This window comes from Trachypithecus francoisi, unplaced genomic scaffold (assembly GCF_009764315.1).
Source record: "Trachypithecus francoisi isolate TF-2019V2 unplaced genomic scaffold, Tfra_2.0 Lachesis_group12, whole genome shotgun sequence".
NCBI lineage: Eukaryota > Metazoa > Chordata > Mammalia > Primates > Cercopithecidae > Trachypithecus > Trachypithecus francoisi.
The window spans coordinates 68559523-68629272 of NW_022681457.1; the positions used below are offsets into that span (position 1 = coordinate 68559523).

At 55.4% G+C, this 69750-nt stretch overlaps 1 protein-coding gene across 3 annotated transcripts; it reads left to right on the forward strand.

Annotated features, from left to right (window-relative positions):
• The first annotated feature begins 3575 nt into the window (after window positions 1–3575).
• On the forward strand, window positions 3576–58377 carry PAK4 (p21 (RAC1) activated kinase 4). Of its 3 annotated transcripts, none has more exons than XM_033226154.1 (10): window positions 3576–3732; window positions 47217–47289; window positions 48498–48724; window positions 51942–52400; window positions 52601–53053; window positions 53973–54106; window positions 54353–54479; window positions 55579–55704; window positions 56662–56796; window positions 57394–58377. In XM_033226154.1, exons 3-10 carry the CDS (start codon window positions 48521–48523, stop codon window positions 57547–57549), a joined length of 1794 nt encoding a protein of 597 aa, XP_033082045.1. In that variant the 5' UTR covers window positions 3576–3732; window positions 47217–47289; window positions 48498–48520; the 3' UTR covers window positions 57550–58377. The 3 variants fall into 3 exon arrangements, with proteins under 3 accessions (XP_033082045.1, XP_033082046.1, XP_033082047.1); XM_033226155.1 differs by lacking the exon at window positions 3576–3732 and adding an exon at window positions 35720–35936; XM_033226156.1 differs by lacking the exon at window positions 3576–3732 and adding an exon at window positions 46358–46376.
• Window positions 58378–69750: the final 11373 nt, after the last annotated feature.

Sequence of the window (69750 nt, forward strand, 5' to 3'; positions counted from 1 at the left end):
TTGGATCCCTATAGCACAATTTGGCAATGTGTGTCCTAGGCCATGAGGAGGCAGCAGAGGGCAGTCAATGAGAACAGTGCCTGGGAGTCAAAGCTGGGTTTGCCCCCTTGGTCCTTGAGTTTGAGCAAGTGAAGTTACTCCTCTAAGCCTCAGTTTCCTCCTCTGGAAAAGGGATGAATAGTCACAATTTTAGTTGTTAACAATTACAGGGCTTAGCACCATGCCTCCTCATGCACCAAAATGCTTGAAACATGGGAACTGTTATTATTCTTTTTTTGAGAGAGTCTCACTCACTCTGTCGCCCAGGTTGGAGTGCAGTGATGCCACCTCTGTCGCCTTGGCTCACTGTAACCTCTGACTCCCAGGTTCAAGCGATTCTCCTGCCTCAGCCTCCTGAGTAGCTGGGATTATAGACGCGTGCCACCACATCCAGCTAATTTTTGTATTTTTAGTAGAGACGGGGGTTTCACCAGGTTGGCCAGGCTGATCTTGAAATCCTGACCTCAAGTGATCCGCCTGCCTCGGTCTCCCAAAGTGCTGGGATTCCAGGCGGGAGCCACCGCACCCAGCCACTGTTACTATTCTTAATTCTTAAAGATATACCTTCTCCTTGACCCAGAAGTTTCATTTGCAGTAGGAACAATAATTAGAGACAGGCACAAGGAAATAATTAGAGACGGGCACAAATATTTAGCTGCTTGGATGTTGCGTGACAGGGAGGATGGTTATTTATAATGGCATGGTACTACAGCATAGATGTTCAAAAGGACAGTGATTAAACAAATTCAAGTTCATTGATAGGATGGCATCTTACACAGTGATTAAAACTAATCTTGAAGAATATTTAATGACATGGAAAGACACTGGTGATATTTACAATCTTGTGTTTTAAAAGACACAACATTCTAGGCTGGGCGCGGTGGCTCACGCATGAAATTCCAGCACTTTGGGAGGCCGAGGGGGGGCGGATCACCTGAGGTCAGGAGTTCGAGATCAGGCTGACCAACATGGAGAAACCCCGTCTCTACTGAAAATACAAAATTAGCTGGACGTGGTGGCACATGCCTGTAATCTCAGCTACTTGGGAGGCTGAGGAGGGAGAATCGCTTGTACCTGAGAGGCAGAGGTTGCGGTGAGCTGAAATCATGCCATTGTATTCCACCCTGGGCAAGGAGAGCAAAACTCTGCCTCAAAAAAAAATTAAGTAATTAAATAAAAGACACAACATTCTTCACAAATGTATGCTTCCAATTCTGTTAAAAGAGAAAAGGGGTCAGGTATGGTGGCTCACACCTGCAATCCTAACACTTTGGGAGGCCAAGGTGAGAGGACTGTTTGAGGCCAGGAGTTCAAGACCAGCCTGGGCAACACAGTGAGACCCCCGTCTCTACTAAAAATTAAGGAAATTAGCCAAGCCGGATGCAGTGGCTCATGCCTGTAATCCAACACTTTGGGAGGCCAAGGTGGACAGATCACTTGAGGTCAGGAGTTCGAGACCATTCTGGTCAACATGGGAAAGCCCCGTCTCTACTAAAAATACAAAAATTAGCCGGGCATGGTGGCAGGCACCCAGGAGTTGCTTGAACCCCAGAGGCGGAGGTTGCTGTGAGCCAAGATCATGCTACTGCACTCCAGCCTGGGTGACAAAGTGAGATTCTGATTCTGAAAGAAGGGGAGGGAAGGGGAGGGGAGGGGAGGGGAGGGGAGGGGGAAAATAAATTAGCCAGTGTGGTGGCATATGCCTGTAGTCCCAGCTACTTGAGAGGCTGGGGTGGAAGGATCACTTGAGCCCAGGAGTTTCAGACTGCAACCCCGTCTGGGCGACAGAATAAAACCCCTATCTAAAAAAAAAAAAGAGAGAGAGAGAGGGAAAATAAGAATGAACAAATAAAAAGAAAAAGGGTAGGTAAACATAAAGAAAAATTAACTCATTCAATCATTCATTAATTAACTCATCATTCAATCATTCATTCATTGTTGCCACAGACATTAATAGAAATTAATTAAATGCCTACTATGTGGCTGTTCTGGGGCAGAGGAGAAGCACCAAACGTTTAAGAGTATCTCTGATATCTCTGAAGGGGTGGAATTACCACTCATTCAAACATCCCTTCCACCAATGTTTACTGAGCATCTACATGCCAACAGTGCCAGGGCGCTGGGAATGCAGCAGTGAACAAAGACAGAAATCCGTGTTGTCATGGGGCTGACATTCCAGCAGAGGAGACCACCAACAGGCAATAACTACAATTAGCAACGAGAAATAAGAAAAAAGCAGACAGGGTTTGGTAGTATGTGAGAGGGATGTTTGCTGCTTTCCTTAGGGTGGGCGAGGGAATTATTTCACAGAGAAAGTGACATCTGTGTAAAGCCCTGAAGAAAGGGAGGCAGGGAGAGATAAGGATACCTGGGGGAAGAGTATGTTCCCGACAGAGGAACAGCCAATGCAAAGACTCAGGTGAGAACACACCTGATAGAGTTCACGAACAGCATGAAGGCTAGAGTCCAGTGACTAAGATCCAGGAGGAGAGCTGTCTGGCGGGGCACCTTTGCTCACACCTGCAATCCCAGCACTTTGGGAGGTCGAGGCGGGAGTATAGCTTGAGCCCAGGAGTTCGAGATCAGCCTGGCCAACACGGCAGAACCCTCTCTAAAAATAAAAGAAAAAGGCCGGTGCTCACACCTATAATCTCAGCACTCTGGGAGGCCAAGGCGGGTGGATCACCTGAGGTCAGGAGTTCGAGACCAGCCGGGCCAACATGGTGAAACGCTATCTCTACTAAAAATACAAAAAATTAGCCGGGCGTGGTGGTGGGCGCCTGTAATTCCAGCTACTCAGGAGGCTGAGGCAGGAGAATCTCTTGAACCCGGGAGGCGGAAGTTGCAGTGAGCTGAGATTGAGCTATTGCACTCCAGACAGGGCAACAAGAGCGAAACTCCGTCTCAAGATAAATAAATAAGTACAAATAAAATAAAATAAATTTTAAAAAGAAGATGTCTGGTGTTTGTTTCCAATATTTTGACTAATTACTTTGTAAAAACGTATTTTAAAATTTAAGATCAAACAGTATCAGGTTACCGGGCTCAGACAGACCAGCGTTCAAAACTCATTACCTTCTTTCTACCAGCTATTTCACCCTCTGAATCTCAGTTTCTTTATCTGTAAAACGTGTATTAATGATATTATACCACAGGGCTGTATATGCAGCGAGAAAATGCAAGTAAAGCACTTGTCCAGGTGCCTGGCTCCTAGTAAGTGCTTAAGAACTGTTTCTGCGCATAATAACTCATTACTCTCTCCCAGCCCCTAAACTCCTTCTGGGGGGAAGTTAGAAAATCGGTATCACACGAAAACAGTCCTTTCCCCTTTAAGGACCTCAGTGGGCTGGGAGCCAGCCTTCCCGCACCTTTTCCAAAATTTCCAATCCCCGCTTGGCATTTTCCGCACGAAGGTTTCCGATTGGGCGCTCTGCACCAATCGGAGGCTGGAGCGGGCCCTGAGAGGCGCCCGACTCCGCCCCCGCGCTGATCCTGCCCACTGCCCGGTCAACCTCGTTGCTATGGGGACTGGTGGGCGGTGAGCGGGGAAAACCCCGGATGTTCGTTGGGGATTCAACATGGCGGCGGCAGTAGCCGCGGTGGTGGCGGCGGCGCAAGCGAGCTGAGGGAGGCGCGAGGGCGCGGAGTTCCAGGCCGAGCAGCTAGGCCGCGAGCGACTGCGGCGCCGAGCTGGTAGGATAAGGGGTTCGGCCAGGGGCTTGCAGTGGGCCGGGCGCTGGCGGAGGGACGGCGTTTCCGCGAGGAGGGGGGCGGGGCCGTTGGGGTCAAAGTTCACTGGTGGAGGGAAGGGTCGCGTCCGAGGGGTCGGGGGTTAACGCAGTCTGGAGGGAGGTGTAGTGGAAGTCGGAGGTCAAACCAGCGAAGGGGGCGTGGCGAAGGGGAGTGCCAAGTTTGAAATTCGAAGTGGGGGCGCGTTCGAGGGGATCTGGGCAAGTCTCAAAAAAGACAGAGTCAAAGTTAATAATTTGAGGTGAGGCTGCCTTTACAAGGGTCAGAGGCCTCAGCCCCAGGGGCCCCAGGTTGGAGGTTTAAAGCTGCCCCCAGCGGAGCAGATGAATGAGTTTTAGGTTCGGGGGCGTCTTTTAGGGGTTCAAAGCTGGGGCGTGCCTAGAAGGTGCAAAGGTGAGAATCTGACAGCGGGGCAGCTGTTTCCCAGAGTCAAAAATTAAAACCCAAGGAGGGCGTATTGCAGGGGACGGGGGACGGGGGACGGCGGACGGGGGGGTGGGGCGTCCAGGGGCGGGGTCAGAGATGCTTCCTGGTGGCAGGAGAAGGGGGAACCCTCCCACAAATAATAATGACAAACACTCATGAAGCACTTACTATGGGTTAGACCCTTTTATTAACGCTTTACTTATATTAGCTGATTCAGTCCTCACTACAGTCTTAGGGGGTCTTAACCTGGTATTAAGAGGTTAAGTGATTTGCCCAAGGTCACCCGATGCCTAAGTTGTGCGCTGGGATTCTAACTCGGGAGTTCTGGCCCAGAGCCCTGCTCTGGCCGACCGCCTCTCAAATCATCATAATACCGGTTAATGTTTAATAAGGGCTCACACTGTGTTCCACGCCCTGTGTGCCTGGTCGTATTTCACCCCTGCTGCAATCTTGTGAAGTGACTGCTCAACATGAGCCTACTTTACAGACTGGAAGAGTGAGGCTCAGAAGCTTCTGCTGAAGGCAGAGTTAGAATCGAAGCTGGGCCTGGGTGATTCCAGGGCTCCTGCTCCTGGTCACCACATTGTCCGGTGCTGGCCATTAGGTCTCTCCTGGAAGCAGGGGGCTGGGCAGGGCTGGGCCACTCCCTGGGCCTATGGGATTGTCAGCTTGGTTTCCTTGGAAGGGTGTGATCTGGCAGGGCAGATTCCCGTGGGCCTATGGGAGTGGGGTGTTTGTGGGTGGTCTGGAGTCCCAGCGAGGGAGTCGAATGGGCTTCTAACTGGGGAGGGTGTCCCTGGGTGGTACCCTGGGCAGAGCTGGGTGTTCACTGTTCTTAAAACCCTAAGCTCTTGCTGTGGTCCTCAGTCACTCCCACCTTACTTCCTACGGCCCAGCCCATTTGTTGTTCTCCAACTCCAGGCCCATGCCTCCCACCTGATCTTTGATCTTCCTGTTCCTTCTGCTGGGAATCCTTTCCCCACCCTGCCCTCTCTCACTGACAGGTCGCTCAGTCTCAGCTGGCCCGGGACCACCCTGGCTCGCACTTTCTGCAGGCTCTTGTTCTCTTATCTGCCCAGCCGTTCCCGCCCTCCTTACCTTAATTATTAGGGTGCATGGTGGAATTGCTCTGTGGGGTTCCTTGCCTCGGTCCCCACGAAGCCCTGCCTGGCCTGCAGAGGATGCGACATTGCTGGGGGTTGACTGTTGGGCAGTATGCTGGGTGCTGGGAGTGTGGCAGGGGACGAGATCCGCAGAGCCCCAGCCTCAGAGGGCACTCAGTCCCCCTGTGGGAGCACAGTGGAACCAGCCCCCAAGCCAGTGACACAAGGCTACGTCTCTACAAACGGTGGTGTGGCTTGCGAGGGCATCTTCAGGGAGCCGGGAGAGTGCCTCTACCCTGGGCTGAAGCCTGAGTTCCTTTCCCCTGGGAAGACTCTGAAGGATGGGGAGGAGGGCTGGGAATGGGCTCACCAGGCAGGAGGAGCGTGTGTGCAGAGGCCGTGGCGTGAGTGGAGGTCAGGACTCGGGTGCAGAGTTGGGGATCTGGGGCAACATGTAGTCTGTGCAGGTTCAGGGCGAGACCCTGAGGGGGCTCAGCCTGGGAGGGACGGTGGGAGCAGGGGAGGGCTGAGGAGTACCTGTGTGTGTGTAGCTGCGTGAGGCCGTGATGGAGTGTGGTTCAGAAAGCAGTGCTGGGCAAGGGATGCCTGTACACACCCCGCTCCATCACTCACAGAGCGTGTGGGGACCTCCGTTTCCACTTCTGCAAAATGGGCATAGCGTTAGCACTGCCTCATAGAATTGCCGTGAGGATGCGGGCTAGAGAGCCTTGGCCCAAGGCCCTGCATATAGTAATTGCTGTGTAAGCATTAGTCTTGCTGCTGCTGCTGCTGCTGCTGCTGCTGCTGCTGCTGCCACCCCACCACTGCCTGGGGAGGGCCTCAGAGATGGTGGAGGCCCTTGTTCCACTTGCCTCCTGGCTTTCTCTGGCAGCCACCCCATCCCCACCTGGCTCTGGCAGGATTGGGGAGCCGGCATGCTGCCAGGCAGCCCTCTGAGGCTGGCCCAGCCTCCCAGCCTTGCGGTGCCAGCTCACTCAGCGTCTCAGGGTTTGGCACAGATAAAGTGCCAAAAAGATAAAGAAGGATAGGGTTTGGGCATTGGAGACCCATATTCAGGTCCCTTGCTCATTTACCAGCCGTGGGACCTTGGACAAATGATTTCTTATTTGCCACTTTTATTCCTTCAGCACACGTTCAGCTAGGGGAAAAAGCAGGGCTTTCAGTATAATGAAACACTCATGCATCCAGCCAGTGTCTGGCCTGGGACAGAACACACCGTGATGCAGTTAGAGGCCAAGAGTCTCCTCCTCACCCCACTTCCTCCCTCCCTTCCAGGGGCAGCCGCTGCCCTGCACATGGGGGTCCCCATTCCTCTTCTGCCTTTCACACTTTTACTGTCCTTGGATGTATTCACCACCAGTAGAGCAACAGCTCTTGCCCGTGGCTGCACATTGGAACCCCCTGGAGAGCTTTGAAAAGATGCTTTGGCCCAGGCCTGCCATGGAAATTCAGCTTCCAACTTACTTGGTCTGGGCTGGGGCTGGCCTCAGGCTTTTGGAAGCTCCCTGGACAGTTCTTATGGCCAGCAGGGGCTGACCACCGTTGTTTCACTGTTCAGATAAATGGTGTCACCATAAACATGGCTTTCTGCAACTTGCTGTTTTTGTTCAATGTTATAGGTATATTTGAGATGGAGTCTTGCTATGTTGCCTAGACTGGACTCTAACTCCTGGCCTCAAGTGATCCTCCGCCTCAGCCTCTGGAGTAGCTGGGATTATAGGCGTGCACCCCTGCACCCCGCTTTGAGCTGAGCATTGGAGTTTGGATCGCTCTCCATGGGGATGTGTGTAGGTCTAGGACAGGCCATTTGTTTTTCCTGTTGGTATTTCTTTTTGTGATGGTGTCACACAGGAGTTGCCTCTTCACCTGTTTCTGGCCACTGAGGTGGTCTCCTGTTGGAGCTGTAACAGTGTGATGATGGGCCTTCTGGAACCTGTGTTCCTGTAGACCACGGCCAGAGTCTGTCCGGCATATGCCCAGCAGCGGAAAAGCCGGAGCTCCCCACTTTCCTAGCGGTTGCCAAGTCGCGCCCCCAGTGGCTGGACCACTGTCCTCCCCAGCAGGCTCCGAGGCTCCCTTCATTCCAAGTCCTGCTTTGGACAGCTTTGTGGCCCTCGCTGAAATGATTTCTTCGGCCGTGAGATGGGAGGTTTCTGGACCCACCCACCCACCAGTCTGGTTGGAAACAGATGGGGAGATGGTTCACACAACTGGCTTAGCTGGGACCTCGTCCCCACTGAGTCCCTACACCCAGAGGAGAAGGCAGGCTGGGAGGGCTTTCACCTTTACCCCCTTGGGCATCCAGGATGGTAACTGCAGCTTTGCCCCAACTGCCCTTGGGGGCAGGTGCCAGGGGTGATAGCTGGGAGAGAGAACTATACTGACTCGAACCTCTCAGTAGGGAGGCAGGGAGGACGGAGGTGAAAGTTGGAGGCTGGGTGAGGCGTTGTAACATTCTTTCTGTGTATCTGATTGTTGATCCCAGTGGTAACCAACACAGCTCAGCTCTACCCTTGTAGATTATAGTACAGTAAAGGAGACAGACCTGCTGTCCCCAGACAGTGACAGCCCAGAGAGGCCAGGGCCATGAAGGAGAGGCCTAGGCGAGGGGTCAGGGTGAGATGGTGGGGCCCAGGCAAAGGGGTCAGGGCGGGATGGTGGGGCCCAGGCAGAGGGGTCAGGGTGGGACAGTGGGGTCCAGGCAGAGAGGTCGGGGTGGGATTGGCGGGGATCCAGGCAGAGGGGTCAGGGCGGGATGGTGGGGCCCAGGCAGAGGGGTCAGGGCGGGATGGTGGGGCCCAGGCAGAGGGGTCGGGGTGGGACAGTGGGGTCCAGGCAGAGAGGTCGGGGTGGGATTGGCGGGGATCCAGGCAGAGGGGTCAGGGCGGGATGGTGGGGCCCAGGCAGAGGGGTCAGGGCGGGATGGGAGGGGACCCAGGCAGAGGGGTCAGGGTGGGATGGTGGGGCCCAGGCAGAGGGGTCCGGGCGGGATGGTGGGGCACCCAGGCAGAGAGGTCGGGGTGGGATTGGGGGGGATCCAGGCAGGGGGTCTGGGCGGGATGGTGGGGCACCCAGGCAGAGAGGTCGGGGTGGGATTGGGGGGGATCCAGGCAGGGGGTCTGGGCGGGATGGCGGGGCACCCAGGCAGAGAGGTCGGGGTGGGATTGGGGGGGATCCAGGCAGAGGGGTCAGAGAAGGATGGGGGAACCCAGGCAGAGGGGGTGGGGCCGGATGGTGGGGAGGGGCACAGAGAGGGATTGGGACTGGGATGGAGGCACAGGGATGGTGGGAAGCTGGAGGAGGCATGTGACCCAGCGTGGGGAATTGAGGAGGGCTTTCTGGATAAGATGACATCTGACTGATGAGAAAATATAAGCGAGGCGGAAGGAGGTAGAAAGAATGTGACAGGTTGTGGGTACAGAAGTGCCAAGGCCCTGAGGTCAGAATGACCTCGGGATGGTTGAAGATCATCAGATAGGCCAGTGTAGGGTATCCTGTGCACCCTGACTGCGTGGTAGCCTTGCTCTGCAAAGAGCAGTTAAAGAAATACATGAAATACAACAGAAATAAATAGAAAAGCAAAAGAAAAGCCAGTGTGGCTGAGCAGGGGTTGGGGTCAGAGGCCTGGAGGCTGTGTCGGATACAGCAGGGCCTGGCAGAGCCCGGTGGGGTACGTGGATTCCATTCTCTGCATAATGGGAAGTCATCAGAGGCTTTAGCGACATCTGGTTTTCCTTTTATAAAGATTGCTCAGGCTGCTGTGTGGGGGACGGATCGCGGAGGGATAGCGACAGGGAGACTGTGGGGAGGCTACTGTGACAGTCCAAGCAGAAGAGGGTGGAGAGGACGAGGGGACAGGGATGGAGGAGCGTCCTCGTGCCAGCCGAGGTCATCAGCGCTTTACCCGTGTTACCTCACTCATCTTCACAGCAACCTGTGAAGTAGGTGCTAGTATCATCCTCACTCTAGAGATGAGAAAGGAGGCCCAGAGAGGTACAGGACTTGCCGAAGGTCACACAGCAGGCAGTAGCAGAGGTAGGACTGAACCCCAGGCCTCGGGGCTTCAGTGTCACTGCTTACTGGTGCTGCCCTTCCGTGATTTGGAACTGGCTTGGATGAGACGGGCTTGATACCTGTCCAGTTGGTTCTTACCCAGGCTCCTTTGTTGATAGAAGCTCCGTGGGGACCTGTTCAACCTGGTAGTTTCTGGGCGCTGGGTCCCTACCTCCCTCAGGGCCTCCCTTTGCTTTCTCATCTACTCCTCGTTCCACTGGCTCATGGCGAGCCAGACTTCCTGGCCAGACACCGGTCAGGGGTGTCCCCAGCAGCTGTTTCTCCCATCACCGAGCCCAGCCCCTCACAGGCTGCCAGCAGGAAGCAGCCTCCTTCCAAGTCACGGCCAGGAAGCTGGGACCCTTCCCGCCTTGTCACCCATCTGGGGACAAGGCTTCTCATATGCCAGATTCCTTGGCCACAGGAAGGTTGCGGGGGCCAAAGAGGGTGAGAAGGGGAACACTCTCCCATCCCAGGGGAGCCAGCTCTGGCGGATGCGACGGAAGCCACCGCTCACGGAAGCCTGTCTCCTGGGGCCCTCTGGTCCTGCCCTGACCCTCCCCAGGCTGGGAGGCCATCTGCTGCCTTCCCTAGGGGCCGTGGGAACTTCCCCGCCGGAACTGCCCGATCCACACACATCCCTTAGCCTTTCCCACTGGCTGGGAGCCCCTGGGTAGCAGACAGAACTTCCCTGGGCCTCCAACTCCTCACCTGTTACTGGGGGTATTGGTGGCCACCTCTCAGGGCTGTGGGAGGACGGGAGATCATGTGTATGCGTCGTGCTTAGCCCGATGCCCAACACGCAGTAAGCATTTGGGAAATGTTGAACTTGGTGCTATTGACGGTTTCCACCCCTTGCACCCTGTCCCCCCTCTGGGTTCTCATCCCACAGTGAACTGTAATAACCCTAGTCCCCCGGGGCCCTAGGTCCGCGTTCCAGGCACCCCCTGCACCCTGTCCCCCTCTGGGTTCTCATCCTGTAGTGAACTGTAATAACCCCAGCCCCCTGGGGCCCCACTCCGCGTGCCAGGCACGCGTGTGCTGTGAGTCTGTGAGCATGGTCGTGTAGCTGTACCCAGAGACCCTGAGGAGGAGGTGTTATTAACCTCATTTCTCTTTTCCTGTGTTTTAATTTTCAGAAAGCACGTTTTTGCTCCACGTGCATGCACTACCTATTCCCCTAAATAATCACTGAAAAACTGCACACAGCACAAAAGGATGTACAGGGACGAGCAAATCTCTTTCCCACCCGCCTGCCAGGCCCTTCCCAGAGGTAGCATCATCACCCCCGGTTTCTTTTCTTTCTTTCTTGGAATATTTGTTCCCCCAAGTGCCTGCCCCTCCCTTTTGTTTTTACTCAGATGGAGCGGACTTCCCATGTTGATATTCTGTCCTGTGCTTTGCGCTTCCCACTCCCAGGCTCGCTGTCAGGACAGAGTGCCGCCTCGAGTGTCCTATGCACACGCGCGCCCCCACAGACAGCACAGCCGTGGTATGCTGATGGCCATCAGGCCGTTCCCATCTTTCTGTGCCGTGAACAGGGCTGCACCCGCCTGAGTGTGACTGTGCGCACGTCTCTAGATGTGAGTCTGAGCTTGTGGCCTCGTGGTGTGAGACAGGCGCCCGTTTAGCTTTGCCGGTAGTGTTTCACCCTGATGGGGAGGTTGTCCAGCTCACACTCCCACCCCTCAGTGTCTGATGGCGCCGGGGTTTCCTCACTCCCCTGCTGGAATAGTTGGGTGTCACCTGACACTCTCACCTTTGTCAGTCAGATAGGTGACAAACAGTCCCATTGTGGTTCTGATTTTAATCAGAGCAAAGTGGGACAGCTTTGTGTTGTTGAAAGCCATCTTGAGCTTCCTTTTCTCAGAGCTCTCTATTCCTGATAATTTTACTTTCTCTGAGAAGGGGAAACTGAGGCACAGGCCAGCAATCCCACAGCAAATACGTGGCGGATGTGGCAGTCAAACCTTGGCTCTGTTCTGGAGCTCCTAACCCGTCTGACACAGCAGAGGTCGAGAGCTTGGCCTCCAGAGCCAGCTTTGTCTCTTACTAGCTGTGTGACCCCAGACAAGTCACACCGCCTCTCTGTGCCCAGGTGTCCTCCTCTGTAAAATGAGGGTGCTAATGGTATCTACTCTTAGGGTTGTTTTGAGGATGTAAACGTATACTTGGCAGGCAAAATGTATAGTAAGTGCTCAAAGACTGTTAGCTGCTTTACTAATAGCTGTATTATTAATATTATAGCTGTGTCACAATAGCTGTGTTATTAATATGAGCAGGCACTTGTTTGAGTGCTTTCTGTGAACTAACCTACTGGACCCTCCCATCAACTCCAAGACACGTGTTCTTACGATCTCCATTTTCTCGGGAGGAGACTGAGAGCCTGGGAGACCTGCCCCGGGTCACAGAGCAAGTGGAGCTGGGATTTGGGTGCTGGAGGCCTGGCTCCTAATCACTGTGGCCGCCTCCTCTGCCACCCAGAGCTAAGCCCGAGGATTACAAAGCTCTCTCTCCTTCCCCCACCCCTCTTCTGCTATCTCCATTAGAGGCAGGCTGCCCAGGAGCTTTCGAGCCCACCCCTTGAGGGGTGGGAGCACCGGGTGGGTGGGGTCCTCACCTAGAGAGCTCCCCTCCTGGGCCCTCCCTGCTCCTGCCACCCAGCACCTGGCCCTGTCCTGGGAAGTCCTGTTAAAGCAGCATTGTGCAGTGGTTCCCAGCCCGGTTTTGCCACTCCCACACTTTACTCCCGGAGGCAGAAGGCGGCCTGCTTTCCTGGGCTGAGTGGGGTGCCGGCCCCCTCCCCTTCCCTTCCCTCCCTCGCTGCCCCCACAGCCACCAGTCAGCACTGGGTGTGGGGAGAAAGTAGGACCCTGCGGGCCACTGGCGCCTCCACAGACCCGTCCCCAGGTGAAGACCCCTCCCTTCCCTCCCCACAGGAGGCCCATGTCCCTCTCTCCGGAGGAACCCTCCTTCCCTGCCACCCACAGGGGTCTCCATAGTTCTGTCGTCCCTTCCCCACAAATCTTCCACTGCGGCCTGGCCTCACGTTATTTGACTACACAGTGCTTCTAACTCCACTGCTTTTAAAAAATCTTTAATAATTGTCAATTATAATATGCCCACAGAAAAGTGCATGAAATGCAAAGGTAAGTTTACCGAAGAATTACAAAGTGAACAACACTTCCCCACCACTTCAGTAAAGACAACATAACCTCCCAGAAGCCGCCCCTCCATAACCCCTGTCCGTCACGACCACAGTCATGAGCGCTCTCCTGACCTGGGGGGTCACTGTGTCCTTGCTTTTCCTGATAGCTTTTACCATGAGGTGTGCATCCTTGAATTACAGAATGTTATCTTGCCTGCTTTTGAACTCGACATGAATGGAATCTTCCAGTATGTCCTTGTCTGTGCTTTCTTTTGCCCTTAGGTCTGTGAGATCCATCTGTGTGCTGAGTGTATCTGTAGTCATTCATCTTTGTTGCCGTATAATATTCTTTTTTTTTTCTTTGACGCAGAGTCTCGCTCTGTCGCCCAGGCTGGAGTATAGTGGCGCAGTCTTGGCTGACTGCATTCTCTGCCTCCTGGGTTCAAGCAATTCACCTGCCTCAGCCTCCCGAATAACTGGGATTATGGGCGTACACCACTATGCCTGGCTAATTTTTTAAAAAAATTTTTATTAGAGATGGGGTTTCACCATGTTGGCCAGGCTAGTCTTGAACTCCTGACCGCAGGTGATCCACCCGCCTCAGCTTCCCAAAGTGCTGGGATTATAGGCGTGAGCCACTGCGCCCAGCCCCATATAATCTTCTGGTTCTCCATCTCCCGCTGCGCTGGTGTGAGCCATCTCTTTGTAGCGTCTCCTGGGGCGCCAGTGCGTGCGTTTCTTCAGGGAATGTACCCGGGAGTGCATAGCCCAGGGCAGAGGGTAGGGTAGCTTCGGATTTAGCGGATGCTGCCGCACAGCCTCCCAAGGTGGTCATATCTGTGTATCCTCCTGGCAGTGGTGACTGAGGATCTTAGTTGCTCCACCTCCTCACCAACGTTTGGTACTGTTGGACTTTTTAGTTGACCTTGGAACATTTTTATTCTTTTCTGCAAAACTAACACCACTGGTTATCATCGGACTGAGCCCCTCGTGTTATTTTCTCCTCCCCGTGCTGTTCCTGTCTGTTGACTCTTGCCCATTCTGTGGACAGGAGTCAAGTGCTGCTGCTTTTTTTTTTTGAGACGGAGCCTTGCTGTGTCACCAAGGCTGGAGTTCAGCAGCGCGGTCTTGGCTCACTGCAACCGCCACCTCCCAGATCCAAGCAATTCTCCTCCCTCAACCCCTCAAGTAGCTAGGATTTACAGGCATGGGCCACCACGCCTGGCTAATTGTGTATTTTCAGTAGATACGGGGTTTTACCATGTTGGCCAGGCGGGTCTCAAACTCTTAACCTCAAGTGATCCTCCTGCCTCAGCCTCCCAAAGTGCTGGGATTACAGACGTGAGCCACTGCACCCCACCCATGCGCATATTCTTTGACCAGCTTTGTGCTGGGGCCCAGCGACCCAAGGGTGAACCCAAACAGCAGGCAGCCCTCCCTGAGCTCAGTCCGGCGGGAACACAGACCTTGACCGAAGAGCGACAGAAAGATAAGCCGGACTGGAGGCTCCCAGCCCCCATCTTCCCACAGTGACCCCATTTTTGGGAACAGGAACCCCCATCCTTCATCTTATTTCAGGCACAGGCTTCTCCAAATCTGGTGTCATCCTGACTCCTCTCTTGCCCCCGCCACCCCCACATCCAAAGTGTCCAGAGAGCCTGTCACTCCACCCGAGAACATAACCTGGCGCTGCGGGCCCCTCTTCCTCGTCACCCGCCTTCCTCGTCACCCCCCTTCCTCGTCACCCCCTTCCTCGTCACCCGCCTTATCACCCCTTCTTCCTCATCACCCCCTTCCTCATTACCCCCTTCCTTGTTAGCCCCTTCCTTGTCACCCCCTTCCTCATCAGCCCCTTTCCTCGTCATCCCCCTTCATCGTCACCCTCCTTCCTCATCACCCCCCTTCTTCGTCACCCCCTTTCTCGTCACCCCCGTTCGTCGCCACCCCCTTCCTTGTCACCACCTAGTTCAAGCCACCCTCATCTCCCTCCTGGACCATTGAGGCGTGCTCCCTGCTCCCTCCTCCCCCACTGTCCCCACAGTTGTCCCAGCACAGCCAGAGGGAGCCGTGCGCACCTGGCAGGAGCCCTCCCCTGGCTCCACCTCTCCCAGGAGAGAAGCTTGCAAGGTCCCAGGCTGCCTGGCCACCTTCCCACCTTCCCCGCTTCCACTTCCCTTCCCTCCTCTCTTGCTGCCATTCCTGGAACATTCCAGGTGGGTCCTACCCCAGGGCCTTTGTTCTTGCTGCCCCCTGGGCAGGCAGCACCCTCCTTCCCTGCATTCAGGCAGCCTCTGCTGACGGTGGTCCCCTTGGGGAGATGTTTCTTCCCTTACCATGGGTCTCCAGGAGCAGCCCCTGCCACCCTCCCTCTAGCAGCTTCCCCCGGTAACACTCATGATGGTTACTTATACGATGACATGTGGGTCTGTTGGTTTATTTCGCCTCCTGGCATAACACAGCCTCAGGGCATGGGGATGGGGTAGAACCACAGGGCCTTGCCCTACCTCTTGCTATGTTCTCAAGGATCGGGGTGTGGTGGTCTCTCCGTAAGTGCTGGTTGACCGACTGACTGACTGACCTGTAGTAAGCTGGGCTGTCAAAGCGTCTAATGGGGACCCGCCCTGGGTAGGGCACACCGAGCAGGTTTTCCTGAGGAGGAAATAACACTTGAAGGATGAACTTGGCGTCAGCTAAGGGAGGAGGCTGAGGCAGCTGCCAGTGCAGAGGTCTCCGGGCGGGGGAGTGCAGGGGGCCTTTGAGGAATTGAAGGAAGACGGGTAGGTTGGTTCTTGGGTCCATCTGGATTCCAGTCTTGACAGCTGCCTGGGCCTGTCTCTGCCTCAGCGTCTTCCTCTCTAGAAGGGGGCTGCTTCCGGTGTTCCTGGACGTCCCTGAAGTTCTGCTCCTAACACACTTATTCTGGTGCCTGACACATAAATACAAATGTGATTGTTTATTTTTTCCAACAAATTTGGTGGAGTGCTGGCTCGTGTGGCCTCCAGGGATGCGGTGGTGGATAAACAGACCCAGTTGCCACCCATTTGGAGCCTGGCCTCTGGAGCCATCTGGGGCACCCCTGCTTGGAGGCAGGAGAAGGTCTGGTGTGACCAAGCTTGGGCCCGGGGAGTCCTTATTCTGGATCCGGGAAGCTCTTCAGGGTGATGAATAGGGAAGACGAATGGAGGGTTTCTGCGTGCCCGCCCTATGCCCTGGCCAGTGCTCCCAAGCTGCTGCCTGGGCCTCCCTGAAATCCCAGGATGTGGCTGCACCCTGTGACCCATTTCACAGATTCGTAGTTGAGGGGGGCACCAATGCTAAGTCCTTCGCCCATTTTGCAAACTAGAACAGATCTGGTGGTGTCTTCTCTGTGGTCTGATGTGCATTTTTCTGGTAGCCAGTCAGGTGGGGCAGCTTTCAATTTGTTCTTCCAGACTCCTGTGAAGGAAGGGCCAGTTCAGATTACTTTCCCTTTTTTTTTCTTTTTTTTGAGACAGAGTCTCGCTCTGTCGCCCAGGCTGGAGTACAGTGGCACCATCTCGGCTCACTGCAACCTCTGCCTACCGGGTTCAAGCGATTCTCCTGCCTCAGCCTCCCTAGTAGCTGGGACTACAGTTGTGCGCCACTACGCCTGGCTAATTTTTTGTATTTTTAGTAGAGACGGGGTTTCACTGTGTTAGCCAGGATGGTCTCGATCTCCTGACCTTGTGATCCACCTGCCTCAGCCTCTTAAAGTGCTGGGATTACAGGCGTGAGCCACTGTGCCTGGTGTCTTAGCCCTTCTTGACTTTTTTTTTTTTTTTTTTTGAGACAGGGTCTTGCCCTGTCACCCAGGCTGGAGTGCAGTGGTGCAAGATTGGCTCACTGCAGCCTCCACCTCCCGGGTTCAAGCAGTTCTCTTGCCTCAGCCTCAGTAGCTGGGACTGCAGGTACACGCCACCACACCAGGCTATTTTTTTTTTTTTTTTTTTTAGTAGAGATGGAATTTCACCATGTTGGCCATCCTGTTCTCAACCTTTTTTTTTTTTTTTTGTATTTTTGTAGAGATGGGATTTCACCATGTTGCCCAGGCTGGTCTCAAACTCCTGAGCTCAAGCCAGCTGCCTGCCTCAGCCTCCCAAAGTGCTGGGATTACAGGCATGAGCCACTGCATCCAGCCCGTTCTTGACTTTTTGTAATTCCCTTTACATATTAGACAAGCACATTGTCAGTGTATGTACGTGTGCTCGTGCGCACACACCTGACGCTGAGTCTCCCAATCCATGAACGTGGTATGTCTCTCCATTTGTTTGTCTTCTCATTCATACTTTTCCAGCCAAGGCCTTGGCCTCCTCTTGTGGGGTTTTTCCCAGGGTAGTTCATGATGTGGCAGAGAGTCTGTGCCCTCCACTCCCACAAGATGCCTCGCAGCCTAGGTTCAGCCTTGCTGGCTGAGGACCTCATGGCAGTGGCAGGAGGCCACTTCCCCCATTCTCTGCTTCTTCCCTGGCACTGCCCCTGGACCCTGGTGGAGGGTGGGCAGGGCGCCCAGAAAGGAGGCTGTAATTTTCCTGAATGATTTCAAGGGCTAATTAAAGGTTTGCCTTGACTAATCAGCTTACAGTTTAATTATTAGGGAATAGGCTCTGGGATGCAGGAAGCAGCTCAGCTGGGGTCTCCCCACAGTGTGGCAGAAAGTGGGGATACTCTGTGGGGGTGGCAGGATATGGGGATACCCCAGCACCCTCCAGTGGGTCAGTGGGGGGTTCTCCATCCCCCTTTGCGCTGTGACAGGTGGAGGGCAGCACGTGTGATGGAGATTGCAGCCAATTCCTCCCCTGATTCACATCGTTCCCCACAGCAGCTTTGGCGGGGCCCGCCCCTCCCTGCTTTGCTGCAGCACCCCAGCCTTGCTGGCCTTTGTAGAGTGCTGTGACTTCATTTATTCTGTGGGTCTTGGCTTGAAGGTCAGAACCTCTGGGAAGCCTCCTCAGGCCTCCCTCCTGCCAGAGCCGGTGATGAGCCTTGCGGCCGTTGGCCAGCTCTCGGGGTCACAGCTGCTCCTCCGCTGCTCCCCCTGCAGACGCTGAGAAGTGCACTGAGGGGGGTGCCTGAGCTGGGCCAGTGTCTGGATACCCAGCGGGATAAAGGGTTCGGGACCTGGACTCCGAGGAGGGGGCTGGGAAGGGCTGTTCAGGCGGGGAGGACTGAGTGACGGCTTGGAGGCGGCTGGACCAGGAACGCCTCCTGGGAGTTTGCGAAGGGGGAGGGGACTCTGGAGATGGCCGTGCCAGGCCTGGCTTCATTCCTTGCATTCCTCCGCAGGCCCCAGACTCCTGATGGCCCTAGGTGGGGGAGGGTGAGCCAGAGAGGGCCTTCCGGGTACTGCCTTCCCCCCACTCCATCAGTCTGTCTTGGTCTCTCTTTACACCCTCCCCCGTCCAGGTCTCAGGGCTGGATCTGCCCTCCTGCCCACTCCCCAATTTCCTCCTCACCCTTTGGCTACACCTTAGGGTCACCTGTGGTGGGGGGGTCACTGCAGGGGTCCAGGCCGGACCATTTAAAGCTGACTTTCCAGCTGTGGGACCTGGGTCTTGGGGTTTTTTAATGCTCCCCTGGCGACTCTGACATGCTTCTGAGCTGGGGTGAGAGCTGCCGGCCTGCACAAATGGCAACAAACGTGTTTTAGCTTTTGGCATGTTTTGGGTGCTTTTCTAGGCTTCTGAAATGGAGGGGTTAAGTCACGGCACGCTACGGGCACATGTGACTGTGGTTCCTGTGTTCCAGACAAGGCAACTGAGGCGCAGAGAAGGCCTCGAGCTTGGCGGTGCGGCTTCTGTCACTGTCTTATCTTCCCATTTCTGGTCTGTCCAGACGTCTGTCAGGGCCCTCTCCATTTCACCCCTGTCTCTCTCCCTGTTTCTCTGCCTCTTATCTCCCTCCCCCCCCCACCCCCCGCATTTCAGCTTCCCTCCTCCCCTGGTGGAAACTTCCCAGATTTCTATGTTTTGAGGCAGGATCTGACTGAAGCCACAGAGGGGAGATGGGTTCTGCAGGCCCAGGACATCCTTCTGAGGGGAAGGCTGCTGATGTCACCGCACTGGCCTCCCTTACAGCTCCTGACACCTGGAGTCTGCGGCTGGGGGCAACATGCCATCTGACTGACAGTCAGAGGGTGGCTAGGCCCGGCTCTGCAAGCTTCTAGGGAGGACTGTCCCCACAGGTTGACTCTGACGTGCCCTGTGACACCAGCCGCCTCTATGGTCCCAGAAGTCCTCTACTACCAGTTAACAATTCAGCTCCTGTGGGTGGGACTGCCGCCCAGTCAGTAGTTTAATTACAGCAAAGGTTTGTGCTAAAAAGGCAAATATTACATTGCAAGAGCCTTTATTATTTAATGGGAATTGGGGGAAATGATAGCCAGTGGTCCTGTATATCCCCACTCACTGAGGCCTGAGGGCTCCCCTTGCCTCCTCTCCCCCTACCCCTCTCCAGGGAAGGGCTCAGGAGTCCAGCTGCACCTCCAGCCTCTCCCTGCCCCAGCACAGCATCCTGTGACCTTGGGCAAGGCCCTGAGCCTCAGATGTTTCTGAGTTCCCACATCTGGAGCAGGAGGATAATGATTCCTGCTGCCTCCCAGGGTTGCTGAGAGGATGAAGTGAGTCCGCTGTGTGATGCTCCGAACAGGGCCACTGTCATTATGCCATTCTGGTTACTAGTACTCTTATTACCATTACACTTATTAGAGAGGCAGGATACGTGCTTGGATTTAGTAGTTAGGATTCACACGGTGAGTGATCCCTAATTCTTTGCCATTATGATGAGGTCACATTTCCTTTGGTAAAATGTTGACCACCTTTGTGTCATGGGAATGTTCACACATACTCAGAAGTTAATGGTCTCATGCCCTCCTGGGGTCCCTGTCAGCAGCTCAGCAGGTAGCAGCTGTGACCAGGCCTTGTCACCTGTGCCTGCACTCCTCACCTCCCTGATTATTTCAGAGCAAATCCCAAACGTCATACAGCCAGAAATATTCTACACTTTTCTAAAAACAAGCCTGCCTCAGTTTCCTCATACTTCCCCAGTTATCTTATAATCCTTTTTCTTTTCTCTTTTGTTTTTTTTTGAGACAGAGTCTCACTCTGTCACCCAGGCTGGAGTGTAGTGGTACGATCTTGGCTCACTGCAACCTCCGCCTCCCGGGTTCAAGTGATTCTCCTGCCTCAGCCTCCCGAGTAGCTGGGATTACAGGCATGTGCCACCATGCCCGGCTAATTTTTATATTTTTAGTAGAGATGGGGTTTCACCATATTGACCAGGCTGGTCTTGAATTCCTGACCTCAGGTGATACACCCACCTCAGCCTCCCGAAGGGCTGGGATTACAGGCGTGGGCCACCGTACCCTGCCATAATCCTTTTTCATTTGTTTTGTTGTTGTTGTTGTTGTTTGAGATGGAATCTCACTCTGTCTCCCAGGCTGAAGTGCAGTGACATGATCTCGGCTCACTGCAGCCTCCGCCTCCCAGGTTCAAGCAATTCTCCTGCCTCAGCCTCTGGAGTAGCTGGGATTACAGGCACCCGCCACTATGCCTGGCTAATTTTTGTATGTTTTAGTAGAGACGGAGTTTCCCCATGTTAGCTAGGCTGGTCTTGAACTCCTGACCTCAAGTGATCTGCCCGCCTTGGCCTCCCAAAGTGCTGGGATTATAGGCGTGAGCCATGGCGCCTGGCCCATTTGTTTGATTTGGGTCTAGACAAGGTCTACACTTTGCATCCACTTGATAGGCCTCTTTTTTTTTTTTGAGACAGAGTCTCACTCTGTCACCCAGGCTGGAGTGTAGTGGTACGATCTTGGCTCACTGCAACCTCCGCCTCCCGGGTTCAAGTGATTCTCCTGCCTCAGCCTCCCGAGTAGCTGGGATTACAGGCATGTGCCACCATGCCCGGCTACTTTTTATATTTTTAGTAGAGACGGGGTTTCACCATATTGACCAGGCTGGTCTTGAATTCCTGACCTCAGGTGATACACCCACCTCAGCCTCCCGAAGGGCTGGGATTACAGGCGTGGGCCACCGTACCCTGCCATAATCCTTTTTCATTTGTTTTGTTGTTGTTGTTGTTTGAGATGGAATCTCACTCTGTCTCCCAGGCTGAAGTGCAGTGACATGATCTCGGCTCACTGCAGCCTCCGCCTCCCAGGTTCAAGCAATTCTCCTGCCTCAGCCTCTGGAGTAGCTGGGATTACAGGCACCCGCCACTATGCCTGGCTAATTTTTGTATGTTTTAGTAGAGACGGAGTTTCCCCATGTTAGCTAGGCTGGTCTTGAACTCCTGACCTCAAGTGATCTGCCCGCCTTGGCCTCCCAAGTGCTGGGATTATAGGCGTGAGCCATGGCGCCTGGCCCATTTGTTTGATTTGGGTCTAGACAAGGTCTACACTTTGCATCCACTTGATAGGCCTCTTTTTTTTGTTTTGTTCCCGCTGTCGCCTAGGCTGAAGTGCAGTGGAGCGATCAGAGCTCACGTGCAGCCTTGACCTCCCCGGCTGAAGTGCAGTGGAGCGATCAGAGCTCACGTGCAGCCTTGACCTCCCCGGCTGCAGCGATCCTCCTGCCTCAGTCTCCTGAGTAGCCGGGACCACAGGTGTGCACCGCCACACTCAGATCCTGGCGTCAGCTCTTTGGCGTGCTTGTTTTGGTAGTTTTTCTACGGGCAACCCAGGCCATTTGTCCTGGAGTTTTGCAGTCTGGAGCCAGCTGATACATCCCTGTGGTGTCATTGCACGTGTTGTCTGTCTCAGTGCTTCCTGTAAGTTAGGACTTAGGTCTAGAGGCTTGATCTGATGCAGATTCAGTTTCTTCTGGCAAGCACGCTTTTAGGTGGTGTTTGGATGAGCATCAGAATTACTAAATGTCTGCATGACTGTCAAGTTCACTTTTAAAGTAAAAGTTAACTTTTTTTTAAAAAAGTGATTAGGTTGAGAAAACTACTCTGAAGTCACTCCTGGTAAGGCTGGTACCCAGATCCAGCAGAAGTAGGGCAGGAGGGACCAAAGGTCAGAGGCTCAGGTCACCCCCCTCCTCACCCCCACGGCGTGGGAGCAATGGGCTGGGTGCCCTGGCTTCAAGTAAACCAGTGGCATTAACATGTGGGCCTCCGGTTCCTGCTTTGCTAGGGCCACAGGCCCCCAGCTGAGAGCTGCTCCCACCCACCCTGGCAAGCCCTTCTGCATCGCGTGGTGCTTACACCTTCAGGGCGGAGTGGTCTCCCACCCCAGCTCTACCCTTGGCCGCTTGTGTCACTCTGAGTGGCTTTCCTGGCCTCTCCACCTGCTTCCTTCTCAACAGCCTGATGGTGACTGTACATGCCTTGGGCTGTGGTGACTGGGCCTCCGGGAGCTGCCCTTCCACTTCTGCGTTTTAATATAAACCTCCTTGACCTCAGCTGCTCCATTCCCCACTCCCTTCCAGCCACTCGGATTCCAGTCCTGGGGGCCTCTGCACTGACCATGCCCTCCACCCTCAGTGCTGTTCCCGGGTACTCCGCGTGGCTTCCTCACCTGTATCCCGTCTTTGCTCAGACGCCACCCCCTTAGAGACCTCCCTGACTGTGCTGTCTGAAAGAGCACCTTGTCACTCTCTGTCCCTTCTCCCGCTTGTTTACCTGCATATTGTGTTCCCACTAGAATGTCAACCCCAGGAGGGCAGGGACTCTTGTCTTATTCATTGCTGTGTCCTCAGTGCCTAGAACAGTGCCTGGCACCTGCTGAGTGCATATTAAGGACTCGTTGTTCATTGGATAGAAGCATTAAAAAAAAAAAAGGGTTGGGCGCGGTGACTCACTCCTGTAATCCCAGCACTTTGGGAGGCAAAGACGAGTGGATCACCTGAGGTCAGGAGTTCGAGACGAGCCTAGCCAACATGGTGAAACCCCATCTCTACTAAAAATACAAAAATTAGCCAGGTGTGGTGGCGGGCGCCTGTAATCCCAGCTACTTGGGAGGCTGAGACAGGAGAACTGCTTGAACCCGGGAGGCAGAGGTTGCGGTGAGCCGAGATCATACCACTGCACTTCAGCCTGGGAGACAGAGCAAGACTCTGTCTCCAAAAAAAAAAAAAAATTGTTGAGTGCGTGAATGAATAAAAGAAGGAACATGGCTGGGCGCAGTGGCTCACATCCCAGCACTCTGGGAGGCTGAGATGGGCAGATCACTTGAGCCCAGGAGTTTGAGACCAGCCTGGGCTATAGTGAGACCTCCGCTCTACAAAACGTTTTTTAAATTATTGTTTTAAAATAATTTAAAAATTATTTAAAATGTAAAAGGGCGTGGTGCATGTGCCTGTGGTCCCAGCTGCTCAAGAGATAGAAGAGGGAGGATTGCTTAAGCCCAGGAGTTGGAGGCTGCAGTGAGCTATGATTGCGCCACTACTCTCCAGCCTGGGTGACAGAGCAAAACCCTATCTCTAGATAGATAGATAGATAGATATAGATAGATAGATAGATAGATTAAGATAGATTAGATAGATTGATTAGATAGAATAAGATAGATTGATTAGATAGATAGGATAAGATAGATTAGATAGGTTGATTAGATAGATAGATAGATAGATAGATAGATAGATGGATGGATGTGGTTAAGTGAGTGGACTTTGGTCCAGGTCAGACCTGCCATGGAATCCTAGATCTGATACACTTGCCATGTGACTGAGGGCTGACACGTCTTCTCTCTGAGCTTCACTCTCCTCTACAAAATAGGGTGTGAACAGCACCCTCCTTGCAGCCTGGTTTTGCACCAGGATGGAGCCTGCACGTAACACTTTGTAGTGGTCTCTCTGCTGTCCTATCTCCAGCACAAGACACCGACAAACCAGCCAGAAGCCGTCCCTGCCAGAGGGATGCTTGACCCAATCTTTAGTAATAACTCCTTCCACTCTGGGTGACCAGCTGTGGTGCCCCAGGACAGGGACTTGTTGATCTGGGTTTGTTCCGGAGGCCAGAAGGGCTTCCTGAGGACTGGGATTGGAGCCGGATTGAGAGTGCCTGGCATGTGGAGAGACCTGGCTGTTGTGGCCTGAGTCTGAGGGCCCCAGGGCCGGCTGCTTCCCGGCCTTTGTCTTCCTTGCAGGAAACAGGCCAGGAGTTACAAGGGGCCGGAGGATGCTGCTGTGGTTATGGTGGAAGTTACAGCTTTGGGAAGTGTGCATGTGTGTGTGAGTGTGTGTGTGCACTTGTGCTCATGGTAAAGAGAGAGACGGTAAAGGAATGAGGAGAGAGACTGTTTGCAGACACACACAAATGCAGAGAAAGCTTACAATTGTCAGGATCGCTCTCCCGGTTTTTCCTGCATGGTGGTGTAAAATCTGACCTGTGTACAGAAAAGTGCGTAAAACCTCCATGTTCAGTTTCATGAATAATTATAAAGCAAACAGGCATGAAACTACCACCCAGATCAAGAAGACAGGCATCACCAACTCCCTGAAAGCCCCTCCTCCACCTGCCCTTCCCAGTACTAACAAAAACATTCTCCTGCCTTTCTTTTCATTGTTACCTCTTTTTTGGTGTGTTGTGAAAGATTTCAGACACCCCCAAGAGAATAGAGAATCACCTGCTGACCACCCTCAGGCCCATTGGCAGCTAAAAGACGAAATGCTTGCTGTGGGTGCAGCCCCCAGGTGCCTCCCCCAGGGCCCCAGGCCTCGCTGGCCCTGCGTCTGCTTCCCTAAACAGTGTCCAGCATTGTTCTGCAGGATTTTAAACTGCGTCCAAATGGTACGAGGCCGGCGGCACTTGGCTGCAACTCTCTCAATATTTTGTTCTTAAGATTTCTCTGGGTGGAGTAATGAAGCTCTGTGCCAGGAGGAATGGTTCCCAGCGGGGGTCAGGGCACCCCCACCCATGGCCAGAGGAAAGCAGCTCTGCCCTGGGCGGTGCCCAGGAGGACGCTCTGGGCTCCTCTCACCCAGGCCCGCAGCCCCCTCCTCCACCTGGGTTTGAAGTGGCCACCTCCAGTGGAAGTGGTAGAGCGCTGTTGGCTTCCTGGGGCACCACATGGGACTCAGTTACAGCCATGATATGAAGGGGCCCTCCCTGAGCTTATGTAAGGTACAGTGGGGTGCTGGTGCTGCCTGGGGCCTGTGTGTACCACGGTGAGGCCTTCACTGGAGGAGGGCATGGATCAGCAGCTGGGGACAGGAGGGCGGGCCTCTTCTCTTCCCCTACTGCCCTCCCCCACCCCCCGCCCACTCCCCACCCTCACTCGCCCTGTTAGCCAGGCTCGCTCAGCCTTTCTTGGGGAGGCCCTCTGGCGGGGAGATTACTATCAAAGGCTCTGTATCTAACTGGCCTGGGTTTGCCACCCAGCTCTGCCACCTTCTAGCTGGATGGCCTTGGGCATGTGTTGACCTCTGCCCCGCCTCTGTTGGCCTCAGTTCCCCGTTTGTAAAATGGAATTGTGTGAGGGTTATTTCATCCATGCAGAGCACTCGTAGAAGCTAGTGTGTGGAAACCTCTTAATGAGTCTTGGCTGTTAGTATCTTTGTCATGCTTGCCATTCATTCACTCATTTTTGTTGATAGTCACTTTTTGCCTCCTCTGAGTCCAGCCGGTCAGCCACCACCCTGTCAGGCTGAGGTCCTGCCTTCATGGAGCTTATAATATAGTGAGGGAGACAGACATGGTACTAGGCAGTGACAAACCAAAGTGACCTTGGAAAGCACAGGCCAGCGTGTGACAGCTGTGATGGGAGAAGACCCAGAGGACTGTGGGAGGCCCTGGCTCCAGCCTAGGAAGTCAAGGAAGGCCTCCTGGAGGAGGAGACTTCTGAGTTGAGGCCTGAAGGAGGAGCAGGGTTAGTTTGTGGAACATTGTCCCAAGGAGAGCAAATAGCATGTTCAAAGGCTAAAAGATGGGAAAGGGTCTAGCATTTTAAATAAACCATTATTATTTTTAAGAAAACTAAATTCTGAGATCATTGTAGATTCTCCTACAGTTGTAAGAAGTACCTCAGAGTGGCCGGGCGCGGTGGCTCACACCTATAATTCTACCCCATTTTGGAAGGCCAAGGCGGGAGGATCGTTTGCGCCTAGGAGTTCGACACCAGCCTGGGCAACATGGGGAGACACCATCTCTTCCCAAAACAGAAAAACTTATCTGGCTGTGATGCTGTGCACCTGGAGTCCCAGCTACTTGGGAGGCCGAGGTGGATCACTGGAGCCCGAAAGGTTGAAGCTGCTCTGAGCTGTTAATGGCACCACTGCACTGCAGCCTGGGTGAGAGAGTTAGGCTCTGTTACGAAAGAAGGAGAGAAAGAGGGAGGGAGAGAGGGAGGGAGGGAGGAAGGAGGGAGGGAGGGAAGAAAGAAAGAATACAGAGAGGAGGTCTGGCATACCTTTACCCAGTTTTCCCCAATGCTAACACCTTGCAGGACGGTAGTACCAGATACCAGAGTGTCGATTGACGTTCATACCGTTCAGATACAGAGCATCTGTTCAATCACAAGGATCCCTCATAATACCTTCTCATAGCTACACCCTTCCCCTACCCATCCCTAACCTCTGGCAACCGCTCATCTGTCTGTTCCCCCATTGTTATGATTTTGTCAATTCAAGAATGTTATGTAAATGGAGCCACCCAGTATGCACCCTTTTTGCATTGACTTTATCCCCTCAGCATGATTCTCTGGGGGTGCATCCAGATTGCTGTGCTGTTAGTGACTACTGAGTAGTATCCCGTGGTCTGGATGCGCCACTGTTTAACCGTTTCCCATTGGAGGACATTTGGGTTTTTGTAATTTTTTGGCGGTTACAAACAAAGCCTCTATAAACCTTGACAAACAGGGTTTCGTGTGAATGTCAGTTTTTGTTTTTCTGGGACCAATACTCAGAGGTACAATTGCTGGGCAGTGTGGTGGTTCCATGTTTTAAGGAAACCATCAAACCGTTTTCTAGAGTGGCTGTACCATGTTATATCACCAGCGGCAGGTTCCCCGCATCCTCACCAGCGTTGGGTGGTGTCACTATTTTTTATTTTAGCTCTTCTAATAAGTGTGCAGTGATAACTCATTGTGGCTTTAATTTGCATTTCTCTAATGGTGATGATGTTGATTAGCTTTTCATGTGCTTCTCTGCCATCTGTGTATCCTCTTCACGCTAAAGGTCTCTCATGTCTTCTGCTCGTTTTCTTATTGGATTGTTTGTTTTCGGTTGTTTTTTTTTTTTGAGACCGTGTCTCACTCTGTCGCCCAGGCTGGAGTACTGTGGCGCCATCTCGGTTCACTGCGGCCTCCGCTTCCCAGGTTCAAGTGATTTTTCTGCCTCAGCCTCCCGAGTAGCTGGGATTACAGGCATGTGCCACCTGGCCCAGCTAATTTTTGTGTGTTTAGTAGAGATGGGGTTTCACCATGTTGGCCAGGCTCGTCTTGAACTCCTGACCTCAGGTGATCCACCCACCTCGGCCTCCCAAAGTGCTGGGATTACAGGCATAAGCCACTGTACCTGGCAAGATCTTTATTCTACGTACTAGTCTTTCGTCAGATATGTGATTTGCAAATATTCTCTCCCAGTTTGTAGCATGTCTTTTAATACTTTTCATATGGACTTTTGCAGAGCAAAAGTTTTTAGTTTTGTATTAATTTTTTTCTTTTATGGATTGCGCATTTGCTGTCAAGTCTCAGAACCCTGTGCCCTGTCTTAGGTACCAAAGAATTTTCTTTTTTCTTTTTTCGAGAGAGAGTCTCACTCTGTTGCCCGTGCTGGAGTAGGCTCACTGCAGCCTCTGCCCCCTGGATTCAAGCGATTCTTCTGCCTCAGCCTCCCAAGTAGCTGGGACTAAAGGCGCCCACCACCACGCCTGGCTAATTTTTGTATTTTTAGTAGGCACAGGATTTCACCATATTGGCCAAGCTGGTCTTGAACTCCTGACGTCGTGATCCACCCGCCTTGGCCTCCCAAAGTGCTGGGATTACAGGCGTGAGCCACCACACCCGGCCTGCTTTTTTTTTTTTTTTTCCCATAAAAGTTTCATAGTTTTATACTTAAGTCTGTGATCCATTATGAGTTAATTTTTGTGCAAAGTATAAGTTTTGGATTAAAGTTCTTTTTTTTCCCCTTTGGCATATGGATGTCCTGTTGTTCCAGCAGCATTTGTTGAAAATGCTGTCTTTCCTCTGTTGAATTGCTTAGGCTTCTTTCACAAGAATCAGTTACCACGATGAGATACTACATCACACCTACCAGGATGGCTGCTGTCAAAAAAACAAAAATAACAAGTGTTGGGAGGATGTGGGGAAATTGGAGCCCCATGCATTGCTTGTGAGAATGTAAAATGGTGCCGCTGCTGTTCAGCATAGAATTACCTCATGAGCCAGCAATTCTCCTCCCAGCTGTACGTCCCAAAGAATTGAAAGCCGAGACTCGAACAGATATTTGTACACCCAGGCTCATCACAGCCTTATTCACAAGAGCCAGAAGGTAGAAACAGCCCCGTGTCCATCAGTGGATGAATGGAGGAACAAAAGATGGTATACATCATGGAATATTATTCAGCCATAAAAAGAAATGAAATTTTGGGTAGAAGCTATCAAGTGGATGGTCTTGAAAACATTATGCTTAGTGAAATCAGCCAGACACAGAAGGAGAAATCCTCTATGATTCCACTTGTGAGGGACCTAGAGTAGGCAAATACAAAGAGACAGAAAGCACGCATGGAGTCCCAGCTATTCCGGGGGCAGGAGGATCACCTGAGCCCGGGAGGTTGAGTCCAGCCTAGACAACATAGTGAGACCCGGTCTCTTTTAAAAGAAATGTATATATAGGGCCAGGCTTGGTGGCTAACGCCTGTAATCCCAGCACTTTGGGAGGCTGAGGCAGGCGGATCACCTGAGGTCAGGAGTTCAAGACCAGCCTGGCCTACATGGTGAAACCCCATCTCTACTAAAAATACAAAAATTAGCCTAGCGTGGTGGTGGGCGCCTGTAATCCCAGCTACTTGAGAGGCTGAGGCATGAGAATGTCTTGAACCTGGGAGGTGGAGATAGCAGTGAGCTGAGATCACCCCATTGCACTCCAGTCCCAGCGACAAAGAGAGACTGTGTCTCTAAATAAATAAATGAATAATAAAATATATGTTTATGTATATATAGAGAGAAAGAAAGTAGAAGAGAGGTTATCAGGAGTTGCGGGAAACGGGCAGCTGTTGTTTAATGGGTACATAGTTGTTGTTGGAATGGTAAACATGTTTGGATGTAGATGGTGGTGGTGGTTATACAACGTTGTGGATGTATTTAATGCCACTGAATTGTATACTTACAGATGGTTAACAATGATAAATATGCTGTATATTTTATCATCATACAAATACATTTTTGAAACCAGCTCGGTATGTTGGTGTGGGTCTGTTTCTGGGTTCTCTGTCCCGTTCTGCTGCTCCGTTGCGGTGACCGTCCCACCCCATCTGGGTTACTCGCTGCAGCAGGCCTTAAGTGTGGGGAGAGGGATTCCTCTGGCTTTCTCTCTCTCTCTTTTTTTTCTTTTTCAAGATGGAGCTCTTGAAAAAAGAGCTCTGGAACCTGGCATTTTGGAGCTCCTCTAGGGTTCCCCGTGTAGAAGATGGCACTGTGTTGGGCCCAGGTTCGGAGTCATCCTTGACACTACCTCCTCCTCAGCCCCAGTGTCTGAGTCGTCAGCGAGCACTGCCTTTTCTTGGTAGACATAGCCCAGGTCTGTCCCTCTCTCTCCACCGCTGCTGTCCCTCTTTCTCCACTGCTGCTGTCCCGGCTGCCTCATCAGTTGCCCAGACAGCGGTGCCTCCTTGTTACTCATCCTCACACCCACTCAGGCCCCTTGATCCCATCCTTCACAGGGCAGCCAAAGTTACATCTGTAAAACCCAGGCCGGGACCAGGTGGAGTGGCTCCCACCTGTAATTCCAGCACCGGGGGAGGCCGAGGTAGGCAGATGGCTTGAGCTCAGGAGTTCAAGACCAGCATGGACAACATAGTGAGACCTCGTCTCTAAAAAAAATAAATAAAAATTAAAAGAATACAAAAACCCAGGCCTGTCCTTGGCACCCACCTTGTCTCCCCTTGCTCTCTCACAATCTGCCTCCACCACACCGTCCGTCCCCCTTCAGGCCTGCTGCCCACCCTTCCCTCCAGCCAGTGTGTGTCAGCTGGACTTCCACATTTTTTGTGTGTGGTGCTTGACTCTAAGCCTGATGGGGTAGGGCCCACACTGCGCTTCTGCCCCCGCGCAGGCAGCACGTGATAGACACACATTGGATTTCTGTTGGTGGAGTCCATGAACGTGGGAAGGAGGTTGCGTGTGGCTGTAGCAGGTGACTGGGGGTGGAAAGTGTGCAAAAATGAGGACAGAGAGGTGGGCGTGACCCTGGTGAGGAGACGGCTTTAGCTCTGCGGGCCTGAGTAGGTTTTTAGCAGGAGAGGATACAATCAGATTAGATTTACAAAGGTCTCCCTGACCTAGCAGAAAAAGGCAAAGGCTTTGAATAGACACTTAGCGGAAGAGGACATTCTGATGGCTTTTATAAATACGAACGATACTCAACCCTACTAAATAGAAAAATACAAATGAAAACTAGGCTGAGGGGAGCCAGATCTCACATATCAGCAAAGATCAGAGAGACTGGCCACGCCCCATGCTGCGAGGCCAAGGCGATAGGCCCCGGCACCACCGAGGGGCTGTGAGTGGGGGACAGGCCTCACGCAGGGCCACTTGGCAGTGGTGAATTTTGCTGGGCATTTACCCACAGACAAACTTGCACACCTGCAAGTGTGAGAAATGAGAGCCGCACACAGTGCTGCTGCACCATTTATAAGAGCAAAAGACAGGAAACCACCACTCTGGCCCCATGGGGACTGGCTCCAGACATCACAGTCCTTCCACACAGCTGCCAAAGCAGCAAGGCAGTGCTCCACCAAGATCGAGGCAGGGAAAGATCACCAACACACACATATCTATGCAGTGTGTCTGTGGTTTCAGTTACCCGCGACCAGCCATGGCCCGAAAGTACATGGGAGATTCCAGAAATAACCAATTCATTTGTTTTATTTATTTTTTTTGAGATGGACTCTCACTCTGTCACCCAGGCCAGAGTGCAGTGGTACCATCTCAGTTCACTGCAACCTCCGCCTCCTGGTTTCAAGCGATTCTTCCCACCTCAGCCTCCCAAGTAGCTGGGATTACAGGCATGCACCACCACGCCTAGCTAATTTTTGTATTTTTAGTAAAGATAGGGTTTCACCGTGTTGGCCAGGCTGGTCTGGAACTCCTGACTTCAAGGAATCCGTCTGCTTTGGCCTCCCAAAGTGCTGGGATTACAGGCGTGAGCCACTGCACCGGCCCAACAGCTTATACATTTTTAATTGCGCGCCATGCTGAGTTGTGATTTTTTTTTTTTTGTAGAGACGAGGTTTCTCTATATTGCTCAGCTAGTCTCAAACTCCTGAGCTCAAACGATCCTCCTGCTACAGCCTCCCAAAGTGCGGAGATTACAGGCAGGAGCCACCGCACAGCCTCGGGATGAAATCTTGAGCCATCCCACTCCGTTCTGCCTGGGACATGAATCACCTTTCTTTTCCCACATATCCGTGGTGTATGTGCTACCCATCTGTGACTACTCCGTAGCTCTCTCGGTTATCGCATCTTCTGTTGCGGTGCCACAGTGCTTATGTTCAGGTAACCCTTACTTTACTTAACATCGGCCCCAAAGTGCAAGAGTAGTGATGCTGGCAATTTGGATATGCCAAAGAGAAGCCGTAAAGTGCTTCCTTTAAGTGAAAAAGAGGAATGTATTTAACCTAATAAGGAAAAGAAAAAAAATTGTATGCTAAGATTACTAAGCTCTACAGTAAGAACGAGCCTTCTGTCCGTGAAATTGTGAAGAAGGGAAAGAATTTGTGCTAGGTTTACTGTCACACCTGAAACTGCAAAAGTTACAGCCACAGGACATAAGTGCTTGTGGAAAAGGCATTACATTTGGGGGATGGAAGACAGGAACAGAAACGTGTTCCAACTGATGGCAATCGGTGTTGGTGTTATCTACAGTTTCAGGCACCCACTGGGGGTCTTGGAACATACGCCCTACAGGTAAGGGGAACTACTGTGTATATAGTCGGCCCTTGGTATCATGGGCCCTCAGGATCACCGGTTCTGCACCCACCCATTCAACCAACCAACCCCGGTCTGAAAATTTACTGTGGAGGGCCAGCTTTTCCATCCGTGGTTATGGAGGGCCGACTGAGGGACGAGCATCCCTGGATATGGTACCCCCGGCTCCCTCAGCTACCAGGGGACAATTGTGTAAATATATACATTTTTCTTTAAAATCATAATTATAAATTGTTAGGATACACAGTGAAAACTGCATAAAACATAAATGCTTATGTTTTATAAAACTGATTACTATAAAGGGAAAAATCTATGTAGTCACCCCTCCAGGTGAAGAAACAGATGGTGCCAGCCTCCCCCTACCCCCAAAAGCTCCCAGGCCCTCCCTCCCCGCAGAAGCATCCACTCTTTTTAATTTTAATTTTTTTTGAGACAGAGTCCATCACCCAGGCTGAAGTGCAGTGGCACAATCTCAGCTCACTGCAACCTCCACCTTCTGGGTTCAAGCAATTCTCATACCTCAGCCTCCCGAGTAGCTGGAATTACAGGCATGTGCCACCACGCCCGGCTAATTTTTTGTGTTTTGTTGTTGTTGTTTTATTTTTTTTTTATTTTTATTTTTTTTTTTGAGGCGGAGTCTCGCTCTGTCGCCCGGACTGGAGTGCAGTGGCCAGATCTCAGCTCACTGCAAGCTCCGCCTCCCGGGTTTACGCCATTCTCCTGCCTCAGCCTCCCGAGTAGCTGGGACTACAGGCGCCCGCCACCTCGCCCAGCTAGTTTTTTTTTGTATTTTTAGTAGAGACGGGGTTTCACCATGTTAGCCAGGATGGTCTCGATCTCCTGACCTCGTGATCCGCCCGTCTCGGCCTCCCAAAGTGCTGGGATTACAGGCTTGAGCCACCGCGCCCGGCCTGTTTTATTTTTTTGAAACAGAGTCTCACTCTGTCGCCCAGGCTGGAGTGCCGTGGCGTCATCTCGGCTCACTGCAACCTCCGCCTCCCAGGTTCAAGTGATTCTCCTGCCTCAGCCTCCCAAGTAGCAGGGATTACAGGTGCCCACCACCATGCCCCACCAATTTGTGTATTTTTAGTAGAGATGGGATTTCACCATGTCGGTCAGGCTGGTCTTAATCTCCTGACCCCAGGTGATCTCACCTTGGCCTCTCAAAGTGCAGGGATTACAGATGTGACCCACCCCACCTGGCCTTAACTTTAATTCTCTAAAAACATAGAGATGGGGTTTCATAATGTTGTCCAGGCTGGTCTCGAACTCCTGGCCTCAAGTAATCCTCCCGCCTTGGCCTCCCAGAGTGCTGGGTTTACAGGCCTGATCTACCGCACCCAGTCCGACTCTCCTGACTTTTGAGGCCCTCATATGCTTGCTTTTCTCTCTGTTTGCCACCTCTGTATGCAGCCTGAAGCAGTTTCCTTTTGCCTGGTTTTGAACCTTAAAGTCCGAGGACGGAGTACCGTTCGATGTTTTTGCCTCTTCTGTGTGGCCTCTTTGATGCGCATCCACATGTAGCTGTAGTCATTCATTCATTCTCCCTGTCGTGTGCAGTGCCATGGAGCCTGTAGGTCACCCTTCATTCGCCACCTCCTGGGAACGAGCATTTGTCTTGTTTCCAGTCCCTTCTTGCGCGTGCTTCCTGCCCCATGGGCCTGCGTTACGCTGGAGTGTGTATCCAGGAGAGCTCTTGCTAGGTCGAGCATGTGTCCCCGCTTCCGCTGGATGCTGCTAAGCTCCTCCCAAGTGCCAGCAGCGTGGGAGAGCCACGGAATGTTTTTGAGAAGAGCAAAGTACAGAATATTGTGTGTCGTGTGGCTGCCATTTCTGTTGTTTTTTAAAAAGTGGGTAATCGTGTGTACCCGTACACATATGTAGGATCTCTCAGAAAGAAAAGAAAAAAAACAACCGGAAGTCTAACCTCCAGGGCTGAGCTGGGCCAGGGTGGAAGGAGGACATCCTGTCACAGTTTACCCTTTGGTGCCTTTTGGCTTTTGAACCATGTGCCTGTATCATAAAGACAGAGAGAAGGAAAAGGAAAAGGGGTAGATAAGCGTAAGTGTGGTAAAGTGGGAATCACTGAGAATCGCCCAGTGCAGCTCCCTCTCTGTCCCCTGGAGACCTTGTTTCCTGCGGCTGTCCAGAGCTGTCCAGTCCCCACCCACTCCCCCGCCAGAGCCCAAACCTGCCCGTCTGGTTTGCAGAGCCGCCTCTCCGGGTGGTTACTCGACAGATGCCCCACCCCCACCCCACAGGGAGGCGGTGGCCTGAGATCTGGGACTTCTGGGATCCCCCAGACCTGCCCTGCTGTGGTCCAGAGCCCAGCCCAGCCCCTCCTTGGACTTCCTCCTCACTGTGGGCAGGGGGTGGACGGAGGTGGAGATGGGAGTTCCAGGCCCCGAGAGCTAGCGCCGGCCTCCCAGCCCACGTTGTCTGTGTGGAGATAACATCTGCCCTGGAGGAGTTGGCTGCGGGGGCAGGGGTGTGCCAGAGCAGGGCAGTGGGAAGGACCCAGGGGCCTCTGTCTGCCATGTGCCCGGGCACTTGCTCACGGTTGTCCCTGGATTCACCGTGGCCTGGGTACCCATCCTGGGGCCGGGTACCCAGCAGCCTTGGTCCCTACCGCCTACCGGACTGGAGTCCCTGATGGAGTCCCTCTAGGATGTCAGCTCCCCCCGGGCAGGAAGTTTTGTGGAGTTTGTTCAGTGCTGAATTCTCAGGGCCTCCCACAGGCGTGCCTGGTATGTGTCTGGAGCTCAGTGAATGAATGAGAGGCGGGTAGGCTGCAGACAGCGACAGCCTGGGTGGTCAGGGCTGGCATGGGGAGGTGCAGGGTGGAGTGCGCAGGGCTGGAGCCCGGACCTGACCCAGCCTGGGGTGGCAGGAAGGGCTTCTTGGAGGAGCAGGTGCCTCAGGTGGGGCCGGAGGGTGAGAAGGGATGAACCAGGCAGCCCTCCGCAGCCTGCTGGGGTGGAGGGGGAACAGACAGTGTTCATAGTAGAAACAGTTATACCTGCGAGCTCTGCCTCGGGCCAGCCTTTGCACGGGAGGTGGGATTTGAAGGGGAGGGAGGAGTGCGGTGGAACGTCTTTTTCTTCTGTTCCTGAACGGGGGTTCTGATCACACCAGCCTCATGCTCGGAGCAGCTGGTTAAGGGCGCAGACACCAGGACAGACACCTGGCCTGGGAGTCCCAGCACCTGACCTCCCCCAGGCGTCAAGTCATTCTGCCTCTCCGGGCCTCAGTTTCCTCCATGATGAAAGGGGCCTATGGAAGGACCTGTCCCATTTAGGGCAGCAGTGAGGCAAAGCCCTGAGCCCACGCCTGTGCCAAGAGCAGGGCCTGGCCCAGAATAAGGCCTTGTCATGTTGAGCTGCCTATTTTCAGCAAGGTTAGTTTCATCCTGGTGAGGCGGTGTCAGCATGACATTCCACCTCCCGGCCTCCTCTCCCTCCTCCTTTTCCTGCCATCCGCACCTCCCAGCCCCATTCTCACACCTTGGCATGGCGATATGGGGGCTTCACCGTGGTCTCCCCTGACCTCGCCCCTCCCCCGGTCAGGCTGTCTTAGATTCCTCCTCATGGGTGAGGGGGGCAGAGTGGCCCCTTTCCTCCAGCCCATGCTGGGCACTTGCTAGAATCCCAGCCTTGGTCAGGGTGGAGGAGAAGCAAGTTCCAGCTCTCCAGTTCTGGCTCCATGTCAGAGAGCCCACCCGCCCCTCCCCGGGGCTCTATCCTGTACCTAGCGGCCCCTGTCACTCCCCAGCCGCCCCCATGTACGTACCCCGGTCCCTTGTTGCAAACCTGGCTGCCCCTTAGCTGCCTGGCCAGCCGCTTGCAGGCACTCAGCCTTGCTGTGTAGTCACCCCTTCCAGCCCCTGGCACCTAGACTGGCATGTGGGGGCGAGGCGGGGTGTGCCTGTGGGTGGGAGGCTGACCCTGCTGAAGCAAAGGCTGTGGTTGGGGTCCCCGCCCAGCCCTGCCCTCTATCCAAGCAGCTATGGGCCACGTGGCCAAGGCCCACCCACCCCAGCTCCAGGCTCAGCCCCGCCTCCCTCCCGCCCTCCGTGGGTGGAAGCCACAGCCAAGGCTCAACTCCTGGCCAGCCTGGCCGCGTCACCACCGCTGCCCTGGAGGCTGGAGCATAGAGCCCAGCCAGCCCTCCTCGGTGGGTGCCCACGTCGAGGGCCTGGGGAGCCCTGGATCTACTCTGCTTTCCAGCTGGAAGCCTGTTTTTCCACAGGCCCGCCCCGTTGAGGGTGGCCCAGGAAGTGGGAAGGAGCGTGGTGGAGGTGAGCTGGCCAGGCCTCAGGAGGGAGGGGAGAGAGGAGGGCTAGGCTGGCTGCTGGGGAAGGAGGGTCTGCTGTCTGGCCACTGGAGCCAGTGTGAGCATGTGCGAAGGCTGCACCTTTCTTGGGGTTGGGGCGGGGTTGCCGTGTTTAAACATGTGCGTGCCGGCAGGTGCCTGTCTGCTGGGGACTTGCAGGCGTCTGAGCGTCGGTCCCTGAGCCTCTCTGTGGGAGCTCGCTCCTGGGGTCTGGCTTGCATGGGGGCAGAAGTTTCAGTGAGACTGTGCCTCACTCACTCTGGGTGATCCTGGAGTTGACTGGGTGCGCCTGCATCCATGGAGGTCTCCTTGCCTGCTGTGTGTGGTTTTGGGGTCGGGGGGCCCCCGGTGTAGATTTGTGTCTTGGGGGTTATCTGTGTGTATGTGTGTGTCTTGGGGTGCAGCATGGCTTTCCCTCGAAGTCGTGGAGTGTCTGTGGCGTTGTGCGTGTACGCACGTGTCCCTGTGTTTCTCTGTGTGGGTCTCTGGGAGTGTCTGCATCTCTGGGTGCACGAGTCTTTGCAGCATGTGTGAAAGTCCACGGTCCATCCATGGCTCTTCTGGGGCCCAGGTGTGGGCTGACTGAGCCGCAGCCTTCCCACTCGCTGAGCGTGTACTCTGAGCCAGGGTGGCTTTAAGAGCTGCTCCCCCACCTTCTCCCACTGAAGCCTCAGAAGCTCCCTCTGGGGCACGCTCTGCTGGCGCCCCATATTCTAGAGACAGGAACGGAGGCTCTTGGTAAATGTCCTTTTCCTCTGCCCCGCGGCAAGCAAGGCACTGAGCCCTGGTCACCAGCCTCCTGAGCCCATGCTCCTGTACGGGCCGCCGCTGGGTGCTCAGGATGTTGTAGGGTTGAGGGTGGATTGCTGCTGTTGCCGGCTAGCCGGGAAGTTTTCTTTTTTTCCCCTAAGATAAATATTGGAGAAGAATGGCCAGGGAGCTTTCCGTGTGACCAGTGCATGTGGCTGGAGGCCTGTGGTTTGTGTGGCTGGGTGTGTATCTGCATGTCTGTGTGGTGGTCTTAGGGCTTGGCTCTGTGTAGTGTCAGCTGCATATGTCCTGCACACTCTGATGTGTCCTTATATGCATCTGTGTCTAGGGATCATGTGTGTGTGTATGCATGTGTGTGAGTGTGCATGTGTATGCATGTATGTGAGCACGCATTTGTGAATGTGCGTGTGAGCATGCGTGTGTGCATGTTTGTGAGTATGCATGTGTGTGCATGCATGTGTGAGCGTGCATGTGTGTGTGCATGTTTGTGAGTATGCATGTGTGTGCGTGCATGTGTGAGCGTGCATGTGTGTGTGCATGTTTGTGAGTATGCATGTGTGTGCGTGCATGTGTGAGCGTGCATGTGTGTGTGCATGTTTGTGAGTGTGCATGTGTGTGCGTGCATGTGTGAGCGTGCATGTTTGTGAGTATGCATGTGTGTGCGTGCATGTGTGAGCGTGCATGGGTTGTGGGATGGCTTCGCTAGTTGCTGTGTGTTGGGTCTATGAGGAGAGGCCATGGTTGCTGCCTGGTGTATCTCCTGGTGTCTGTGCACAGCCTCGTGTGTTGCACAGCAGGGGAAGTGGACAGTGAGAGGGCTTGGGTGCTGGGCCCTGAGAGGGGCAGAGCCTCTTTCCTGCCACATCGCCCCCTTCCCCCTGCCCAGCCTCAGGGGAGGAATAAATGACTCTGCTCCGATTTCCCAGGCTGTATGGGCTCCCGCACACTCTCTGTTGTGGTGTCCATCCCCACCCTGGGTACCTCTGAGGGGTGAAGGGCACCTTTATGTCTGTGCCTTTTTGTGCTGGGCCAGATTCGGGGCAGGGGGGCTTGGCCTGAGACTGCCAGCCCTGGTATCACTGGGGCCTCTGAGCTCCAGCCTGGGCCTGGCTGGATAAAGGAAGCATCATCTCTTCATTCAGCCACACTCTTTTTCCTGTACCTTACCTTGTGCTGGGCAAGCCTGCGGACACAGGGTGGCTAAGATGGGGCCTCAGGCCCTGCCCTCCTGGGTCTCCCAGTCCAGTGGGAGAGGCAGACCTGTTATCAGACAGTAACAGCCTGTCAGGCTCCCCTCGCCCAACCCTGGAGAAAGTAAGGCTAACATATTTGCAGAAGGGACCATGCCCGGCATCCTCTGTAGTTTATTTGTTAATTCATTCATTCATCATTCAGCAGCAAGATTGGCAGTACTGATAACAGCAGCGAGCCTGCAGTGAGGCCCCACTCGGCACCAGTCACTGTTGTAAATGTTTTACACGTGTCATATTCGCTTGTCCAACATTCCCGGGAGGTAAGGACTATCACTACCCCCAGTTTGCAGATGAGAACACTGAGGCCCAGAGAGGTTAAGTAACTTGTCCAGGGGCACACAGCTTGGAGTCATAGAGTCAGTACCTGGGACTGGGCAGTAGGCTCTTAACCACCAGCTGCCTGCTGAGCCCCTGTACTGCACCAGGCCTGTGCTGGGGACAAAGCAGTGGCCAGGACAGACAGGCCCTGTCCTCATGGGGCTGCCCGTTCATTGTAGGAGACATACTAATTAAGGACCATACAGACAAACGTAAAATTACAGCTGTGACAGATGCTGTCAAGGGGAAGGCACGGGACATGCAGTGTTTTTTTTAGACAGAGTCTCACTCTGTCACCCAGGCTGGAGGGCAGTGGCGTGATCTTGGCTCACTGTAACCTCTGCCTCCTGGGTTCAAGTGATTCTCGTGCCTCAGCCTCCCAAACAGCTGGGACTGCAGGCACATACCACCACACCCAGCTAATTTTTGTATTTTTAGTAGGGATGGGGTTTTGCCATGTTGGCCAGGCTGGTCTTGAATTCCTGACATCAGGTGATCCACCTGCCTCAGCCTCCCACAGTGCTGGAATTACAGGCATGAGCCACCGCGCCTGGCCATGGACCTGCAGTTTGAAGGAAGAGGAAGGGATAACAAGGTGAAGGTTGAGGGGTCAGGGGCCTCTTCAGGACCCAGGCTAGGGGCACAGTCCGTGCAGAGGCCTGGCAGCAGGGACGGTGCTGTACCTGGAGGAACAAAGGGGAGCAGGGCTGCCCCCTCCACCCTCCACAGATGCTGCTGAATCCAGAGGCCCCCCGACCCCGATCTGCATCTTTACGGGCTTTTACCCATTGTGGGGACTCATGGATTTCCAGAGGCATCCCCCATGTGATTTGGCTCTTGCCAGGATACGCTGTCACTTCCCAAGATTCCCAGCCTAGGCCGTGTGGCTGGGTGGGCCCCCTGCAGTGGGGAGGGCCTGGGTGCACACAGTGGGGGGACGTTTTGTGGTGTTGGGACACACACCAGCTTACTTGCAGAACAGCCAGATTCAGTCTCTGAAGACCCACTTTCTCCCCAGGCATCAAGGTCAGACTTCCAGGCAGTGAGTGAACGAGGCCCAGGGACATGTGTCTGCCTCGGCCCCGTCCCTGTGCCCTGCGATCCCCGTGCCCTGCGCCTCCTCAGGGACCAGGCTCATTACTTCAGTAATGGCATCACTCATTTGTTCCACGGATATGTCTCGAGCACCTACTGTGTTCCAGCCACTGCTCTAGATGCCAGCGAGAACCAGACAGACAGAGAGGTCCCTGCCCTCAGGGGGCTGACATTCCGCTGGGGGCACCGCCAGTCAGTAGGTGTAGGATGCCAGGGGGTGGTGCCACAGAGACATAAAAAGTGGGGTGCACATTTTGTTAGGGGGTCGGGGCAGCCTTTCGGAGGAGGGTTTATTTGCGCTAAGACCTGAATATCAAGAAAGGCTGAGCAGTGCAGTTCTGGCGAAGGGAAGATAGGTGCAGAGGCCAGGAGGCTGGAACAGCTGTGATGAGTCCAAGACATACACAAAGGTGGCCAGCGCGGCTGGAGAGAAGCGAGGGGAGGAAGTGAGGTTTGCGAGGTTGGCAGGGCCCTCCCAGTCAGGGCCGTGTTGAGTCAGTGTTTGAGCCAAAGTGGGAAGCCGTGTAGAACTGTGTGTGCATTTGTGTAATGTCTTCAGATTCCCTTCTAACCAAGGTGGCTTTTCTGGTCTTGGTCTGGTTATTGTCAGGGACATTGTCCCTCCCTGTTTTTGTCCTGTAAACCTCCAGGGTCCTTTCTCTCGAGTGGAGGCCTTGGCTGGAGCCGGGGCCACCGGGGAACAGGAGGCTGGGGGATGTTGACTTGCCTTCTCTGTGAGACAGAGTGGCTGCTTTTGTGACCTGGCACTGGATAGCCCTGGGCAATGACTTCCCCCTCTGGGCCTCAGTTTCCTGGTGTGAGGAACAGGAAGGAAGAGGACTCCCCACCCAGCACCCAGAACTCTTTAGAGGGCTCCATGTGGCCTGGTCTGCGTGCCTGACATGGCCTGGGCAAGTCCACAGCCACGAAGGGGGGCCCCTGTGAGTCCACGCCCTGCTCTAGGCACTGAGATGCAGCCATCGTGAACCAAAACGTGGCGCCTGTCCACATGAGCCACTGACTTAGCGAGGACGACGGCCACAGACAGGCAAACAACTGTAACATGTGAGGCAACACTGAGGGCCTTGGAGGGAATGGACCCAGGCTGACCAGGTTCTGGGCCAGGTGCTGGGGGTGCCACATGGAGCAAGACCAGACCAAGCGCCTGCCTGTGAGCTCATGCTGCAGCCTTTGACCAGTTCTGCCACCTCCACCTTTATAGCGTGCCTGGAACCTGCTCATGCTGCTCCCTCTGCAGTCCCCACGGGCCTGTGCTCTTGATTTCCACTGGACTATCACAGCTTCCTCCTCCCTGGTACCCCTTTCCGTTCTGCCCCCACAGACTGTTCCCAGCCAGTGGGAGCCTGTGAACTCCTGAGTCAGGCAGTGGCCCTCCTGGGCTCAGAGACCCCTGCAACTCCATCTCACTCGGGAAAGGACCAGACCCTCCCTGTGGCCCCCAAAGCCCCACACGATCTGCCCCATTACCTCCTTGGCCTGTCCTTCCACTCACCCCCTCGCCCACCCTGCTCCAGCCCCACGGCCTCCTTGCTGCCCCTTGACCATATCAAGCAAGTTCCCACCACCCTGGCTGTTCCTACCTCCTGGGCTGCCCTTCCTCCAGGACCCCACATGGCTCCCTCTCCCCTCCTCACACAGGTCCCTGCTCACGTGTCCCCTTCTCAGCAAGGCCTGCCTGACCACTTTATTTTATTATTATTATTATTATTACTATTATTTGAGATGGAGTCTCACTCTGTCGCCCAGGCTGGAGTACAGTGGCGCAATCTTGGCTCGCTGCAACTTCTGCCTCCCAGGTTCAAGCAGTTCTCCTGCCTCAGCCTCCCAAGTAGCTGGGACTACAGGCACCTGCCACCACGTCCGGCTAATTTTTTGTATTTTTGGTACAGACGGGATATCACGATGTTGGCCAGGCTGGTCTCCAACTTCTGACCTCAAGTGATCCGCCTGCCTTGGCCTCCAAAAAGTGCTGGGATTACAGGCATAAGCCACTACACCCAGCCTGTTATTCTTATATTTGAGACAAGGTCTCGCCCTGTCACCTAGGCTGGAGTGCAGTGGCATGATCACTCACTGCACTCAACCTCCCAGGCTCAGGTGATTCTCCCGCTCCAGCCTCCTCAGTAGCTGGGACCACAGGCGCACACCACCACGCCCAGCTAATTTTTTATTTATGTTTTATTTTGGGGGGTAGAGACAGGGTCTCACTAGGTTGCCCAAGCTGGTCTTGAACTCCTGGGCTCAAGTGATCCTCCCTCCTTGGCCTCCCAAAGTGCTGGGGTTACAGGTGTGAACCACCGTGCCCAGCCTTGACCACTTTATTGAGAATTCCAGCCTCCCCTCCCCTCAGCTCCTGGTTGCTACGTTATTTTCTATCTCAGCATTCCTCACTGGACTTAGTAGATACATTTCTGATTTATCTCATACACTGACTGCCTCTTTCCTTCTAGAATGTGAGTGCTGCAAGGACAGGGATGTTTCTGACTGTTGGGTGCGCTGCTGTGGGCCCCAGGCCCAGCAGAGTCAGCCTTCAGTAGATATGGACAGGTGCGTGGGTCGATGCGTGGGTGGGTGCGATGGGGTCACTTGTGGGTGGAGTAGGTGTTTGCTAAGGAGGACCCTAAGGATGTGTCAGTCCCAAACCTGAGGACTCCTTGGAGGAACGAGGCTCAGTGCGGGAGGCCTGAGGAGAGCTGTGGATAGAGGAGGGTCTGGGGCTGTGCAGGATGGGGGCAAGAGCTGAGCCAAGGTTTGGAGGCAGGAATGGCGTGGGGGACTCGGGACAGCAAGGAGCCTGCTGTGCTGGGACGGCAAGCCAGACTCCCAGCGCCTCTGCCATCAGAGCACATCCCCAGAAGGTAGGGGGTAAACTGAGGCAGGGAGGGGTCTTCCCAGAGGTGGTAGGTGAAGATTGTGGCAGGGTGGTGAGTGCAACCCCTGGTAGAAGCCTGAGTGCAGGCTGGAGGCTGTGACCACTCTGGGTCCCTTTCCTGATTCGGGTTTCATTTTAGTGGTGATGAAAGGATGCCTGTGGTCCTGGCCACCTCCCCTGCTCTGCCCCTGGGTCAGCCCCCTCCCTTCCAGGGGCAGCAGCTTTGATCAGAGCCTGGAGGGGGGTGGGGCAGGCGGTAAGGGGTTTTACATGTGCACCTGCTCACACCGACAGCTTTGTCACACAGTGGATCTTGCTTTTCCATTTGGGCCAATTAACCTTGTAGGGGAGAATGGGGGTGGTAGTACCCTTTTCCTCCCATAAAAGGTCAGAGGATGCCGGGGGTGACTGGAAAATCTGAAGCGTCTGCTCGGCCAGGTCAACGCTGCCTGTCCCACATGTTAAAGAATTCAAAAGATTTTTTAAAATTGGAAATAAACATTTTAGAGTAGGATACAAAATATGCCTGCATTTTTGCGATCGAATAGTGGACTTCAGACGCATCTGTGCCCCGGCTGGGGCAGACGGCTGCATCTCCCTGCTGCTCTGGGGCTACTGCCCCCAGGTCCCAGCTGCTTATCTGAAAGGTTTTCCAGGTTGCTGCTGGACCTTGTCCAAGGCCTCTGAGCAGGGGAATAGTGCAGTGGGCAGGGACAGTCATTCCATGGAGTCCCTACCGTGTGCTGTCCTGGGCTGTGAGGGGGCAAGACAGAGGACAGTCCCTGCCCTGTGGAGCTGACACATTCTAGGGGAGAGGCAGGCGCTAAAGAATTACACACACGGCTGGGCCCAGTGGCTCACGCCTGTAATCCGAACACTTTGGGAGGCTGAGACAGGTGGATCACCTGAGGTGAGGAGTTCAAGACCAGCCTGGCCAACATGGTGAAACCCCATCTCTACTAAGAATACAAAAATTAGCTGGGCATGGTGGCGGACGCTTATAATCCCAGCTTCTCGGGAGACTGAGGCAGGAGAATCACACGAACCCACTAGGTGGAGGTTGCAGTGAGCCGAGATCACGCCATTGCACTCCAGCCTGGGCAACAAGAGTGAAACTCTGTCTAAAAAAAAAAAAGGCCGGGCTCGGTGGCTCAAGCCTGTAATCCCAGCACTTTGGGAGGCTGAGACAGGCGGATCACGAGGTCAGGAGATCGAGACCATCCTGGCTAACACGGTGAAACCCCATCTCTACTGAAAAATACAAAAGACTAGCCGGGCGAGGTGGCGGGCGCCTGTAGTCCCAGCTACTCGGGAGGCTGAGGCAGGAGAATGGCGGGAACCCGGGAGGCGGAGCTTGCAGTGAGCGGAGATCTGGCCACTGCACTCCAGCCTGGGCGACAGACTGAGACTCCGTCTCAAAAAAAAAGAGAAAATAAGAATTACACACACGCACACCATATATGTGGTAAGAGCCCTGAGGAAAGATAAAACAGAGATGGGCGTAGAGGGCGACAGGACAGGAGCAGGGCTTGTGAGCACCAGCGGGCCTGGGAAGTCAGGGGAGGAGGGAGGTCAGTGACAGGAGAGTTACAGATGGGGCACTCGCCCATGCAAAGGTGCTGAGGTGGGACCGTGTCTAGGATTTGAGGAACAGCAGGGAGACCTGTGTGGCCAGGGCACGGTGAGTACAGGGGTGCTTGGGAGGAGAGGAGGGCAGTGTGGTGATGGGCATGTCCTGTGGGGACTCTCAGGCCACAGGGAGGCATTTTGGGGGCCAGCGAAGGGTTTAAGGCTGTGGACTCTGGAGTGGGCAGGACTGGCTTCCAGGCCCAGCTCTGCTTGGTGAGTTTAGTGAGAAATTGTACCACGGCGGCTGGGGGTACCTGTGAGCTCAGCTTCAGCGTCTGCTCTGGCCATGGGTCCCTTGTGGTAGTGGGAGCACCAAGCTGAGCCTCAGGCCACATTTGGTGGGAAGGGTTGGTTTTAAGCATCTTTCCTGCTGCAAAGGCCCATGGGAAAGGCTGGTGAACAGCCATGGGGGGGGGGGGCCCGGGGGCCCACTTTGTGCTTCCGCCCACTGCCTGTGGTGTCCAGGACAGGTCACACAGGAGGGAGGGACCCTCACTCAGCAGAGACTAGGCCAGGAGAGGAAAGGCAAGGTCTGGGTGTAGACAGAAAGAATGGGGAGGGAGAGGGGAGGCCAGGACCAGCCTTGAGAGGATGATGGTAATCATATAATAATAATAATAATAATAATAATAATAATAATAAAAACCAACAGCATCACCTCAGCCCTCCAGGGCAGCAGGACAGGCAGGTAAGAGCCCAGTCTTCAGTGCCTTCCACATACAGCCGCCCAGGTTCAAATCCTGGCTGCTTCTCACTGGCTGCTTCTCCTGTCCATGCCCTGGACAAGGGCCTTCCCTTCTCTGGGCCTCAGTTTCCCCATTTGTGAATTGGGATGAGGATGGAACGGGATTAGACACAGCAGGGCCGGAACCCGTGAATCTCTGCAGACAGGCCTGGAGTCTGGGGTCCACTCTGCCACCCTAGCTGGGTCACCGGGGTTAATGAAGTCCCCCTCTGTGCCTTGTTTTCCCTGTTTGTAATCCGGGGCTTATAATGGCCCCTCCCTCCAGGGCCAGATGTGGGACCTGGGTAAAGTGCCTGGAAGAGGGCTGGTACACAGTAGCTACTCAGTAAGTGCTGGCTGCTACTGGAATGGTGACCGGCACTTACTGAGCACTTACTGTGTGTAATTTGCCTTGGCTCTGATCCCAACCGCTGTCTCTGGGCCAGGCCCTCCGTGCTCTGTGTTCTCCGTAATTCCTTATAAAAACTCCAGTAAGGCCAGTCGCGGGGACTCACCCCTGTAATCCCAGCACTTTGGGATGCCGAGGAGGGCAGATCACTAGACGTCAGGAGTTCGAGACCAGCCTGGCCAACATGGTGAAACCCTATCTCTACTAAAAGTACAAAAATTAGCTGGGCATGGTGGCAGGCAACTGTTAACCTCAGCTACTCGAGAGGCTGAGGCAGGAGAATTGCGTGAACCCGGGAGGCGGAGGTTGCAGTGAGCTGAGATCACGCCACTGCACTCCAGCCTGGGCAACAGAGCGAGACTCCATTTAAAAAAATAAAGAAAGAAAGAAATACTCCAGGAAGCAGCTACTGTCATCGCCATCTTTGAACGGAGGAGGAAACTGAGGCACAGCGTGGCTGAGTTGCTCACTCAGGGCCACATATTGAGGTCCCCAGGTTGGGTTAGATCCCCAATTCACAGACACAGAAAATGAAGTCACACAGGACAGGTCATAGCAGCCCTGCTGGGGTTTGGAGCCCTGGGCAGCCTGACTGCCAAGCTCGGAGCTGGCCCAGGAGCCCAGCCCCCACCCCTCTCTCCCTGCACCTGGGCAAGCCCAGCCTTTCTGCCTAGCTCTTCCCCCTCTTCCCAGGCCTGGCACGGCCTCTGTGGCCCCCACGAGATCAGGAGCTTATGTCGGGAAGGGAGCGCCTGCTGGGGAAGCCAGCAGGGCTTGGAGCTGCCCAGGAGGGCCCAGGGTGGGGCCCCTGCCTAGTCATAAACATGTTCAGTTCCTCTGTTTGTCCTGCCCTCTTTGCAGTGCCCAGAGGAAAGGGGTGGCCCCAGGCAAATATCCGGAGGCGTGCCCCTTGCCCCCTTCCCTTGGGGGTTTATGGGTGGGAGGGCAGGAGGCCAGGCTTCGGAGGACATACCCCAGACCCCGTGCTGCTAGCTGGGTCAGCCGCCCGCCTTCCAGGCTTCTCCTGCCCTGTCCGCAGGCGTCCGCCACCTCAGGGTCTGCCTTGCCCTCCGCCCTCTGGGCTTAGTGAGGGTCACATGGCTGATCCTGTTCCTGTGACTATGGGAACAGCCTAGTGCCCCGCAGTGGGGAGGGAGTGGGATGGGCGGGGTGACAGGTTCACGATGAAGAGTCACGGGCTGGGCATGGGGCCAAAGGGGGTGGAGGGACATCTGGGAGGACGGAGAGGCCAGAGGACATGGGACACAGCTCTGGAGTGACAGCAGGCAGAGTGGGGAGATGGGGACTGTTGGGTATGTGGATGACCCTAGGAGCTGGGCCTAGAGAGCTGTGAGAGAGTAGGTCAGGGCCACCAGGGATGGGCCGGGCTGGAAGGCCACCAGGGAGGGCTGGGCAGCACTCAGGGCGCCGGCATTGGGCTCGGAGAAGGGGCTGGGCAGACACAGAGGAGGCCCCCGGCCCACCCTGCATCCTGGGCCCCAGGGCAAGCAGGGAAACTGGGCCAACCCTGGGAGCCTTGGCCAGGCCGGCTCTGACCACCCGCTGGCCTCTTGGGACCAGTTGAGACAGGTTGACTGCCGGGTCCCCACCCGCCTCCCACGGGGTTCCCGCTGCCAAACCGGTTCCCCTGGCTGGCTTCCATTGATGGTCCTAGCTCTGGGCCAGGGCCTCACCTTTCCTGGCTGCTCCCATGAAGGCAGCCTGAGCTGGGCGGAGAAGCAGGTGTGGAGGGGCCACTTACATCTGCGCATCCTCTGTCCTCTCACTACGGCCACAGGACTCTCTGGGCTGCGCACTGTGCCTGGCTCTGGGGAGCTAGCTGGGAACAAGACAGAACAGAAACTCCACCTGCGTGTCCCCCCGTCCTCTGGTCTCAACTGTTGCCCTCTTCCGGGAAGCCTCCCTACTGCCCACCCCGCCGTCCTTCCAGGCTGGGTCCCGTGCTCCCATCCCTCAGCCCTGACCACCTGGGCTGCTGCTGCATGGGGACAGGTCTGTCTGCCCCACACGAACTTCCCATGAGGTCAAAGGCTGTCTGGGCCGCTGCGGTGGCCACAGAGGAAGCCCATTGCTGAGTTATTCCTAAATGAATGGGTGAATGAGTGAACGGATGCATTCCTCTCATTTTACAGATGAGTAACCCGAAGCCTCTAGAGGAGTGGTCACCTGCCTGAGGGCACTTCTGTCCCACCAGCATCAGACCAGGTGTGTGCGACTCCAGGGCCCAGGCCTGGGACAGCTGGGGTGGGGCCTTCGGGGGGAGCAGGAACTGGGTCCCTCCTCCCACAGACTCTGTGGGAGCCGCCCCGGCCATCACAGTGGCCCCCACTGACAGGCCCCCCGCATTTGCCCAGCCCTGCACCAAGCTCTTGGCTCCCAGTCACCCATGACCCCTCGCAGCAGCCCTGTGGGGTTCATCCACAGCACAGAGAGGTTGTCACCTGCCCCAGGTCACGGCAGCATGTGGTGGAGAGTTCACCTCTGGCCGCCTGGCTCCCCTTCCCATCTTTCTTCAGGCTGTCTGTGAGATGCCACCATCAGCATGTCTCCCCCTCAGCCCCTTTGTTTTTTAAAGTGGCTTTGGTCGGGCGTTTGCTCTGTGCTTGGTACTATGGCAAGGGCCGGACTGAAGACCACAGATCCTAAAGATAGGGGAGTGTCGTGGCAAGGCTGCCTGGGTGCCCTCTTACCCCAGGGGCTCAGTAACCCTGTGCTGAGGCAATATCCAATGGTGTGTGCGTCCCCAGCCCAGACGCAGGGCTGGACCAGCGGCAGTGGCTGTGGCCAGGCCAGCAGTGACCGTCCGTTGAGTACACACTGTGTACCAGGCATAGTGGGGGATGTGGGGAGCGGGGCACATGAGACCTGGCCAGAAGGTGGCACTGACATTCTAGCGGAGTGGTGTGGATGCTGCACTCGTGAACCTAAGACGGAACAACAGACAGGATTTCCGGGCTGTGACGGTGATGTAGAGCGGGGACGGTGGAACACGGGGCTGCTTGCCTTGGGATGGTCAGGAAAAGAGTCACTGCTGCTCTGAGAACTGAAGGAGGAGACGGGGAGCCCTGTGCGGACACTGGGAAGTGAGCTCCTGGCAGGGGGGCCGGCCTGTGCAAAGGCCCTGAAGTCTCCAGGGGGTGAGAACAGAGAGGTGATGGGGCCTTGTGGGCCCGCGGGAGACAGAGCGGCAGGAAAGTTCTGAGCAGAGGGACATGGCGGCTCAGGTGCTCACGGATGCCCTCTGGCTGTGTGTGCCACGCAGATGGGGGCAGGGGTGAGCAGGGAGGCCCGGAAGGAGGCTCCTGCCTCCTGTTGGTTCCAGTGGAAGATGAGATTGGAAGGGACAGGGCAGGGGCAGAGGAGGAAGAGACACAGGCAGGCTCTCACTCACCCACCACGATTCCCTCCCGCAGGCCGCACCGAGCCCCCCGGAATCATGTTTGGGAAGAGGAAGAAGCGGGTGGAGATCTCCGCGCCGTCCAACTTTGAGCACCGCGTTCACACGGGCTTCGACCAGCACGAGCAGAAGTTCACGGGGCTGCCCCGCCAGTGGCAGAGCCTGATCGAGGAGTCAGCTCGCCGGCCAAAGCCCCTCATCGACCCCGCCTGCATCACCTCCATCCAGCCCGGGGCCCCCAAGGTATGTGGCACCCACCACCACCTCCCCCAGCCCACCCCCACCCCCGAGTGACCCCAGCCCTCAACCCCACACTCAACCCTATGACTGACACCTCCTCACTGACATGGAAACAGAGACACACCCCAGCCTTCAACCCTGATCCTGGGCCCAATGCTGGCCTTTCACCCTCCACCCACTGGCTCCAAGTTCTGAGAACCCATGCCACCCCAACCTGAGCCCCTCATGGCCCATCTGACAGCCCCCACACCAGCCTGCAAGCTCTGCTGTCTCCCAGACACTCATACCCCGGGGGCCGTGCTGCTGTGCCCCAGACCACACTCCATCGCACCCTTGAGTCTTTCCAGAGCTCATGGCAGTGGGAGACAGACCCATTCCCAGAGGGTGACAGCCCCAAGTGGTCAGGGCTTGGATGGGGAAGCCCGGAGGAGGCACCTGACCCAGACCAGGGCTCCAGGCAAGCTTCTGGGAGGAGGGGACACCGAGGCGGAGCCCAGAGCTGAGGAGGAGGAGGAGGAATTCCAGCAGACACTGGGGAAGTGGGCTTTAGTGGGGGAAATCAGTCCTGTGAAACACGGGCTTTTTGGTTTTCGGTTTTTTTTTTTCCTGCCATCTAGAGCAAAATGGCAAGGTTGGGATTTGAACCAGTGTCCGTTTCCAAGGCCCATGCTCCTAACCCCTCTCCTGCCTCCATGTGAAATGGTGAGAGTTGTGGAGCCAGTGTCTGGGTATGGCCTCGCATGAGGCTGGCCTGGCCTGAGTCCCTGCTGGGCCTCGGAAGCCAGCCTTGGAGCCTGGACTCTCTCCCATGGTCAGTGGGGACTGGGAGGGGCCGCAGGCCAAGGGGAGCTTGGCCAGGTTTGCTTCCAGCGGGGTAGAGATGGGTGTGCCTGGGGACTCACCCTTCCCGGTGCCCAGCCCGGCCTGGCGGGGAGGAGCCCCAAGGCCCACAAGTTGGCTGTAGACACAAGTGCAGCCTCAAGTGTGGTGGCCCACTGAGGAGTCCGTGTGGCCCACACAGGACGCTTTTGAATGCTTCGACTTCTTTGCCACCACTGAAAAAGTGACAGACCACTTCCGAGGCCGTTTCTGGCATCTGGTGACAGACCAGCTGGAGCCGAGTGGCAGTGGCCTCCGCAGGCAGGGTACTGGCTCTTCTGGGCCGCAGGCCACACCCAACCCGCCTCAGCTCCACACCCTGCCTGCCTCTGTGGCCAGTTGCATGTAGACTTTGACCCACATCAAGGTGTCTCCAAAAACCCAGCTCCTGCCTGGCTCGCCAGATGTGAGGCCTGCCTGTGACTATCCCACCAGGAGGCAGGACACCTGAATTCACACACAGGGCCTGGTGGCCGGCACTGTCCTGGGGCCCCATGGGCACTTGTGTTTGCTGCCCTTGTCCGGGCCTCAGGCCTCCCAGGGCCCTCTCAACCCCATGTTTTTTTGTTTTTTTGTTTGTTTTTGTTTTTGTTGTTTTTTTTTTTTTTTTGAGACACATTCCTGCTGTCTCCCCAGTTGGAGTGCAATGGCACCATCTTGGCTGGCTGCAACCTCCGCCTCCTGGTTCAAGAGACTTTCCTGCCTCAAGTGATTTTCCTCCCGAGTAGCTGGGATTACAGGTGCCCACCACTATGCCCAGCTAGTTTTTGTATTTTCAGTAGAGATGGGTTTTCGCTATGTTGGCCAGGCTCGTCTCAAACTCCTGAGCTCAGGTGATCCTTGGTCTCGAGGTGCTGGGATTATAGGCGTGAGCCACCGTTCCTAGCCTCAATTCCCTGTTCTAAGAGCAAAGACTGGCCTTGTGTCCACCTTGCTTTCTTGGGGCCTCTGGGCAAGGCCTGGCTTCAGGCAGACAGCCACAGCCAGGAGAGACAGGGCAGCAGCAGACCACGGGTTTTGTGGGGTCAGTGTTTTCTGCACATTAGAGGCAGGCCTCTGGCTGGAGGACGCCTGGCAGCCCCGGGCAGGGTCCAGGTTTTGTGGGATCAGTGTTTTCTGCACATTAGAGGCAGGCCTCCGGCTGGAGGATATCTGGCAACCCTGGGCAGGGTCCCTGTCAGCAGGGCCCACGTTCTCAGCTCACCGTGGCCTCTGCACAGCCGCCTCACTGACTCCGTGGTTTAGCAAAAGTTCACGGAGCCCCTGCTGTGCGCCAGATGCTGGTCTAGGTGCTGAGATGTAGCAGGACCTGAAGCAGACAGGAACAAACAATCCCTGCCCAGAACGTGCACTGGGCAGAGCCGGGAGCAGACAGATGCCTGCGTGCTCTATATCAGCTGCTGTCAGGAGCTCTGGGTAGAATGCAGGCAGGGCAGGGGCTGGTATTTTAGATGACGGGCGGCCAGCGGAAGCCTCACTGAGAAGCTGAGTTTTGAGCGAAGACCTGAAGGAGTGGAGGGAGGGAGCCACGGTGACCCTGAGAGCTACTGTTCTAGGCAGAGAGAGCAGCCAGCAGAGGCCCTGGGCGGGGGCGTGGCGGGGAGACCCTGAGAGCTACTGTTCTAGGCAGAGAGAGCAGCCAGCAGAGGCCCTGGGCGGGGGCGTGGCGGGGAGACACCCGTGTGCCTGGAAATGGGGCAGGGGCAGAGGGGCCCTGCAGGACACGACTCAGACCACAGAGGGTGGGGACAGGGTGACTTGGGACGCACTGGACGCTCTGCCTGGTCCCCACCTGCGTTTGTATTTGCCACCCGGCTCCTGGGACCCCCTTGCCCTCTACTTTGGGACCAGGCCTTTCTGACCTTTCCTGTCCCCCACCCCTTGTGGTTCACGGGAGCAGAGTGTGGTTTTGGGGCTAAGGAACACTGGCGCGCACAGGGGAGGGAGTGCGAGGCCAGGCCCCAGCTCGCTGTCATTTGCAGCCCTCAGGGCTGATTATGGGATGGGTCGGCTTCTGCCCTCCCTCCCCCAGCCCCGCAGGGCAGGACTATTCTGCCAGTGTGGGGAACAGGAGAAAAACAAAGGGTGCCTCCCCAGGGTCCCATCCAGCCCAGGGGGCAGCAGCCTGGCCATGGCAATCACTCCTCCGGCCCCTGCAGCTGCGTCCCCAGGGAGGGGAGGGGCCGCACCGCCCATGGCATTGTCACTCCATGGCATCTCTTCATTGCGTCTCTGTCTTGTCTCTGTGTGTGTCGTGCTGTCCTGTCCCTGTGTGTCGGATGCACGTCCTGTGTGCCCCACTCCTTGCTGGGCCCCCACCCACCATTGACTGGGACCCCAGACCATCGTGCGGGGCAGCAAAGGTGCCAAGGATGGGGCCCTCACGCTGCTGCTGGATGAGTTTGAGAACATGTCGGTGACACGCTCCAACTCCCTGCGGAGAGACAGCCCGCCGCCGCCCGCCCGTGCCCGCCAGGAAAATGGGATGCCGGAGGAGCCGGCCACCACGGCCAGAGGGGGCCCGGGGAAGGCGGGCAGCCAAGGCCGGATTGCCAGTCACAGCGAGGCGGGTGGCGGCAGTGGTGACAGGCGACGGGTGGGGCCAGAGAAGAGGCCCAAGTCTTCCAGGGAGGGCTCAGGGGGGCCCCAGGAGTCCTCCCGGGACAAACGCCCCCTCTCCGGGCCTGACGTCGGCACCCCCCAGCCTGCTGGTCTGGCCAGTGGGGCGAAATTGGCAGCAGGCCGGCCCTTTAACACCTACCCGAGGGCTGACACGGACCACCCATCCCGGGGTGCCCAGGTAACCCATCCCCCGCCCCAGGGCCCCGCTGTCCCCTGCCCGTTGCTCCTCCGTCCCCACCTTCCAGCCCCACCCTGCCACCATGCATCTCATCCTGACCACCCATGTGTCTGTCCCATCGCTGGGTCTCTCTCCTGCTTAGGGAGCAGAGCTGGCCCCTGGAACCCATCACTGACAGCTGCCTCTCTCTTCTGTTTCAGGGGGAGCCTCACGACGTGGCCCCCAACGGGCCATCAGCGGGGGGCCTGGCCATCCCCCAGTCCTCCTCCTCCTCCTCCCGGCCTCCCACCCGAGCCCGAGGTGCCCCCAGCCCTGGAGTGCTGGGTCCCCACGCCTCGGAGCCCCAGCTGGCCCCTCCAGCCCGCACCCCAGCTGCCCCTGCTGCCCCTGCCACCCCTGCCGTGCCCGGGCCCCCTGGCCCCCGCTCGCCACAGCGGGAGCCGCAGCGAGTATCCCATGAGCAGTTCCGGGCTGCCCTGCAGCTGGTGGTGGACCCAGGTGACCCCCGCTCCTACCTGGACAACTTCATCAAGATTGGCGAGGGGTCCACGGGCATTGTGTGCATCGCCACCGTGCGCAGCTCAGGCAAGCTTGTGGCCGTCAAGAAGATGGACCTGCGCAAGCAGCAGAGGCGCGAGCTGCTCTTCAACGAGGTGCGGGCGCTGCTGCCATGCTGCCCTGCCACCCTGCCGGTCCTCCCACCCTGCCCTCCCCCCTCTCCCTGCACTCCTCTATGCTGGGCCAGGCTCCTCTCCTCCCCTCACTCCTCTCCCTCCCCAGGCCATCTCCTCCGCCCCAGCCGGTCCCTGCCTCTGTCCTCACAGCACTGTCACCCACATCTCTGTCCCTAAGCCCCAGACCCAGGGTTCCTCGGCCCACTGACCCCTCACCCAGCGTCTTCCAGGCCCTTTGCACCCACTGAAGCCCACCCGGGCTCCAGGGTACAGTGTCCTCCAGACCTGCCCCTCCTGGGTTCCCTGTGCCCCGCCCCGGCCTCAGCTCCCGGGCATCCCCTCGGCACAGCCCGCACAATGACCAAGAGGATGTTTCGCGTTCAGGCCACCCCATGCCCGTCCCTCCTTAGAGACCCTGGCAGCGCCCCACAGTGCCCTGACAGTAGGAAGCCCAGGCCCCTTTGCCGGCTGTGTGAGGCCCCTCTTGGCCCCGTTGCGCATCACAGCGCCTGGCTGCACCAGGAGCGCCTGGCCTGAGTTCCTCATCCGCCCCCAGAGGCGCGCCTCTGCTCTCATCCTTGCCCCATACCTGCTTGTCTGGGTCTCAGCTCCGTGCTTGAACGCTGTCTTCCCACTTCCCCCGCCAGCACCAGCCCAGGACTGACCTGAGACGGGCGTGTGCCCAGGGGGGCGCACCCCCAGAAGGGAGGCATGGGCTTCAAGCTGGCTCTGAGGCCCATGTGGCTGTGGCAGTAGGGGAGGGCAGTCCAGGTGACCCCAGTGAGCACAAACTCGATGTGGAACTGCAGGGGGATCCAGGGGGGTGGCGCTGGCTGGGTCTGAGGCAGGCTTGGCAGCCCTCCCGCCTCCCCCCACCGCTGATGCAGCCCCTGCACAGGTGGTAATCATGAGGGACTACCAGCACGAGAATGTGGTGGAGATGTACAACAGCTACCTGGTGGGGGACGAGCTCTGGGTGGTCATGGAGTTCCTGGAAGGAGGCGCCCTCACCGACATCGTCACCCACACCAGGTAGTGCGGGGGCCTCAGACCCCTCCTGTGACACAACCAAGTCCCCTCCAGACCGCTTGGGGTGGGGCCACATCTCCAAACCAGCTGTGCTTCGGGCCTCCGGGATGGGGCCTTGTCTTCCATTCCTCCCGCTCCAGAGTGGGGTCGAGTGGTCTCAGAGTCCTCCCATCCCAAGGCAGGACTGCATCCCCCTTGGCCCCCGGGGTGCTGTCCACCTGGCTGCTCACCCCCCACCCCACCCCACAGGATGAACGAGGAGCAGATCGCGGCCGTGTGCCTGGCAGTGCTGCAGGCCCTGTCAGTGCTGCACGCCCAGGGCGTCATCCACCGGGACATCAAGAGCGACTCGATCCTGCTGACCCATGATGGCAGGGTGAGGTGATGGGCAGGGGTGGTGGGGTTCCGGCTGCAGGGCTTCCCCGCCTCTCCCCATCCCCTTTGAGGGTAGGTGAGCTCCGACCCCCAGGTCTGTGATTGAGGAGCTGGGAAGTTCGTCTCTCCGTCGTGGAGCAGCACGGAGTCAGGCTCCAGCTCCGTAGGGACTGTATGCAGTGGGAGGGCAGAGGCTGGCGGAGGCTGTGCCATCAGCACAGGACGCTGGGCCCAGGGACAGGGATCTGGGCAGACAGCGCAGCCCGCACCGCAGGCTTCTCCACTGAAAAGCTGCTCCCTGCCCAGCACCCGGGGCGGGCCGTGGACCCCAGCCCCGTCTTCCATACTTTGGACTGAGGTTCCAAATCTGAGGCCATGGCAATTATAACGCCGGGTGGACGTGATTTCCTGTGAGAGAGGGCCCTCGACTTGAATGAAATGCTTGCAGAAGTGGATGACTCCATCCCTTCCCCCAAGGAAGATTAAGCCCCACCAGTCAGTCTAGGCAGAGGCAGAGAGAGCTCTGTGTCACTGACAGTCTGTGGAAAGCTCCGGATGTCTACAGATATGCTTTGGTGACATCTTTGGCCACCTGAGATTGTCCACACACGGTTGTGGGGATGTTTTCTGGAGGCAGGAAGACCCATAGAGATCCTGATAACTCGGACTGGGGCCCACAGTTCCTGAGGTGTGGAGAGCCTGGTTGTCGTAAAGGCAGGCTGTGTCCCCTCACGGCCCCTTCCTCTCCAGCCCAACTGAAGACTTGCTCAAGGGCAGCAGGGCCCCAGGGCACAGGCTTTTGGGGCCACCCCTGTTCCCAGCTCCAGCCCGGCCTCTGCTATCTGCAGTACTCAGGCCACTGCCGCCAAAAGCCCCAGAGGCTGTCAGGAAGGGAAATGAGGGGATCCTGGAGGAGGTGACTCGCCCGAGGGCCCCCACCAGGCGGTGGTGGAGCTTCCCATTGGTCTGGCTCCGAGCCCCAGCTCTGTCCTCTGGGTGGCACATCGTGTCTGAAGCCAAGGAATGACGCAGGCGGCCCCCCCTGCTTGCCTTCCTATAGTGCCCGCTCCTCTGACCCCACGGCTTCTGCTCTGCCCCAGGTGAAGCTGTCAGACTTCGGGTTCTGTGCCCAGGTGAGCAAGGAAGTGCCCCGAAGGAAGTCGCTGGTCGGCACGCCCTACTGGATGGCCCCAGAGCTCATCTCCCGCCTTCCCTACGGGCCAGAGGTGAGCCCCAGGGTGGTTAGGCTGTCCCGCCGTGGACAGCATACGCTGCCATTTTCCAGCTGCAGCACTGGCGGGAGGTGGGGCCCAGTCTGGGAGTGATTGTCAGGAATGGTGCTCTGGATGAGGAGATACTGCAGGCATACATGTATTCATTCATTCTTTTTTTGTTTGTTTGTTTGTTTGAAATGGCGTCTCGCTGTGTCGCACAGGCTGGAGTGCAGTGGTGCAATCTCAGCTCACTGCAACCTCCACCTCCTGGCTTCAAGCGATTCTCCTGCCTCAGCCTCCTGAGAAGCTGGGATTACAGGTGCCGGGCACCACGTCCAGCTAATTTTTGTATTAGTAGAGATGAAGTTTCACCATGTTGACCAGGCTGGTCTCGAACTCCGGACGTCAGGTGATCTGCCCACCTTGGCCTCCCAAAGTGCTGGGATTACAGGTGTGGGCCACCTCGCCCGGCCCTGGCTCTGATTTCTGAGCGTTGTCATCACAGGGTGGCTTTCCCCTTGTGCGAGCAGAGCTGGCCCCGGCAGCTCTGGGAAGTGTCTCCCGCCTGCGGGCTCCCCTCTTTCCCTGGGTGTTTTGGGTAAAGTTCCCAGGTTGGCTCTGATTGACCCAGGCTGGGTCCTGTGCCTGTTTCTGAACCAGTCACTGTGTCTCCACTGTGGTGATGAGGCCGCCTGGGTCCTGAACCCACCACTGGATGCCACCTGGACTGAGGGAGGGAGGGGACCTGGGGGCAGTTGACAGAAAGAAGAGGGGTGGGTGCGGGTTGGGCAGCTCTCTTCAGGGGCTCCCTGGTGCGTGGACTGCCGGCTGGGTGTCCAAGAGGGAGCTCTGGGCCAAGGACTCCGGGAGCCAGAGGCAGAGACAGCGTTCGGGCGGTCCCTCCCTACGGCCTCCCCAGGACCCACCATCCCCAACAGCTCAGGCCTGCTGTCCCTTCCCCTGCCCCAGGTGGACATCTGGTCGCTGGGGATAATGGTGATTGAGATGGTGGACGGAGAGCCCCCCTACTTCAACGAGCCACCCCTCAAAGCCATGAAGATGATTCGGGACAACCTGCCGCCCCGACTGAAGAACCTACACAAGGTAGGCCCCTCCCTGGCCGAGAAACTGTGCGCCAGCCGGAGCAGGGGGTGTAGACGGGATGGGGACGGTGATGGTGCCTGGGATGGTGCTTACTGTGTGCTGGGCCCCCTACCCCCAGGCCTCATGTGCCTGTGCAGACCCCGTCTGTGGGGCCTGGGCGACAGAGGCAGCAGAGCCACAGGCCCCCCCCCGCACCCTCACTGTTGCCCTGGGCTCTGCCCGGCGGCCCTAGAGAGATTCACACACTTAGAAGTGGAGGACAGGGCTGGGACCTCCCTAGTGGAGGACTCGCCAGGAGAGAAAGGGGCACCTCTGGGGCCCAGTTGCTTCCAGCTCCTTGCTAAGCCATGGAAACAGGGAGTCCATGAGCCCCCAGAGTTTGTCGCTGCCTCTGGGGCCACACAGTAAGCGCCATCGCAGGCACCATCACTGTCCCTGTCCCGTCTACACCCCAAGCTCTAGACACCCATGACCTCTGCCCGCTTCCTTCCTGCACAGTACATGTCGCCAGCCAACTTGGCAGAGGCAGAAACTGCGGCCCCACAGCAAACCGTCAGTGGGGCCCTCACCCCCTGACCCTCCCCTCCTCCTCGACAGGTGTCACCATCCCTGAAGGGCTTCCTGGACCGCCTGCTGGTGCGGGACCCTGCGCAGCGGGCCACGGCAGCTGAGCTGCTGAAGCACCCATTCCTGGCCAAGGCAGGGCCGCCCGCCAGCATCGTGCCCCTCATGCGCCAGAACCGCACCAGATGAGGCCCAGCGCCCTTCCCCTCGACCAAAGAGCCCCCCGGGTCACCCCCGCCCCACTGAGGCCAGTAGGGGGCCAGGCCTCCCACTCCTCCCAGCCCGGGAGATGCTCCGTGTGGCACCGCCCTCCTTGCCGGGGGTAGATGGGACCCTACTACTGAACTCCGGTTTTGATCTCGTGACTTTTAGAGAAACACAGGGACTCGTGGGAGCAAGTGAGGCTCCCAGGACCCTCACCCTCTGGGACAGGCCCTCCCCCGTGTTCTTGTCTCCAGGAGGACAGCGGCCCTCCCATCACTGGAAGTCTGCAGTGGGGGTTGCTGGGGGTGGAGAGAACACTAAGAGGTGAACGTGTGTGTGTGTGTGTGCACGCGTGCGAGTGTGCATGTGCGTGTGTGCAAAGATCCAGCCACCCTGTCCTCCAGCCTGCGAGGGGGTGTCTGGCGCCTTGCCTGACACCCAGCCCCCTCTCCCCCTGAGCCATTGTGGGGGTCGATCATGAATGTCCGAAGAGTGGCCTTTTCCCGTAGCCCTGCACCCCCTTTCTGTGGCTGGATGGGAAGACAGGGTCAGGGCCCCCCACCCTCTCCAGCCCCTGCAGCAAATGACTACTGCACCTGGACAGCCTCCTCTTTTCTAGAAGTCTATTTATATTGTCGTTTTATAACACTCTAGCCCCTGCCCCTATTGGGGGACAGATGGTCCCTGTCCTGCGGGGTGGCCCGGGCAGAACCACTGCCTGAAGACCCAGGTTCCTGCCCGATCAGCGCAGCTCCGGCCCCCCCACCCCTGCCTCGAGTTAGTTTTACAATTAAAACATTGTCTTGTTTTGTGTGTGTGTGGTGTGTTTGGGGGCCCTGCCCGACTGTCTTGGGTGGGAATTTGCAGGGAGAGGGTCTGGATCTGGGAGCAAACCACAGTTCCGGCCAAGGCAGGGCAAGGGTGGGGTGGGGAGTGGGGAGTTCAGCTCAAAGTAGCCAGTAAGCCCCCCCAACCCGCCACTCCCCAGAATGGGACAGGATTGTCCCCACCCCTGGAAGCAGCCAGTTTGCTACAGTCCACGTGCAGACTGATCCCAGTTTGCCAAATCTGCAATTTCCTGGAACCTTTTAAAGGCTGTTTGTCTTGAGCGGGTTTGGTGGGTAGGAGCTAACCCGATGTTGGTAAATTTAAGGCCATTTGGCAGATTGGTCAGTGGGCAGATGGACTTTTGGAGGACTGATGGAGGCCGACTGGCCTGGAACTGCTGGCTTCGGAGAGACCCGCTGTGAAGTGCGTCCCTCCACGCAGGAGCCGGGAGCCGAGCCCACGCTGGGGGGCATCTGACTGGCATGGAGGTGGCCATGCCGCCATCGCTGCTGCTGCTGCTGCATTCTGGCACTTCGTGCCTCAGGCCCTGTTGGGCTCCACTTTCTGCATCCTCCCCAGCACCCAGGGAGGCAGTGGGGCAGGGGGAGAGCCAGGAGTGAGCTTCCATCCCCAAAGTCAGCCAGGCGTCATCAGCACCAGAGATCTCAGCCTGGTCCTCTTGGGAAGTGAGTGGCCAGGGCAGAGATTCCAGGTTAGTCCACGCTTCCCACCCTCCATGGGTCCTGACCCCAAGAATCAGGGTACTCTGTGTGTGGCAGGGCCTATGCCAAGTGCAAACACAGCCTAGATGGATCATCACAGAGTGAAACCCAGCGGTGCAAGCAGCTGTGCTCTCTGCAATGTGTTGGAGGCTTAGGTGAGGTGGATGCTTTTCTGGAAAAAAAAAAATGCTAACATTGGCAAAAGAAGAAATAGAAAACAAAACCAAAATAACTGTCTCCTCACTACACACACACTCCAGAATAAATAAAAAGCTTCGGGCTTGAATGCATTTTCAAATGAGTTTTTTTTCTTTTTTTTTTTTTTGAGACGGAGTCTCACTCTGTCGCCCAGGCTGGAGTGCAGTGGCACAGTCTAGCTCACTGCAACCTCTGCCACCTGGGTTCAAGCGATTCTTCTGCCTCAGCCTCCCGAGTAGCTGGGATTACAGGCGCCTGCCACCGCGCCGGGCTAATTTTTTGTATTTTTAGTAGAGACGGGGTTTTGCCATCTTGGCCAGGCTGGTCCTGAACTCCTGATCTCGTGATCCACCCACCTCGGCCTCCCAAAGTCCTGGGATTACAGGCGTGAGCCACCGTGCCTGGCCTCAAATGAGATTTACCAGACTTTGAAGGAGCAGGTAATTCCTTATACCTTGTGAACAAATTGTTCCAGAAAAGAGAATAGCAGTTCAGGAGGCCACTGTGACTGTGGTTCCAGACCCAGATAAGGACTGAGAAGAACAGAGCATCTCAGAAACACAAGGCTCAGCCAGGGTGCTCAGTGACCCCACGGGCACTGAGAACAGCTAGCTCTAGGAGCTGCCCACTCTCCTGCTGAAGAAATCACAGGCTCAGAGGCGGGAGCTCCTGTACCCAGTCACATCTGTGAGCCCACGGTGACTGCTGGTTTTGGTGCCTTCAGTCACTCACTGCAGGTTTGTTTCGTTTTGTTTGGGGGTTTTTGTTCTTTTTTTTTTTTTTGAGAGACATGTTACTAAGTTGCCTAGGCTGGTTTCAAACTCCTGGCCTCAAGCGATCCTCCCTCCTTGGCCCTCCAAAGTGCTGGGATTACAGGTGTGAGCCACCACGCCCAGCCCACTCAACTGCAGTTTGAAGGCACGGCTTTGGGCGGCGTGGGGTGAAAGCTGCCCGAGGTCCCGTTCCTCCACACGTGGCTTCCTCCTGCGGGAGCAAGTCAGGTAGACAGACCCCAACCAGAGTTGTTTCAAATGGCGGGATTTGGTAAAGGTGGTTGGATCATGACAAAGCTTTGAGAAGGCTGGAGGAGCCACAGAGTGCCAGGTGCCCAGCGATCATTAAAGACAGGAGGCTGCTGCCACCTGTGTGGCTGGAGGAACAGAAGGGGCCGATGACATTCCCCAAATCCCAGGTGGTCACTCTCACCTCTGCCTGGCCAGAGCAGAGTGGCTTCATCCAGCTTCCCACCCTGGACTCTCACCCAGGAGCCTCCTACCGGCGACCCTTCCCGACCCCACCAGCCCAGGGGGTCTACAGATCCATGTTTCAGGCGTCCGCCTGGAGCGGAACAGGGGAGCGCTTAGGGCAAGGTGGTGCCAGAGGATTCCCTCTGCCCACATTTAATTGACCAGCTGAGGCGCTCCACAGGAATGAATGACACTCGACTGGACAGGTGCTGTGGGTGAGGGTCAGACCCGGAGGCCCAGGAGGGGCACAGGGATGGATTTGTCGGTGCGTTTACAGAGACCCAAAATAAACGATGCAACCAGGTCAGGCCAGCTGTTCTCACAGTGTGGTTCCCAGACCAGCAGCATCACTGGGAACTTACCGGACACACAAATCCCTGTGCGCCACCCCAGGTGCGTCAGATGCTGGTGAGGCCCAGTGATCTGTATTCAACACACCCTCCAGGGGATGCTGGTGCCCACTCACGTTTGGGAACCCCTGCGATCCACGACTGCTCTTCCGTGTAAAAGGTCTACTTCTGTGGGACTCCGAGTCGGTCCTTCCATCTTTTTCCTTCCTCCTGGGACACCTGCCTCTCCCATGTGGTATTAGAGGATTCCTTATGCTCTGAAGGGGGCACAGAGAGAGGAGGGCACTCCTCTTGAAGGACTGACCCACAGGTTTTGCCGTTGCTTCATTGGCCGGAGCTTAGTCACGCAGCTGCACCCAGAGGCAAGGGAGGTTGGGAAATGTAGTGTTTGTGTGTGTGCCTAACACAAATTCTATTACCATGCAGTCAGGATTCTCCACCCTTGTTGTTCATTAGATTTGCTGGGCTTCACCCTGGTAATTCTGATTTGGTGACAGGACAGAACCCAGAGGCAGACCCGGGTGTGTACAGGAGCTTCATATACGACAAGGAGATTTAATAAGCATGCGGGGGGCTGGCTGCAGTGGCTCACACATGTAATCCCAGCACTTTGGGGGGCCGAGGCAGACAGATCACTTGAGGTCAGGAGTTCGAGATCAGCCTGGGCAACAAAGCGAGACCCTGTCTCTACTAAAAATCCAAAAATTAGCCGGACATGGTGGTGGGTGCCTGTAATCCCAGCTACTCGGGAGGCTGAGGCATGAGAATCGCTTGAACCCAGGAGGTGGAGGTTTCAGTGAGCCGAGATCGCATCACTGCACTCCAGCCTGAGTGACAGAGTGAGATTCTGTCTCAAAACAAAAAAAAAGCCAGGCACGGTGGCTTACACCTGTAATCCCAGCACTTTGTGAGGCTGAGGCGGGCGGATCACCTGAGGTCAGGAGTTCAAGACAAGCCTGGGCACCATGGTGAAACCCCCATCTCTACTAAAAATACAAAAAAATTAGCTGGGTGTGTGGCGGGTGCCTGTAATCCCAGCTATTTGGGAGGCTGAGGCAGGAGAATCGCTTGAACCCAGGAGTCAGAGGTTGCAGTGAGATGAGATCGCGCCACTGCACTCCAGCCTGGGCAACAAGAGCAAAACTCTATCTCAAAAAATAATAATTTTCATTTGTAATAGACAGGTATCAGAATGGGGGAAAATATTTGCAAAGTCTAACACTGTTAAGATATCTTCTTAAGAAAAAGAGACCAGCCGTAACAGGACACTGGGCAAAGGATATGAACAGGCAATTTAGAGAAGAAAGAACTCAAAGCCCAATAAGGGTGTGCGTAGCCGCTCAAAGTCGTTAGTCATCAGAGACATGCACATTCAAACATGCCGTGGCGTTTTACACCATGAGTCTGATAAAAACAGATCCGACTTAATCAAGTGTTGCATATATGTCTCTCCCAATGATTCCAATAGTCACACCCGCGTGACTTCCCAAAGAAACTCTCTGGACCTGAGGGAGAGTCAGTGAGGACATTCACTGCAGCATTATTTGTGGGTTGGGGGCTGGAGGTGGCGGCATGTCCACCCTAGGGTGGTGGGTGGCTAAACAGAAAGGGTGCACCCCCAAAATTCCTGTGCAGCCAGCAGGTAAGAAAAACAATAATAAGATTTATCATACAAGGCTGGGTGTATAAATTGTAAAGTATGGACGTAAAACAATGGTCCTCATTTTGCAAGACCAAATTAGGAGACTCATTTGCATATTCGCATGGCTGCCACTGGGGAAGGAAACGGGCGGGCGAAGAATGAATGAACCACAGATCTTGGGAGAAATGAAGGCCTTGAAGGCCACACTGAGGCTTGGTTCTCTAAGCAACGGGGAACTCCCTTTTGTGTGGCTTGGGGCCTGGTCACAGGTGTTTAAGATAAAAATTACCCAGGTGATCCTAACATGCAGCCAGGATTGAGAATGGGAGAATGGGCCAGGCGCGGTGGCTCACGCCTCTAATCCTAGCACTTTGGGAGGCCGAGGTGGGTGGATCACCTGAATTTAGGAGTTCCAGACCAGCCTGGCCAACATGGTGAAACCCTGTCTCTACTTAAAATACAAAAATTAGCCAGGCGTGGTGGCGGGTGCTTGTAATCCCAGCTACTTGGGAGGCTGAGGCAGGAGAATCGCTTGAACCCGGGAGGTGGAGATTGCAGTGAGCCGAGATCATGCCATTGCACTCCAGCCTGGGCAACAAGAGCGAAACTCCATCTCAAAGACAACATCTCAAAGACAAAACAACATTGATCAAAGTCTGGCTGCGTTCAGGGGCTTCGCCAAGCTCCTAGTTTTGCCCCATTTAACCCCTGTAGTGGTTACCGCTCCTCGAGGAAAATGTTCCCCCCCACCAAAAAAAAAAACAAAAAGGTTACCCCCACCCCCCAAAAAAGATAGGTCCACGGAGAATCGGTGAGTGCGGCCTTTTTTGGAGAAAGGGTCTCCGCAGATGTGTCCTGAGTTAAGGATCTGGAAACGAGGTCACCCTGGTGTATCCAGGTAGGCCCTAATCTACTGAAAAGTGTCCCTTAGAGAAATGAACAGGGAGATTTGGGGCACATGGAGCAGCAGCCCATCACGGGTTAGAGTGTTGATGCAGCCTTGAGTCAGGAAACGCCAGGGGCCTTCCAGGAGAAGCCAGAAGGGGCCAGGAAGCATTCTGCCCTGAAGGCTTCAGAGGGAGGAGAGCCCTGTCCACACTTGTACTTCAGACTTCGGCTTCCAGAACTGAGAGAATACGGTCAGGCATGGAGGCTCACGCCTGTAATCCCAGCACTTTGGGAGGCCGAGGCAGGTGGATCACTTGAGGCCAGGAGTTCGAAACCAGCCTGGCCAACATGGTGAAAACCTGTTTCTACTAAAAACAGAAAAATTAGCCGGGCGTGGTTGTGGGCACCACCTGTAATCCCAGCTACTCAGGAGGCTGAGGCAGGAGAATTGCTTGAACCTGGGAGGCAGAGATTGCAGTGAGCCGAGATCACACTACTGCACTCCAGCCTGCAATAACAGAGCAAGACTCGTTCTCAAAAAACAAAAACAAAAACAAAACACAGAACTGAGAGAATACATGTCTGCTATTTCAAGCCACCGCATTGGGAATTTGCGATCACAGCCCAGGAAACATGACCCTCGTAGCTGCCTTCTGCGGAACTACTGCACCTTCCTTGGCCTGTTTGACAGATGAGAGACGGGAACAAAAATGTCAACCTGAGGTCACAGAGCCAGAAAGCGATAGAGGCAGGATTAGAATCCTGGCATCGGGCCTGGGAATTCCTGCACATCCTCACCATGCCACACTGAGAAGCGGGTCAAGGCTGCCTTTCACTACCCGACTCATGGGACCACAGTTATGAACAGAAAAGGGCCTGTGTCTTCCCAGGTGGCTGGTCACGGAAGGAGGGTGGGCCCCAAGCCGCAGACTCCGAAAGGGAGGCTGTTGCCCTGGGGTGTTCCAAGGAGACTTGGGGTGGAGAGGTGTTGACTAGGGGATGAGATGGGGCAGTAAGCAGGGTCCTGGACTGCGCTTGGGGGATATGGGGGTAGCTCTGAGCCACACTTGGGGACTGCTGGATTATACGAAGTTGAATTCTCTGTTCCCTCCTCTCCCTGGATCTTTCTTCCTTTCCTTTCCTTTTCCTTTTCCCTTTCCCTTTCCCTTTCCCTTTCCTTTCCTTTCCTTTCCTTTCCTTCTTTCTTTCCTTTCAGATGGGAGTCTCACTCTGTCACCCAGGCTGGAGTGCAGTGGCAAGACCTTGGCTCACTGCAACCTCTGCCTCCTGGGTTCAAGCAATTCTCCTGCTTCAGCCTCCTGAGTAGCTGGGATTACAGGCACGAGCCACCACGCCTGGCTAATTTTTGTGTTTTTAGTAGAGACGAGGTTTCATCATGTTGGCCAGGCTGATTTCGAACTCCTGACCTCAAGTGATCTGCCCACCTCAGCCTCCAAAGTGGTGGGATTACAGACGTGAGCTACCGCACCCAGCCTCTTCCTGCATCTTTATCTCTGCCTTCCTTTGTCTCTCTCTCTTTCATTCTCCTGCTTAGTCTTTTTCATTATTTGAACAGGTGGCCCAAGCCCATGGTACAAAATTTAAAAGATCCCAAAGGGAATAAATGGGAAAATCAGCCTCCCTCCCACCTTACCTCCCTCCCCATCCCCAGCCTCTCAGTTCCAGTCCTCAGAGGCAGCCACTGATAACAAGTTTCTTGTGCTTCCTTCCAGAAATGTCTGCATGTACCAGGAAATACTTACATGCATATACAGATGTGTATTTTCCTTCATACAGATGTTAGCATAATGGGCCAGGCACGGTGGCTCACACCTATAATCCCAGCATTTTGGGAGGCTGAGGCGGGTGAATCACCTGGAGTCAGGAGTTCGAGACCAGCCTGACCAACATGGTAAAACCCCGTCTCTACTAAAAGTACAAAAATTAGCCGGGCATGGTGGCTTGTGCCTGTAATCCCAGCTACTTTGGGAGGCTGAGGAGGAGAATCACTTGAACCCGGGAGGCGGAGGTTGCAGTGAGCCAAGATTGCGCCATTGCACTCCAGCCTGGGCAACAGAGCAAGACTCTGTCTAAAAAAAAAAGCTGAAGGTTGGCATAATGGACACATCCCTCTGCCCCTTACTTTTTCCTACTTAACAATGTATCTTGGTGATTGTTCCCTGCTGGTACATAAAAAGCAATTTTGATCCTGTTAGTGGCTATATAATATGCCATTGAGCAGAGGAACCATGAATCATGGGAACAGCCATTGTCACTGGACATTTAGGGGGCTTGGAGTTGTTTGGTGTTTTTTATTTTATTTTGTTTTTTATTTTATTTTGAGACAAGGTCTCACTCACTGTCGCCCAGGCTGGAGTGCAGTGGCACAATCTCAGCTCGCTGCAACCTCCACCTCCTGGGCTCAAGTGATTCTTCCACCTCAGCCTCTCAAGTAGCTGGGATTACAGGTGTGCGCCACCATTCCTGGCTAATTTTTGTATTTTATTTTATTATTTATTTATTTATTTATTTACTTTTTTTTTTTTTTTTTTTTTGAGACAGAGTCTCGCTCTGTCGCCCAGGCTGGAGTGCAGTGGCCGGATCTCGGCTCACTGCAAGCTCCACCTCCCGGGTTTACACCATTCTCCTGCCTCAGCCTCCCGAGTAGCTGGGACTACAGGCGCCCGCCACCTCGCCCGGCTAATTTTTTGTATTTTTTAGTAGAGGCGGGGTTTCACCATGTTAGCCAGGATGGTCTCCATCTCCTGACCTTGGGATCCGCCCGTCTCGGCCTCCCAAAGTGCTGTGATTACAGGCTTGAGACACCGCGCCTGGACAATTTTTAAATTTCTTGTAGAGTTGGGATTTCACCATGTTGCCCAGGCCGTTCTGGAACTCGTGAGCTCAAGCGATCCTCCCGTCTTGGCCTCCCAAAGTGTTGGGATTACAGGGGCCCTCTCTTCCTGTTTTCTGGCTCTTTGTGTATCTTTTTGCTCTCTCTGCCTCTCCCTGTCCACACGCTTCCCTCCTCCTACCCAACCTCAGTCCTGCCTCTCTGTCGCCCCCTGCAGGGTGAAGCGGGCTCACTGCCCCTCCACCTCACAAACCTCTGATTTGTATCTGGAGCAGGCAGCACCCACCCCAGCTCACCTTTCTCCTACCCCTGCCCCCTCCCGACCTGGCTGCACTTTCCCACCCTCCACAGCCCTGATGCAGAGCCCAGGATCTGCTACCCCAGCCCCAGGTGCCCACCCTCCAGGACCCCTGCCCTTCCCCCTCTACCAGCAGGCTTGGGCCACGGGACACGCTGACTCCTGGGGGTGACGGGTTTTGCAGCAGGTGTGGTGGGAGCTAGGCTTGGGCAGGTTGGAAGCAGTGCCTTGGCTGGGTCAGAGCCTCTTCCTCCTACCGCCCAGCTGGGCCTTCCTGCCCTCCCTGCCCAGCAAGCACAGCAATGTCATGTCAGCCCTGAGCTGGGGACAAAGAGACCTGCCCAAGGCCCTGCCCTGGTGAGGATGACATTCGGGCAGAGTGAGAGATTGTGACCTAGTGAACACAGCCACATGCGCAGATGTATTTACAAAGCATGCTGAATGCAAGAAAGGACCAATGGGGTGTGACAGAGAATAGCAGGGGAGGGGAATTTACCTGGCCTGGGGACGGCTCAGCTCTCTTTCTTAGTAGAGAACAATCATCAAGCCATCTTGTTAGGCAGGAAAAAGCAAGAAGGGTGTGTGCCTTATGACAAGATGACTTGTTTCGTTTTGTTTTGTTGAGACAGTCTCTGTCACCCAGGCTGGAGTGCAGTGGCGCGATCTTGGCTCACTGCAGCCTCGACCTCCCAGGCTCAAGCGATCCTCCCACCTGAGCCTCCCAAGTAGGTGGACCCACAGGCACGTCCCACCACGCCTGGCAATTTTTTTTTGGTAGAGACGGGTTTTGCTGTGTTGCCCAGGCTGGTCTCAAACTCCTGAGCTCAAGCCATCCTCCCACCTCAGCCTCTGAAAGTGCTGTAATTACAGGTACTGTGCCAGGCCAGTTTTTTTGTTTTGTTTTGTTTTGTTTTTTGTTGAGACAGAGTCTCACTCTGTCACCCAGGCTGGAGTGCAGTGGCGCAATCTCAGCTTACTACAACCTCTGCCTCACAGACTCAAACGATTCTCCTGCCTCAGCCTGCTGAGTAGCCGGTATTACAGGCACGCGCCACCACACCTGGCTACTTTTTGTATTTTTGGTAGAAACGGGGTTTTGCCATGTTGGCCAGGCTGGTCTTGAACTCCTGACCTCCAGTGATCCACCTGCCTCACCCTCCCAAAGTGCCAGGATTACAGGTGTGAGCCGTGGTGCCAGGCCATCGGCTGGTTTTTATTTCATCCAGTTCCCTGGTTATCGACAAGGTGATGCTTCCCAGATTTTCATCTCAGCCCTGACCCCTCTCTCAACTCCAGCCCGTACATCCAGTTGTCGTGGCATCGCCCCTGTGGATACCTCGTTCTTAACATATATGCATGGAGTACTTGATTTCCCAAGAACCCCCTCAAAGAGCTGCCTCATTCTCTGTCTGACCTCATCTCCCCTTCATTCTCTTCACCGCACACTGGCCTCCCTGCTCTTCCCCAACCCACCAAGCTCCGTCCCACCTCAAGGCCTTTGCACTGACTGTTTCCTCTCCCAGAATGCTCCTCTCCCAGGCCTTTGTGCAGCCAGTTCCTTCCCCTTATTCAGGTATCTGCTCAAATGTCACCTCCTCTGAGAAGCCCTCCCTGACCACCCCAACTAGGCAAGGCTTCCACCTGCTCTTCTCTGCCCTGACAGCCCATTCTTCACCTTCAAGGCACTTAGTGCTGTTTGTCAATTAACTAGTTACTTGTTGACTTGTAACTAATTGACATCCCTTCCCCTACAAGGCTGCAAGCCCCATGACAGGAATGGCATCTGTTCTTTCACCACATTACACCCCAGTGCATAGGGCTTGACCACTGAAGGCATCTCATAAACATCTGTTGAAAGAACACGTGGTAGAAAGGGCAATGAGAGGCTCCGGACATTGTTTGCGTGATAAAAATTATACTTTTTACCAGCCTGGGCAGCATAGCGAGACCCCCATCTCTACAAAACATTTAAAAATTAACTGGGCATGGTGGTGTGTGCCAGTGGTCCCAGCCTGAGGTGGGAGAATCACTTGAGCCCAGGAGGTTGAGGTTACAGTGAGCTATGATGGAGCCACTGCACTCCAGCCTAGGTGACAGAGAGAAACCCTGTCTCAAAAAAAAAAAAAAAATTACACTTAGACGGGATGCAGTGCCTAATGCCTGTAATCCCAGCACTTTGGGAGGCCGCGGCAGGTGGATCAGCTGAGATCAGGAGTTGAGACCAGCCTGGGCAACATGATGAAACCTCGTCTCTAGTAAAAATACAAAATAATTATCTGGATGTGATGTCACATGCCTGTAATCCTAATCCCAGTTACTGGGGAGGCTGAGGCAGAAGAATGGCTTGAACTTAAGAGGCGGAGGTTGCAGTGAGCCGAGATTGCACCACTGCACTCCAGCCTGGGCAACAGAGCGAGACTCCATCTAAAAAAAAAAAAAAAAAAAACACACTTAAAAGTGTAATACTTAGGCTGGGTGTGGTGGCTTATGCCTGTAATCCCAGCACTTTGGGAGGCTGAGGGGAGCAGATCGCTTGAGGTCAGGAGTTTGAGACCAGCCTGGCCAACATGGTGAAACCCCATCTCTACTAAAAATACAAAAATTAGCTGGGTGTGGTGACAGGTGCCTGTAATCTCAGCTACTTGGGAGGCTGAGGTGGGAGAATCACTCAAACCTGAGAGGTGGAGGTTGCAGTGAGCGAAGATCACGCCACTGCACTCCAGTCTGGGTGACGGAGCAAGACTCCGTCTTGGGAAAAAAAAGTGTAATACTTAAAAGAAGTAGGCTGGGCGCGGTGGCTCAAGCCTGTAATCCCAGCACTTTGGGAGGCCGAGACGGGCGGATCACGAGGTCAGGAGATGGAGACCATCTTGGCTAATACGGTGAAACCCCGTCTCTACTAAAGATACAAAAAACTAGCTGGGCGAGGTGGCGGGCGCCTGTAGTCCCAGCTACTTGGGAGGCTGAGGCAGGAGAATGGCGTGAACCTGGGAGGCAGAGCTTGCAGTGAGCTGAGATCCGGCCACTGCACCCCAGCCTGGGCGACAGAGCAAGACTTTGTCTAAAAAAAAAAAAAAAAAGAAGTAATACATATAAGTGATACCAAATCCAAAAGGTTCAAAGGACATAGAGTACAAAGTAATTGCCCCCCCTTGCCTG

Coding starts and splice junctions, on each gene's coding strand:
- PAK4 (XM_033226154.1), top strand. CDS start 48,521: ATGTTTGGGAAGAGGAAGAAGCGGGTGGAGATCTCCGCGCCGTCCAAC. Junction 54,107..54,352: donor GACATCGTCACCCACACCAG/GTAGTGCGGGGG, acceptor CCCACCCCACAG/GATGAACGAGGAGCAGATCG. Junction 55,705..56,661: donor GCCTTCCCTACGGGCCAGAG/GTGAGCCCCAGG, acceptor CCCCTGCCCCAG/GTGGACATCTGGTCGCTGGG.